The sequence below is a fragment of the Takifugu flavidus genome, chromosome 3, assembly GCF_003711565.1.
Source record: "Takifugu flavidus isolate HTHZ2018 chromosome 3, ASM371156v2, whole genome shotgun sequence".
In the NCBI taxonomy this organism is placed as follows: Eukaryota; Metazoa; Chordata; class Actinopteri; order Tetraodontiformes; family Tetraodontidae; genus Takifugu; species Takifugu flavidus.
The window spans coordinates 13,164,575-13,236,663 of record NC_079522.1 but is presented as its reverse complement, the minus strand read 5'-3'; the positions used below and the strand labels follow the sequence as shown (position 1 = coordinate 13,236,663).

General features: G+C 45.2%; 1 protein-coding gene across 3 annotated transcripts; it reads right to left on the bottom strand.

Annotated features, from left to right (window-relative positions):
* Positions 1-13,355: 13,355 nt before the first annotated feature.
* LOC130522921 (fidgetin-like) lies at positions 13,356-44,048 on the bottom strand. 3 transcript variants are annotated; one of them, XM_057027803.1, is made up of 3 exons: positions 44,002-44,048; positions 38,921-38,957; positions 13,356-18,494 (listed from the first exon to the last, which is right to left on the bottom strand). In XM_057027803.1, exons 1-3 carry the CDS (start codon positions 44,002-44,004, stop codon positions 16,219-16,221), a joined length of 2,316 nt encoding a protein of 771 aa, XP_056883783.1. In that variant the 5' UTR covers positions 44,005-44,048; the 3' UTR covers positions 13,356-16,218. The 3 variants fall into 3 exon arrangements, with proteins under 3 accessions (XP_056883783.1, XP_056883784.1, XP_056883785.1); XM_057027804.1 differs by lacking the exon at positions 44,002-44,048 and adding an exon at positions 39,725-39,941; XM_057027805.1 differs by lacking the exon at positions 44,002-44,048 and adding an exon at positions 39,064-39,661.
* Between the last annotated feature and the right edge of the window lie 28,041 nt (positions 44,049-72,089).

Here is a 72,089-nt window from a genome sequence, read left to right as displayed (position 1 = left end):
GTGCTTAAAGACAGAGCTTTGAGGCTGTTGATACCTGCTAGGTTTTGCAAATTGTCAAAGTACAGTGAATAACCATAATGAAACAGCCCCCAACAGTCTGCCAAGGACAGCCGCATTCAAAGATGTTTCATCACTTGTCACACGCTGCCTACTGAGCCATTAGCGTTCACAACATATTAGAAGTTTCACGGACATCACAAGACAATTCAGATGAATTTAAAACATAGCCAGTCCTCAATAAAAGTATCAAAATCTTTCAGTATTCACAAAGTTTGCTTTCACAACCAGGGGTTATTCAAATTCTAGTGGGATTTTTTTTTTCCCATCTCTGTAAGTGAATAGTACAATTTACAAGCACACGATGTGAATGGCTTTGTGTGCCATTGTTTCTGGGCTTTGCTGGAGTTGGGCTGACCTCTGGCTCAACACGTTCAGCGCCAGACATCGCCGCTCCTCTGCTCATTTCCACCCCTCCTCTTGTCTGCAACAGCTCTGCTCATCTGCAGGAAGAAATGAAATTTTTACATCGGAGAGTCTACCTTTAGATTTTCTTCCTGAATTTAACACAAGGGTCGAGGAGCGTTCCGCGCAGCGGATTCACTGTGCGATCAAATCCCTTAACGACGGGTTTAGGTGAACTTTAACATGTGCTTTGTATGCACAAACAAACCTGAATGAGCAACATTTTGTCAGGTTTCAGTTTTTTCCAGGACCCAAAATCAGGCCAAACCCAGTGGGAAAAAGTCCAAAAAGCAAGGCTTTATTAAAAGATCAATTTGGCAGTCCTCCTGGACCGCAGGGGAGCTCTCGTCCAGTCTTCCGGCGCGCACAGAGAGCTCCAGTGCAGAGCCAACACGGGAGTCAGGTCCTGTGCGTTCTCCAGTCCAGCAGGGTGGCGTGGAGACCTCAACCGAGTTGCAAACAACCAATAATGAGGAAGCAGGAGTCAGTTTTACCATTCGGATACAAAAAGTCTCCATCCCTGGTATACAGGCGCTCTGCCCTTAGGGCTCCGCCCAACAGGTGCGCCTGCCTGCAGCGCCAGCTGCAGCAAATGACCAGCTCCTCAACGCCCCCTGCAGGAAGAAACAAGCAGGACCACAACAACACACGACCCGGAACCCCCGGACCCCTACACATTTGGGATCCGGCGTGTCGGCATTTAAGGAAATCAGGAAATCAGGACTGACTGTGTCCTTTCACTGAGACACATTAAGCCTTAGACTTTCGGTGTCTCTTTGTCTTGTTATAATCTCACCTGTGTATGTCATGTGCTGTTTTTAGGGTTATCTCCTTATTCATTTACAAGCATCACTCACGGCCACCAATCAGCCCAAATTCAACCACAGACAGCAAATATATGAAAGTGCCGTATATAATGTGACGCCATTGGCTTCCTTGAGAAATTGATCGCACGCAACTTGACATTAAGTTTTCTCTGGCTCTCTGTCCCTCAGGTGATGAACGCGGAGGCAGAAATGGCTCCCGTTTTTTGCCGCAGTGGTCTCCCTTGCAGAGAAACAGCTGAAATATCAAGTGCAGGTTACAGCGTCCTCCAAGCGGCACGGGTCTGAATTTACCGGCAAACGGCTCTAAGATGTTCAAAGTGAGCCGGTGTGTGAGGGATGATGCAGCATGCTGTCTTTGAAACACGCAGAGCACTTTATTTCTTGTTTTCCTGATACTTTGAGCTTTCAAAGAAGGCCCTCATATCCTGCTAATTGTGCACTGAGATAGTTGGAGATGTACGCAGCCACCTGGCGTTACTTTATATAATTAGACTGCTTGTAATGGCAGGTTGTGATGCTGCCGGCCGAGAGAGTGTGGGCATCTGCTGATTTATTTTTTATGTCTCTGGGAGTGTGTGTGTGTGTGTGTGTGTGTGTGTGCAGGGTGGGCAGCAGGGCACATATGCACCATGTGTGAACTTGCAGGTAGCTGTTTTTGTGCTGAGGTGTCTGCATCACGGTCAACACAAGTAACCAGGTCTGTTAGCGCCCTTCGGATGAAAAAGAAAGGAAAAAATGAACAGTTTGTCTCCCCCCACCACTTTACAAATGAAATCAGTGCTGTGAGGCGGTGGATTAATATCATAAGGAAGGCCAGAGTGGGCCATTAGAGTGGTGTAATGTTGCTCCGGGGCCTTGTGATGGATGGCCATCGGCGCTGCAGCCCTATTTGCACACAGTCACCTCTGTGGTGGCTGCCATTAGCAGGACATGGGAGGTAAGGGGGTAAGGGATGGCGGAGAGGTGGCTGGACCAAGGTTTTATTAGAGAGGAGTGCATGTGTTTGTATTTCACCTCTGTGTGAGTGCACGGGTGCACTCCCGAGTTCGGGGTTTGTTGGAGAAATGAGGAGCGTGTGTTTGCAGTGCGTGCACGTGCAGCGGACAGATGTTGTGCTCCCCGCCCTCCACTCTGTCTACCATGTCGGTCTCTCTCAATGGACAGAGGTAGTAGGCAGCAACTGCTGCGCTCAGTGTAATTAAGACAAATTAGCCCGGATGGCAGCTTGCAATAACAACAACATATGCTGGGAGCTTCACGTACAGAAGAATAGGATCAAAACCATCATTAGCAAACCACTTAGAGTAAACACGATTATTTATCCAGTGTCAGACCGAAGTTCCTTGATTTCTTTAGTCTGATCCAGTCCTTTGTAACAAGTATGTTTTATGTTATTTCACCTCCTTCATGGTGATATTTTGGATGTCACAGACGTACAGGAGCAGCTTTTCATTGTAAGGATTAGCTGTGATGTCATGGTTTTATCCACCAATGCTTTAAGTATAGTCCTAGTAGTTTTAGTATAAAAGAGCCTTAAATGTGAATCTGGTTTTAATAATAAAGCTGCACCGTGGAAACAGTTGAGATGCTTTTGTTTTCCTCTTTATGTCCATCTTCCTCTCAATCTTACATTTTCACTGTTGGTTCACTTGTGTAGTTTAATCGGGAATTTCCCCCCTCTCTCTCACAGGATTTAGAATGTAATGTGAGTTGTTTGTCAAAGGTACAACAACAAAAAGTCAACATTTGAACATAAAGTGGGAATTGTGAGGGTAAAAAAATATTTTAAAGGTCATGATCATGAGACTAAATTCAGAGAGAAGAAATCACCTAACCCTGATCAGATAAAAAGCCAGAGTTCTGTATCCATCACCAGAACTCTGACTCAATCATGCATCATCTACTAATTGTTTGGACCAGGTTTCTTTATTTTAACTTAGACTAACATGTCATTGATGGGGTCCTCACATTGGCAGGGAACCAGACACCTTTCCCCCTTATCTCCAGCCTTATTAGGCACGTTTCCACTGCAGGAGTTCCTGGTTCCTACCAGGGGCAGGAACCATACAGGAACCGTAGAGGAACCGTTCCTCTCACTTGGCCCTCTCCATGGGGTAGGACCCCTCGGTGACGTCATGAGTTTCGATCACTTCAGAATCGTTGTTCAACAGTTTTGACCGTGACATCACCGGGGCGAGCCGCCAATGAGGAAGGAGGTAAACCCGGAATAATAGTCTACTCTAAGACAATATGATTCCCTCCAGCTCCACGAAGTGTCGTTGTGGACTTTTGACATGTGACATGTTTGACTGCTCCGATCTTTTACTGGGTCTGTGAAAATGTCAGGGTGTTACTGAATATTAAACAGCACGTTTTGATACTTTTAAAGTATAAAACACGACAGGCCGTTTGTGTGCTCGTGTACCTGGTGGAAGCTAAGAAGCAGAGGAGAAGCTGTGTCTGCTAGGCTAACGCTCCGCTTCTGCTGGGTCCACATTGTTCTCTGCCTCTCAGTAAACCTTGAGCCCCACTGGTTAGGCCCCATGGAAAGTTCCTATAAATGGGTGTTTGGAGGAGTTTCCCGCAGCTGGCCCTGAAAACCATGAAGTTCTTGCAGTGGAAATGCTTCTATTGTGGGCTAATGCTAAAAGGCTTGCATTTTGGATTTGAATTGAAAGGTGCCTTGATTTCTTTTAGAGAATCTCTCTCCTTTGCCCTCCCGTTGTGTTATTTTTCCTCTTCGTCTCTCTTGTCCTCCTCCTCCTCCATGTCTTTGTCTCGCTCTATCGCTCTCCTTGTCACTTTCCTTCCCTCCTCACATCTCTTTCTCTCCATCTTCCTAAACATTTCAAAAGAATGAATTACTTTAGGCTGTTTCTCGGCCCTGGCCAAGAATCCATTTTTGTGGGTCAAGTGTTTCAAACTGTCATCTTAGACATCAACCATCGCTTACAATAACTGCATGAACGGGCCTTGACTTGGAATGTTTTCATTGCTTTCTCCCTCCTCTCTTCATATACATGCTAAAAAGAAGTACTATGTTGTTGGTACAGAGAGTGTAGGAATGAAGTGATGGGAGGTTAGGTTGGAGAGCGTAGCTGTGAAAAGGGTGTAGAAGCAGAAATCAATACTGGATTAATGAATTCAAGTCAAACAGATGCAAAGTTGAAGGAGGAGTGGAGAAAAACGAGGGCTGGAGTGATGAAAAGATGTGACGAGAGGATAAAGAAAGTGGGATATGCCAAGTTTTTCTTTTGTACATAATTCATTAAAGAAGAAAATGCAAACAAAGACTTAGTCTATTAAGTGAATTGAAAATGGCAATAAAGTGTTTGTGCGTATGTGCATGTGTGCGTGCGTGCGTGTGTGTGCATGTTAGGGACAGCAGGGCGTCGATGGCATTGGACTTGAGCAGACAATCTATTTGCAGTGTGCTCAGGGGAGCTTCTAAACAAATGTTGAGTAATTTCAGCCAGGAGTAATTACCCTTGCCACTGACAAGGAGAGTGTGTTAGCACTCCCCTTCACCCCCGGCCCTGTCCAGAAGGCTTCCAGTTTGTGCGCAAACACGCGTGCACACACACACACACACACACACACACACACACACACACACACACACGGGTGCAGAACTTTATCGTGTGGCATTTGTTATGGCTGACAATGAGCTGATGAAATATTGCTGCAGGAAATACACAAATAAACACACTCCTTGTTTCCTCTTGAGCAAAACCATGCTAATATGAGTCCTGATGCTAGCTTAAGCTGCTTCATTTGTCACCAGGAGTTTTTAATGCATCTTATATACAAACTTTTTTTAGCCTGTGAGATCTTAAGGAAACAGCCAGTTACGGAAGCAAGCATCTGTGTTCTGAAATGTAAACCTGTTTAGACAACGAGTGTCATTAGCTTTAATCTGCTATTTTATTCGCTTTTCCAACTGCAGATAATAAATCCCACACAGCTGCTCCGCAGGTAACATATGGCCGAGCCGAGCTGCTGTGTTTGCCGTTGAGGCGAAAAAGAAAGGAAAACGACATTGAGGAAAAGGAACAAATGAGACGTCCCACTCACCTTCGGCAGGAGTCCGTATGCTATCGATTGGGAAAAGAAGCAATCAAAGTCACATTCATCGCTTCATTGTTTTACATTTTAATCATTATACAGGACTTAATTACAGGATAAAAATGTAATGAACAAGCAAATTAATTTTCACCTTAACCTTTGAAAGGCAAGCGGAGCAGATACAGGCGTTATCCCATCTGATCGATTATGATCTCTTGGCTCAAACAGAATGTATTCCCATGCAAATTCAGCCAGATCAATGACCATCCCCTCGGGATCGATGGAACAGCTTTTCCAGGTCTTCCACGAGGCATCAGCATGATACAAAGATGAACTGAGGTGGGGTAAATACGATGGGAGAAACAACACAGGGTAACAGCGAATTATCACGAATCAAAACTGGCAACTTGTTAGAATGCGAAAGGTAGAAAACGCTAAAACAAACCAAGCCGGAGGCCCAGACGCAAAGGTGAGGACAGGCGCTCGCAGAAGAATGTCCCCAGATGTGCGTCCATGTGGGCTGCACAGGTGGATTTAAAGAAAAGGCCTTACTTAGCACCGAGCTCCTAATTCTCCCATAATTCATTTCTGCTCTACATCTGCTCTGGATGCTGGGATGACCTGGGAATGATAATGAAGAGGAGGGTGAGAGGAAGAGAGAGAGAGAAAGAAAGGACATGAAAACATCACAGCGCGTGGCTCCTTCCCTATCTTCCCTTTGAATGTGTTCGGAAAGGATTTAGGGCTTTTCACAGAGTCTTTTAAGAGGAGATGGATCTTATTAGCGCTGATTGCTAGTCGTAGGACGTTCCCAGCCTCGGGAGCCCACCTTCGTTAACCCTTCCACCGATCAACGGGGACTGGAGCATCACTGTGGCTAGTGTTCCACAGCATTTCATCAAATCTAAAGCCCCTCCTGATCAGATCCACTCAAATTCTTTATGTATTTAGGCTTAACAATGTCAATGTTAGAAGATCCCTTAAATACCCTGGTATCAATGAGCACTGGTGAGCGGTCTCATCATTGTGGCACCGGTTTCAACGGCAACTTTGGGGACTTTTTTTGTGTGAAGGCATACTTGGTTCTGGATTTGGCTTCCTCGACCACGTCTGGATTCGGCTGCCTCAGTCACGTCTCCAGGTTTTCCAGGATTTCTCTTAATTGAGCCATATTCATGCCAGGCTTAAATAAGTATTCCGAACGGGTTGAATTACTTCTCTGTAACTAATTGATCTTGCCTGAAACAATGGCAGGAATAGAGTGGTCCCAGCAGGACACGGGCCTCCCCTCCAGGAAAGCAAATGCGAATGCCGGCCCTAATTGAAATTATTTCGATTAATGTGGGGCCTAATCGAGGCTAACTATGCAGCATCACAGCGGGTCATGCTGTCGGAGCCTGTTCCTTTTTGCACAGCCCGGTGGGTTTTTTTCTTTGTTTTTTTTTTTGACAATCTCGCTCTCTTCCCTGCACAAAGCAACAATTCATCTTGCGGAGAACAGCGAGGAGACACACAGAGGGGGGAAATAAATAAATAAGGGTGCCCGCGGCGGGGCCAATCGATAAACAGAGTAGACGCTGTGATTTATTTACCACTGTGTGTTATGTAGAGGCGGGAGCCGGGATGAGAAAATCCTTCTGATATGGCCACAGGCAGCCGACATAATGGGCCCCTCTCAATCTTCAGTGAGTGGCTCGTCGGATTGTCAGAAAGGTTTCCGCCGCTGCGCAAAAGCTCCATCCGATCAAACCCCCGAGACGCAGGCGACCAGACAGATGATTACTCACTGTAAATGATACAGGAGGGAGGAGAAAAATAACTACCACAGATATTGATGACTCAATAGAGTTGGTGACAGAGCATTCCATTTGTGTCCAGATAAAGTGTTGACTGCCTGGGATCCATCATAATACAGGTCCTTTATTGAGCCTAAAAACCCTCTTTAATGTCATTACATCCAGATCTGGCCTCTTCCTTCCCTTTTTTTTTTGAAATCCTGGAAGCTAACACGTATCCGGCCACCTGCCTTCCGTAATGCGTGAGGCAGAGAGACGGTGGGGGGTGGGGAGACGTGTTGTTGTGGCGAGGAGGAGGAGAGGCATGGGTGAACAAGGGAAGATGGGAGAGAGGGGGGAGAGAAACCTCTGAGGCAATCATTTCTGGCAGAGCGGTGGTCGCTGTGTGTGTGTTTGTGTGTGTGTGATTTTTGTAATTTCATACGGTTGGGGCCTGTGGCTGATGCTCGGCTCGGGCCAATAACGGTCTGCAGAGTGCTGATGTCATCACATCTGGACAAACTTCTCAATCTGGAGCGACCTTTGCTGCGCTCAAGCATACATCGACACCTCATCCCTGAGCAGGAGAGGCTGCTAGCACGGGGGCTTCAGCCTTATTACAGGGATCTGAGTAGAAGAAACACACAATTTACATAATATCCCACTTCGGCTCAGTAATGAGGTATAGAAGTGGAATCATATAGAACGATTCTCCCCAGAAAACGCGTTAAAAGTTCACGCCGCTCGCTTGAGCTGAACGTGCGGGCTGTTTTCACAGGCAGATTTACATGAAAGACGGATGTTGTTTTTTTCTCTCGAATATTTCTCAGCCTTTATTACACTGATGTGCGTTTTCAGTCGGGGCTGGGTCACATTTCGGTGCTTTTGAAAGTAAGGAAGCGGGAAAGTTGCCTGGAATGTTTGTCACAGTGCTGACGATCACCAGCTTCCACTGCACCGACCTGTTTCCACCAGCAGGTGATGTGATGAACCAAGGTTGACACTCCCCCCATCAGTCAGGCCTTGTCCTTGCCAACCCCCCAACACACACACACACACCACACACACACCACACACACACACCACACACACACACACCACACACACACACACACACACACACACACACACCACCACCACCACCACCACCATCACTCCCACCACCAGATTTCAACCAGATCTCCTCTTTCCATCCTGCCTCCGGCCTCACCCCCCCCCCCCCCCCCCCACCGCTGGAGGCCTTCACCCTGGGGCCCACCTGACTGACAGCTGTTGATTTAGATCTCTCCATCACGCGGCAGATAAAAGGGGGGGATTCAGGGCTCATTCCTGCCCCTCTCTCTCTCTCCCTCTCTCTCCGTCCCTCGCTCCAATCCCCGGCGCAATTCCCAGGCAGCCGGACTTCTACACGGGCCTCCTAATGAAGTCATTCCCGGCACACATGATTGGGTGAGATTGCCACTACAACCGCCAGCGTCCCTCCCGCCGCCACCGCAATCCCCCTCCCTCACATCTGAGAACCAGCAGTTCTTCTGGGTGTGCTCGTGTGGAAACAGCAAGCGGTTGTGGGCATTTTATGTGATATGCGTGCGTGCGTAGGTGTCTTAACTAAGCAACCACGGGCCTGACTGGCTGCTAATTGGACGTCTCCATTGGCAGTTGTACCTGATGTATAGCCGAGGGAAAGGACCCGCAGAAAGAAACGCGATAATGGTACGATTTGTCCTGTTGTAAAATCAATCAGAGAAGCCTGTCAATCACTGCCTGCAGAGGCTTTGATAAGACTAATCTGAAAAAAATAGACCACTAATGAATTCCTAATCTCTCCAAACCCCCAAAATACGCAGCCTCCACCCCCCCTCCCGTCTTTGTAGGGGATCTTTTACAGAGCACAGTCCCCGATAGTTCACTCAGTGGCACCTCCTCGGCAGGAATCCTCCAGAGACAACCTTGCTGGCTGTCAGTCGGTGGCTCTGCCACTCACCACTAACGCGACAGCCCATCCCTGAGCGCCTGCGAACGCTCCGCAAGCATCGCCAATCTGACAACACACATACCAAAAGGGGAAAAAAGGCAGGAACGCTTCAGAAGGTACCTTCCTGTGATGCCAGGAAAGGTTCATTTTAAGTATTTCTGCCGATGGAGGATGGACGGGAGCGAGGATGACACGTCTGACTCCCTGTTAGCGAGGGCGGCGCGTGATCAAATGCATCGGCCTTTGAATCTCAGTGATGGCTGAACAGGAGTTAAACCTAAAGAACATCTCTGATCTTCAACAGTGATAACTCTCGGAGCGGATGCCATGGTGTGCCATAGATTGGCACCAGGAAATGTTAATTTCATCAAGATGGCTGAAAATAGTATTATTTCCTGTTGTGCTTTAGAATGTCTTATTTCAATTAATAGGCGTCGGGTCATTTGCATGATACATGAAATGCATTAATATGCCAAATTCATGCATTATTAAAGATGGGCACTATTAACATGATCCTATATTTGCATAATAAGGACCACCGTTTGCAGTGGGGGGTGTTCTTTAACCACACAGGGTCTCCCTGCATCAGCAATAGTTAAAACAAATTGAGTTACTACGCGACATCTTCATCTGTGGCCAGGTCGCTTGAGCGTATTCACTGATGTAATCCATCAGATCTGGCACTTCAGCCTGCCTCTGATCCAAGCTTGTGCGCTTTTGCTATTCGCCTGCACCTTTGGTAACACTGATGCAGCTGCAATGACTAAATATTGTGAGTCTGGTGGCCCTCAAACACCATATGATTCAGGAAAAATGATCTTGACAGGCAGTTTCATGCTGAATCTGCAGAGCAGAATTTGCACTGAACTGAAGCTGGTTCCACGGCCATTTTAGCTTGATATAACCTCCGTCAGACATTACTGAGTCAGCCACTGGCTAAAACCTCCACTTCTATGGCAATACTTAACACAAAAACCATTACAAAGCTGGAGAAGTGCAACTATGAAGCAGAACAGATGAGTTAGGGAAAGACATACCTAGCTAATGGTTAGCCTATCCCGCTAACTCAATGGGATTGGGCAGGCTTTGGGTGTTTCCAGTGTTTTCTTTCAAATAAACATTACTCTAGCCTACATCAATCATTTATAACCATTAGTCTGATGCAAGTTGTGGCAAGTTTGGAAACAATGCTGCAGGCTACGTGGAGTACAGAGTTTTTAGCAGTTACAGAGTTCTTTTCTGCCTGGACGGTGTGATTAATTTCAATGTCTTAATGAGCATTGGGATCTTCGTCATAAGGAAGGTTTTTCAAGTTATACTCAAAGTGAAGGAAGGTCCCACTGATAAAACAAAGCAAAGGCGCTTAGCATGTGTTCTAGTTAAGATTCCCTCTCACCAGTAATACAATGTTTCTTAGTGTCTGCCGGAAAACAAGCTGAAGGTCAAAAACACGAACAATAGATGTTGATTCCAATTATGAGTAAAGCATTGAACATGATGCGCTAATGATGGCGTTGTCGGCAGAAAAAAGGTGTTTATGTGCTACTCTCCCAAAGCCCTGGAACAGTTTATTAGGCAAAGGCTTTATTTCCATAAAGGCTGATAAGACTTCAAATGATTCAGTGAAAAACAGCCCTGGCGTCAACACAGCAAAGCAGCGTGTGTATTTATCTCTCCCGACGCTGGGAGACAATCAAGACAAAGATGATAGCACATCTTGAAATGCAGCAACAGAGGCATAATGAGATTGCTGCTACTTCAGGAACAAAACCAGACAAAATGCTTTTTTCCTCATAAATGGCTCCTTGTTTTATTCACTCCCACCAAAAAAGGCCATCATTTTCAATTAATGAAGCAGGGAATTGAGTCCGGGGTCCTGGGGGATATGGATTAACCACGATGGCTTCGGGGCCCAATCTCACACCCAGTCTGTGCTAGGGTCTGCACGGAGGAATTTCTCATTCAAGGCCTCGACGAAACACCCCCACACCCCCATCCCTGTCCACCTCCTCCTCCTCCTGCCTTCAATCCCATCCATCCAGCCGTTCCTCGTCCTAAGGTGAGTTGCTTCAGCGCTGGCCGCTATTAGCGGCAAGGCGAGATAAAACTGTAAGTGTTGCTCCCAATTAGTGCATCAGTGACCGCTCCGTGCCTCCTCCACGGCAAAGGCCTGTGAGGAAGTGTGTGGTGGGCGACGGTGGGGAGTGCAGAGATTGGAGGGAGGATGACAGGGAAGGAGAGAAAAGCTGAGTGGTTCTGCAAGGGAATAAAAGAAGGGAGTGGGCTGGAGAGGTAGCAAGATAAAGAGAGGACAGGAGATGAAACAAGAGAGCGATGGTACAGAGGGAGGAGGGGGGGGAGAAGGGAAAGTGGCAGAAAAAATGGCTTAAGCATTCATTTTGAGTACCGAGACAGCTCCTATTAACATTTAACAGCGTTTGCACAACTTGGTGTGGAGGTTAGGATGCAAATGAGGAGGAATTAAAACTGGCCAGAGGTTTGTCATTGATGGATTGCAGTCTGGCGGCGCTCACCACTTCCTAGTGTCCATCACGGGCGATTACTGTATAATTAAACCTTATTTCTGGACTCCACGACGCATAATTACTTGTGTGGGAATGTAACTATCATCTAAAAGCGTCGGCGAAAATGCTTTAGCATTTAGTCTGGTGGGCTGCAGTCATTTGGCAGAGCGGTGACAGATAGAGCCATCTGATGATCGGCAAAAGAACAGTCACTTTTAATAAGCGGAGGGGGGGGAATATTAAGCGACAGTCTGCTGATTATAGGAAAATTAGGCTTTCAAGTGGTGAAGTCCTTTGTGTTATTTGCATAATTTATTCTTTCTTTATCCCCCTGTTAAACCACCTGTTTTTTTTTCTTTCCTTTTTTTTGCAGGCTTTGGGCAATTTCCTCCCAAATTTGAATGGACTGCACATTTAAGACTACTTAAGGAAAATGGTCACTTTGCATATTTTAATTGTCGGTCAGAAAGCGACCAGAGGTGCGAGCTGCAGCTCGTCTTTAAAGCGGGGACGTTATAGTTCTGCAGTAGATAACCTCGGCCCGGCACCTCAGATCGGCCTCATTTTCACATAAAGGCTAAAAACAAACATAATAATCATCCCACTTGTGTCTTATTTTATTCTCCATTTGAATGCTAGCTTAGTATAGAGAGTACGACAGCCATCGACATCAACAGTTGCACATTTACAACTATTTATTTAGAGTTGTGCGAATGTTGATCTGATAATAATTAACTTTTTCAGCTCAGCTAATTAGCACTTTTGTGACCACAAGCACGCACAAAATCTTTCCATCTCCTTCCCAGTCAAAACAGTATGTAAGAAGTAAGAAAAGTTGGCAAATCCATTAAAGATGAACAAAAGATAAATCCTTAAATAATAACAATAATAAAAAAATGTCCTTAGGTTGGTTTTGTTGATAGTGTTTCCACCATTGCTGCCGCTGCTGCAGCTCGGTGAGTGCGGGTTATTTACACAATGCCCCTGCTGCTACAGTATTTATGAAGCTTATAGAGAAAGAGGTGAACAAAATAATCAAGTCTCATCTGAAAACACACACACACACACACACACACTGCATTTACAAGCTTTATAACTAACGGCCAGGGTGGTGGTGGTGGTGGGGGGGGTTTCTGGTCGTGAAATATTTCTGATCAAGGCTAAAGGTTGTTTCAAAGTAGGAAAATAAAGAAAACAGCAGCCCTCAATGCACTCTAACCTCTAGTGAAGCGTTTGGAGTTTTCACAGATAATTATAGAGGCTATACGGAAGCTTCCCACATCGCAGCAGCAGCTATATAATGATACTGTGGAAACCGAGTGGGCCAACGTGCATCATTTTCATTAGAGGAGCTCCCGTAACCCAAATTCCACACGATGGAGAAAGATAATTAATGCTTTAATGTTTTGGTCTTGCCACTCGTACCACGGCAAGAGAAATGAATTGTTACATTTTAATGAGAGAAGCGACAGCACCGGCTTTCCCTGCAACACAGATGATTTTATAATTGCACACAAGGGTGACTAACTCAAGGCTCATTAAGGCAATTTTTCAGCTGGGCTAGTTTTTGGCAGGACCATGCATACCCCCCCCCCCCCCCCCCAACCACCACCATACATACACACACATGCACACTGATAAATACATTTTCATTTATTGCATTATCCAGCCTTCAGACCTTCACGCGACCAGCGAGACAACAAAAAAACAGACATGCACAAAAAAGTAATCTCCCAAGAAAACGTCTTTAATGAATCGTTCGTTTCTGCATGTACCTAAGATTACATGAAAATACATTTAAGTTGACTGCAAGTATGGCAACATATTCACACATATAAACAAGTGGTGCATTTTGTATTGTATGTATAGGTCTGTACAACAGAAACACGTTACACTCTGGTTTAAAGTTGTGCAAGTGTGTTATATATACTAACAATTTATAAAATTCAACACACTAAATAAAAAAAAAAAAGGAGTGTGTGCCCACGTATATACACATTCACACGCGCACAACCACAGTAGTTCACAAAAGATTAAAGCAAATGTATTGGATTATACATTTCCAGGTCACTTTTCAGTCGACCCCCCCAATGTTCTTGGCTCACAAGAGGCTCGTGAGCGCGATGTTTGTCGTCAGATGTCTGCGGGTTTCTTGCCTCCGGCCAGGATCCGAAGTGCAGTGGCAGACGCACACGTACGCTAGGCTATGCTGCGGTTACACCATCAGCTCAGTGTTTTTAGGTACAGTCATCTGAGGTAGACTGCGCAAAAACTTCATGCTGTTATTCTCTCCCCTTTGAGCTTTTTGTCATTGTTTTAACGACATTTGGAAACACATAAATCAAAAACCGCGCATGTGTGTGTGTGTGTGTTTTGCAGCCATGAGGTAGAAATGCTTTAAGGATGAGTGTCCGTTTAAAAAAAAAAAAGACTTTTTTTTTTGTCACAATGTTGGTCAAGACACAAAAGGGGGACGGCGAGACGCGCAGGAACTGAAGGAACACTGACTCGCAGCTGTTTGCGAGAACGCCGTGCTGTTGATGTGTGCTCTGAAGTGCATTAGTGGGTTTTCCTGTCTGCAGGGACTCTCTCTCCGGAGGATTTGCTGACAGAAGGAATTCTGGTACAGATTGTTTTTGAGGGCAGTTTTCTGACGGACCGCTCCGCTTTCCCCTGGTACCGCTGCCACACTGCCTGCCTGCCTGTCGTGCCCTTCCATCAATTCTGCTGATGCTCAGCAGTCTCCCCCCCCACCCCCTCACCCCCCCACCCCTACGTCAGGTGCCGGAGAGAGCAACCCAGAGCGGGCCCACACACTTTAAAGCAGGATTATCTCAGAGGATATTTTAGTGCATGTTGTTTAAAACTATTATACTCACATCTGTGTCACAAAAGCAGAGCAGGATGAGACATCCCAACACAACCAAAGAGGCAACTGGCAACCCTCAAGTAATCTTAAGGTTCAGAAATTTTTGACCTATTGAACTGTGGATCAATATGATGATTTTTAGTCCCATCTGTGCAAACAAACTGAAGGAACAGGTTAACCTTTGATTAGCTGAGCTGTTGTGGCCATTTTGGGGTGCATTTTTAGAGTTAATAAACACCTGATTGGGATTGCAACTCAATTAAAACTGCCTCACCCTCTATGCTATAACATGCCATCTACTCATGCTGTCATCAATATGCCCAAATGCAGCCCATGGGTTTTGATGTTCGGGTGAAAGAAGTTGGTTTTTGAAATGTGCTTAGTCATTTCCTTCCTGAGAGAATTTAGACACAAAGGCGCAAACTGCCCACCTGTTCGTGCACAAAGTCACCTGCTAGCTTTGAAAGGAATCTCAATTTTTTGGTTCAACATTTTGCTCAAGTCTCGCCCACCAACATTTGCCTTGTTTTTTGTAGGAGTGGTACAGCCTTTGTTTGAAGAAGAACACCCCTGGAAACAGGGCAGGGTAAAGCACACAGCTTCTCACTGGGAAACGGAATGTTTCTGATTAACTCTGTCAGGAGAATCAATGTCAAAAGAGGTTTTCAAACTAATAACCTGATGGAGCCTCCATGCAGCGTGAAAGTACAGCCAAGATTACACAACATGAACAATGTTTATCATGGTTGATTAATAAATATACACCCTCCCCACAACTCCCACACCGTAGACAAGTCTGTCTATTAAAACCACCAAACAGAACCTGGGCGACATGTTCTTTTTTTTTTTTTAAACTTTTTACATCTTTTTAAGAGCAATTGACATAAGCGCTGGGATTTGTTGAGTACAAACAGGTAACTGTGAGGGGAGAGGGAAAGAGTTTTTACTCTCACGGTTATGCTCCAGGATTCCAGAACATATAGAATACATTCACTGTCACCTCTTCCATCTGTCCTAGACAGCTAAGGTTCACCTAACTCCGCTTTGCTAAACTGCCAAACCACCTGGGACGCTCCTTTTCAGTATTAGTGCTTTTCGTCATCAGAACAATTTGAGGTACTCTACAATTCACAAGCGCTTTCCTGAGTTTGGTTCATTTTGCAGACACGGAATCAGAAGATCTGAATGGGAATCAGGGCCCAGACTACTGCCGCCCTGCTAAGCTAATACTCTGAGCACAGTATTGAGTGAGTGACGGCCACCAATGGCAACTGTCCATCACTGTTTGACAGTTTTAAAGCTGCTTATAATCAGCTCATGTCGTGGATGTAGATCGAGATGGGGGGGGAGTCAGAAAGCACCACTTCAGGCACTTGGAAAGCTGACTAAATCCCAAAAAGAAGAATGTGAAGATATATACACAGACACTGGGGCATCTCTTATGTAGCCAACTTGCTGAAATGTGTAAACAATGTGTGGTTTTTCTCTGCGTGTGTGTGCGTGTGTGTGTATGAGAGAGAGAGTGTCAAGCATTCAGATTAAAATGTTTGCTCATTAACTGTCCTGTCGATTCACATGTCTCTGTGACTCTCAACCCTGCTTTTGAAATCTCTGCTCTTGTATTGGCCTTACATGTGCCTTTCCCTCGAGCAAAATGCTTCTGCCCTGAGGGGGAGGAATTGTGGATGCCTTTTTTTCTCAAGGGCAGGCCTTGGTAGTTTCATTGGCTGCAGCCGAACATTTTGTTCCACTCGGCATACGTGTCAATCTCTTTCTGCGATATACTGACTTGGAATTTACAAAAGACACTCTCAAAGTCCTGGTAGGTGAGGGGCCTGACTTGTCCCCTGGGCAACATACCAGTCATGTCCATGCCCTGTGCAGATACATGCAGGAGACTAACAAGGGCCTCCTGGCAGAATCTGGCCAGGTCCAGTCCAGAGAAGCCCTCGGTGCGCTGGACCAGCAGCGCCAGCTCCTCCTCGCTCAGGCAGTATTTGTGCTGAGATTGAGCCAGGAGCTGGTTCATGATCTGGTGTCGGGCTGCGGTGTCTGGCAGAGGCACCAGAACCCTCCGAGAAAAGTACCTCCGCAGCCCTTCGTCCATGTCCTGCGGTCTGCTTGTAGAGCAAACCACCAAAACTTGGTTGCCCGCGTCTTCTCCTGAGCCCATCAGAAGCGAGTCCAACTGGGCAAGCAGCTCCCCCTTGAGCCGATTGATTGGACTCTCTTCACTGATGTGGGCCGACAGCAACATGTCCACTTCGCTGATGAATAGCACGGAGGGCTGTCGGCATCGTGCCACCAGGAAAGACGCTCTAATTATTTTTTCTCCATCTGCGAGCCACTTGGTGGCCAATGTGGAGCCGCTGAGTTGGAGGAACGGTGCACCCAGCTGGCTGGCCAGGCAGCGGCCAAGCAAAGTCCTGCCGCTGCCTCTCGGTCCGAACAGCAGCACGCAACGTGGGGCTGGTCCCAAACTGCTAAACATGTCCGGTCGCAGAATGGGCCAGAGCACATCTTCCTTCAGGGTCACCTTGGCCAGTTCTAGTCCCGCTATGTCACTCCAATCCACTGGAGGACCCTGCTGAACTATTTCAGAAGTAACCATGTCGAGGAGGTGAGGGTCGCTCGTCTTTAGCTGCTCCTCGGCGGGCCGAGAGGAGGAACCAGCGGATGAGGACGTAGTTCCCGGAGCAGAGTGGGAGAGGTGTAGACGGTGATCATCGGTGCCTTGCTCGCCCAGAGAAGGGGAGGCGAAGTTTACCAGAGAGTCTGCTGAGCGGGAACCACCGAGGGTGGAGGAGACGTAGGCTGGTGGTGTGAGTGTCCCACCTGCTGCCTGACTGCCGAACTTCCTCTGCTGCTGCTCTGATGGCATCGTGGCCTGTTTCTGCGAATTAAAAGGCAAAGAGGACTTTTCAGCAGCTCTGTCAAATCCAGCAGCGCCATTGCTGTTGGAGGCTCCGTTGGAGCTGCTGCTGTCTGCTATCCTGTACATGGGGCTCTCGGATGAGCTCCGGGCCTGGCCGTAGCCAAAGTTGCCATACGCGGAGTCGATCTCACTTTGGCCAGTCATGTAGAAGGCTTTCCTCTTGAGCGAGTTTGAGGAGCTGCTGGTGAGAGGTGTGGGGGCGATTGGGGTCAGGTTGTGGCTCTGATATGGATATCCGGGTAAAGCAGAAGAAGGCGGAAGGGGTGTGGGTGCAGCAATGCCTGAGGGCAGGTAAGAGGAAGGCGGGGGTGCACCCCCAGGGCTATACCCTGGCCCGACTGAGCTCTGAGCAGGGTAGCCTGCTGCGGGGTAGTTATAACTAGACAAATTGGGGGAGCCTCCATTGTAAGCTGGAACTAAAGTGGGGTGAGCAGGAGGTGGTGGCTGAAGGAGCCCGGAGCTGTGTAGCGGGGAGGGAATTGCTGGGGTGGGGCCTGGCTGGGAGCTATAGCTTCCGTGCAGGTAGGAGCTGCTATATGCACTACCGTATTCCTGAGAGGGCATGGAGGAGGAGTGTAGGGCGGTGGCGGTGTGGCTCCCACAGCTGCTGCTGGAGTAGCTGGGCTCACTTAGGGTACTGGAGGCCAGCCCCGGGGAGCTGCACAGGCCTGACACCACCTCTGATGCTGCCGCCACACCCCCTTTCCTGACAGAAACTCCCTCTGGAATGCAGCTCATAGGATAGACGCCATCTTGCCAGGGTTCCGAATCACCTTTCCGGCCATTCATAACTCCTGGGACCCCAGGGGCCTCAGTGTAGGAGGCCGGCATCTCCAGGATGCCAGAATACTTCTCAGCATACTTCTTAAGCAGGTTTGAAGCCGTGAGGGCTGAGATGTCGTCATTGGCCCAAGCGTACTGGTAGGAGGCTGAGCGCTGTAGGTGGCCCGGCACCGAACGGTAGGCTTCAGCCTTATGGGCCGGAGAGCGTGTGGTTGAGGATATGTCAAAGTGCTGTTCGGCCCACTGGCTTTGCTCGGGGGTCCACTGCATCTTTAAGCCTAAGAGAAGCAGAAACAGAACATCGTGTGTAAAAATGTAGCAAGCGTCGCAAAATGTGGCAAACCATCATTGATCGTTTGGTAAATCTTTTAGTAAATTAACCTGTCTTCTACCCTGTAAGAAATGTTACATTTAGAACATACAAAGAAAGCACGTGTGGCTGTGCAGCAGGGATGGTGGGGTGTGCTGGCTGCAGCAGCCTAATGCACCCTGGCCAATAAGACAGAGGCACTGAGGGTCATTCTATAATCCCCGGCTCATCTGAGGTGGTTGGAGATGGGTTTGAAAAAGCGCCTCGCCGAGTGCCACAAAGCAGCGCACGAGCACACCCATCTCCTTCTGCTTGTGGTGCTTTCATCACACACAAAGACAAAATTCTGTGCTCACACTCACACAGGCATTTAAAAAAAAAAAAAAAAAAAAACCTGATCTGTGTCTGCACTCAGGCGTGCTGACACGCACACGCGCGCGCTCCCATCCGCTGACCCGCACGGACAAACATGTGCGCGCACGGTAGCTGTGGCGAGCAATGAATTACAACACATTGTGTCTGAAGCTTAGTTCCTGTCTGCACAGCTCCACCTTGACCTCTCTCTCTACCGCTCTCTTTACCTTTTCTGTCTGCCGCTCTTCTTTATGCCTCCCTGCAGCCTTGTTCTTCCTCTCCTCCTCTCCCTCGTCTCCTTCTGCTTACTTTTGTTGTACATTTTCCCTCCCCTCCTGCTAGGTCTCTATTCCTCCTCAACTCCTTTTGTTCTGACTCCATCTATTTCGATATATATCTCCCTTTCATTCTTTCTCTGTTCTTTCTTTGTGGCCACCCTTTCTCTTATTTACTCTCTGTGTGCTTGCTTTGCCTCCTCCCCCCCCTCCCCTCCCTTCTTGCTCCATCTCATCTCAGACACACTCACCTGGCTCTCCCCTTTATTGCCTCGGGAGGCTGGAGAGCCACTGTTTCCTTTAATCCCAGCCAATGCCATCTGCAAACACTGACAGTCACACAGCGACTCCATCGTTGTCTCACTATCAAAGCCCTGGTGCTATCAAAGGCTGGACGGGGTATAATCACAGCAGTCGCACAGCAGATTGAGCCCCCGTTTGATTTGACTTAGAGCACACAAATAAAGGATAATATCGGTGTCATTTAGGCTGCTTCCTCTGACTTATTGACTGGCAGCAGTTGCATGTGGAGATCCACAGTCGGGGGTCTGGTAAGCGTAGCCGGCTTCGGAATTGGTTTATGTGTGTGTTTTTGTGCTTGTGTGGATAAAACAGATACACAATAACATTCCATTCATGGAACAGATCTTCCATTCCTCCTATTTATGCCTCGGAAAAAAAAACAGGCATACGCACAAATAAACAAGAAAAGCATGCAGGCACAAACACACACGTTCACACTCGCTTGCTCTCTTTTCTGAGGCCTGTGTTTGTTTGGTAACAACACAGAATAGGAGGCTGAGGTGGGGGGGTGTGTTCCCCAGACTCTTATTTCCTCTCTGATTCTCCTCGCAAGCGGTGTCCCGGCAGACGTCAGTGGCTAATTAGCAGAATGGTGATCTGCTAATTGTGTTAATTTACAACATTTTAGCCGAGGGGAGTCTAGCAGGGGCTGGCAAGTCTGTCACAATCCCGTCTCAGTGAGCGGAAAACTGCTCAGACAAAAAAGTGGAGAAAGTTTCCTATTTGCAGGGAGCGTCCTTTATCAGAGGACACCATATGATGGATACCATGAAGAGGAAGGGGCAAAAAATTAAGTGAAGCAGTCGACAGAACAGGCCACTGTGTGTAAATATAACAAGCTACATGTTTGATGGCTTGAGCTTTTATAACCAGATTGCGGCACTCCCCCAAACAGGAGAAAATGCCTCCTCCTGTTAATCCAGAGTCCAGCCTGCGCTAATCTGACACTGAAGCTGCGCGCCCAAGCAGCCATTCACAGTCTAGTCTCTTGGATTTGCTATGCACAGGCCTTTCATGCCTCAGTGATTCACCTCACCTCTTGACAATACCACACAAATCTCCATTTCCAGCTGCTTTTTAATGACATTCAATCTTGAATCTTATATATCTTATCTTGTGGCCTGAACCGTCATACAAACATGTTGTCAAGCACTTGACCTTGGCTTGCAATAAACACAAGTCTCAATTTTTATACAGAGCAGGTGCATGGAGTGATTTATGGAGCAAGGCAGTAAATACTGAGTCAGAATATTTAAACTTTAAAAATAAATACATTTTCCTAGCTTGTTTTCTTATTATAACAAAGGCTAGATTGTTTAAATTGTGCATTGACTGATTTAAAGGGTATCTAAGCACACAATAATATGGCAAAGCCACTCCATCAAACTCTGATATGTCCTCCATTTACAGAAACATGAATCTTTCTAATTCCATCATTAATAAAGATAACATATAAAAAAGAGCGTGTCAGACTCCATCAGGGCTTTCATCTCTTCTATAATGAGGTTAATGCAGAGACGCAGTGATTACCCCAGCAATGCAAATGAAGGCCAAATGATAACTTGCACTATTTAAATAAGGTAATAGCGATTACTCTACGTTATTCAAATGAGGACAGATGCTTTGAACTGAGCACTTTGAACTTGCTGCTCCTTCTCCAAAACATATGAAAGAGCCAGAGGAGGATTGACTTTAAACTCATTCGCTGTGTATCATCTAATTTAATGTGATGTAAACCAAGGGCAATGAGTAAAGCAAAGTCACTAATGTGCTGTAGCAGGAGAGGCGGAGCCCACAGAAACATTTCAAGGTAGTTGGGTTTGTTTGCTCCTTTCTTCACTTTAAAGGCCATGAAGTCATTGTCAAAGTCAAAAGCAAGGCTGTCAAAAATGAGCACAAAAAGCCGACCCAATTGCATTTTTTGGATTACAGCTGTTTATTTACAACCTCCCCCACCAAAGCACAGAAATTCCTTTTTCTTTTTGGAACATGCAGAGGCTCAAAGACTGCAGGAAGACATGTTTAGGTGGCTAAACTTTGTTTCTTCATCTATTTCTCTTTTCCTAATTAAAGCACCTGCCAGCACGGCACGGCGTCCCTTTATTTCATCCCCTTCCACCAGCGTTCATGGGTTTGCGAGGCCTTGTAGTGCATTTACACGTGTTTGTGTTGCAGAGAGAAGGGGGAACGGGGGAGGGAGAGAGACAGTGCACTCAGCTGAAACAACACGCAACAGAAAATCTTCCTCACCTTCTGAAGCGTCAAGTCTGCCAGTGATTTTTAACCCCCCTACATCCCCTCCCTCGTCCAGCCTCCACATAGAGAAGTCTAATCATTCTCATTACACTTGGCGTCCATCTGCATCAACAGAGCTGCCTATTACCGTGCATGTGTGTATGTGCAGTAAACAGCTCTTTAGAGACAGCTAATGAGCTCTTTTAAGTCTGTCTGCTGTGTGAGTCTGCAAGCGGGGTGTCAGAGCAAACTGCCCATTTTGGTAACGTCATAATTAAGCTCTGTGTGTGTGTGTGTGTGTGTGTGTGTGTGCGCAACGTGTATGTGTGTGAGGAGAAGACACACGCGTCGACACCGACATGCCTGCCTGCACACACAGAATCGCAGACAGGCCATGCAAATGTGAGCGCCCTTTTTCATCTCGCCAACATAAACAGCAAAAATCTTCAAAAACAAACTAACATGTCACATTCTAAAAAAAAAAAAAAGAAAAAGAAAATCTGTCTCTGACTGTGGTGCAGGAAGAACCGAAGCTGTGTGCCATGTAATAACTTCCGCAGGAAAAAAAAAGAAAACAAGCCGTTTTCCACTCACCACTGGGGGATTCTAACCAGCCAGTTGCTCAAATCCTTATCAAAGAGACCACGGGGCATATTTTAACCTCTAAAGCGCTGCACATTCAAGCAGGATAAAACAGGATGTGCGGGGTGGGGTGGGTATGCAGCTATTGTTTTAGGAGTGTGTCGGGACTGTGGTGCTCCCAAGCCTTGTGTGTGTAGGACAACCTCTGGACCACCTTGTTAATGAGCCCACCACACTGTGACTAAGCCACAGGCTACACTGTACTGGCACACAACCTACAGTAGAGTCAAATAATGTGATTAGGTCCTCTAAAAGGCAATTAATTATGAAATTAGTCATGAGCGGTGTCTCACACACACACACACACACACTCTCCACTCATCTTAAATGCATCCTCTCCTCCGAACTGACTAGATTAAACCTTTATCGGAGCCTAACAAGTCAGTAATAAGACAGCACGCCAGACTTTTCGATCAGAAAACAACCACCCAGCCGAAATGCGAGTCTTTGAAGGCAACTATTGAGGCACAGCTGCAGCCTGCCATTACGACGACTAGTCTGCCGCAAAAGCAACATCAACAACAACAACAGATAAGGAAGTAAACAGAACAAGTTCAAAGTCTAGACAGCGAGCAGTGACCGGGAGAGATGAGCTGTCACTAACTCAAAGGCGATGCGGGGAGGGGAGTAGATAACTGTAAAGATGACAGCTCCGAGCTGTGATATAAGGATATTTGACAAAAGGCAGCGTCTTTAAAAAAAAGAAATAAATAACAAAAATCAAATATTCATTGTAATCTGCGATCTTTGACCTCACGAGAAGTTTTGCGCGCTTTCCGACATAAAAAAAACCTTTGAATTCGGTGCGTCTCTGTGCTTTTTAAATTTGAAAAAGCGTTACAAATATTAGGGTTTATTTAATAACGCCTCCAAATTTAGCTCCCAGTAGAAATCTGAGTAAGCGGCTATAAATCTCTTCCTAGATTCCAGAGGCGTATCATCGTCCCCCCGTGCCTGCAGGTATCAGATCTTCCTTAGAGCTGTATAAATTGACACTGTCTAAATTTCCTTTTACCAGACAGACTATTGAATGGGTGGGTTAAATGGGTAGGGCGCAGTTAAACAAATGCTCCGGATCAAGGAAATTGTGCGTGGCTTCTTTTGTCATTCAGAGAGGAAATTGAGAGATATTCGGCGGGGGCTCAGAGCCACTAACGCGTTCATCTATAATGCACTCGGCCTGTCCGTCAGCTACTCCATTTCCTGTGACTAGCACAGCGTGCCTAATCACCCGGCTCGACGTGGGGTTTCTTGCTCAAAGGTAGCATAGCGCACACACGCGCACGCGGACACGCACACACGGTCACAGGAAAGCAGGACACACATATCAGAAACAGATTATTCTTATCTGGTGAATAAAACATCTGTAAAGACGCTGACCGGCGGTGTGCCAGGGAGCACCGGCGAACACATCATCTGCAAGGAAGAAACATGCAGGTGACTCCTCAATGACACAGGATGGGAAGTAAAGTGGGATCCGACACAAACTTTGGCTGCTGTTTTAAATAAAAGCACACAGAAAATGAAAATAACATCTGAGACTGGAGGATAAACCGCCTCGGTGCTCCGTTGTGCCTTTTACTGATGTCTTCTAACGGGAACATATGGAAATAATAAACCGGAAGACCATTAGTAACAGCCATGATGTAATATAAGGGGTTACAATAGGGCTCGTAATATTTATGTGGTATACTTTCATCTTAAAATGTTTATGACAAAATTAATTCGATTAACCTTATTGAAATGTTAACACTTATTAACAACATGCTAATTTATATATAAAAAAAACCTTTTGCATCACAATTAATTCCCACCTAAATAATAATTAACTTTTACTTCTAGAGTAATTCATAACAGTCCTAGACAATGTTTTCAAATTGTTAATTTAACAGCTTATATTATATTTTAGAGCTACAAAGTCTTTCTGTATATTGTAAAGGTTTTTAAATGTTAAAACATGTTAATGTTATATTGCTGTAATTTCCACCCAAAAATGGACATGTTATTCATAATTCTGTAATTTATATGACAGGCTGGTGAGAAGCGGAAGAGCTTATGTGTGTGTGTGTGTGTGTGTGTGTGTGTGTGTGTGTGTGTGTACTATTTTGCTTCCCCGGTTTTATTTCCATATTATGGTTTGTAACGAATAGTAGCCCCCCAAATTGCAATATTTTTGTCATATAACTCACATTTTCAAAGCAAAGTTAATAACTTGTGGTCCTGCAGGGTCTGTGAACAGCAACAGTCTGAGGCTGATGTGCCTCTACCCGAGGGCCAGTCGACAGGATCTTTGAGTGGCCCCGGGGTTAACATGGGGCCACATGCTATCAATACTCCTCCGACGCCCAGATCTATACCTGCGAACCACCACCGCTTTGTTTACCTGTGTGTTCAGTAATTAAAATGGATTTCTGAGAGGAGGCCTAATCCTTTCAGAAATTACATCGATCCTGCTACAAATGCAAAGAGAGCTGTGCTATAACTGTTTTTCTCTCCTTTTTTCCCTCCCCTATGCTCCCTCCATACAAGCAGGCATAAGAACACTTCTCCCCCTTTGCTGCTCGATGGAAACTTTCGAAAGTCCTCGACGTGAAGGACGTCATTTAGGGCCGGGCTGGGAGGAGACAGGGGTTGCAGTAGAGGGGTGGCAGGTGGAGATAATAGAGAGGACGCCTCTAACCTCGTCTAAAGCTGTCTGTCTTCGTAAATAAAATGAGATAATTATTGAGTGAACAGCATTATACCTCGACAACACACTTTTTCTTGCGCCCCCCTCCTGCAGGCGCGGTTGTAAATCTCAACAAACACGGTGCTTTTGGACATTAAGTGCTCACTAAGCACAGTGGATGCATCATATTTCAAGAGCAGGCGTTGTGTGGGTGAGAAGCTGGGGGAAAATGGAGTGTAATGGTTATCCATTATCTTATATGGCAACGACGGCGATGATCATTTTCAAGTGACTCATTTCTGGAAGTACCTATCTATTGGCCACTTCGAGAGAAGACTTTGATGGCTAATCCAAAACAACTATTCAGAGGTCATTTAGTGCAGCAGCACGGAGACACTCTGCACAGGAGAACGCTCCAGCCCCCCTCATTATTCAAATACAATCCTCAGGAAGATGCGCATCACAAACAGCGGTGCGGCGGACCGGGAGTGGGCGATTACCTACACTGCACACTCCGGTCCAAAGTGGAGATATTAACAATGCATCAACAAATGAACACACTAGAACACAAAGCAAGCAAGTGTTTGAAAGCACATCAGATGTATTTGTCATAGGGATTAAATAGTGAGTGTAATAGCAGTGTGGCCGGTTGAGGAAAAAAAATAAAATAAATCAGAGTATCCACCGGGAAACTTTTGTGTTTTTCTATATTATATATTCTTCGGTGGTAGTCGGTATTTTTAGAAGTGTAGGTGCGATGTTTGTTTGTGTGTGGTCTCGGCTCCACATGAATGGTTACTTAACACCACACTGATTTCCCCTCAGCAGTTAGAGGAAAAACCAGCCGATGCTCAATGATGCATCACCGTGTTTGTCGCCGCCGGGCCGTGTGTATGTGTGTGCATATGTCTGGGTGTGTATGCGCAGCCGTTTGTGTGTGCGTAATCGTCACTGGCACATAGACAGACAGCCCAGGAGTGACTGCCGGAGTGTCACCATCTGTGGATGCATTATGTCTGTCTGCCGTGTTGTGTGTGTGTGTGTGTGGGCGTGTGTGTGTGTGTTGTGCTCTGTCAGACAGAAGACTGGACCACAGCTCCATAGTGTGTTGATTTTGACAACAGCTGATTTAATGCCAATTACTAACTACACTGCAAACACTGGCTATTTTCAGTTTTATAGGATCCTGGAGAGTCTCCACATTTAAAAGGAGGAGGATTACCAACTGTTGAAAAATAAAAAAGATATTTTCTTTTTTGTTCCATTGAACAACAAAGGAACAGAATACTTCAATAATCAGTCGGGAGAGGCAACATGTGTACTGTGAGATTTGCAGCATACCGCACATTTGGCAAGAGCGGCAGATTAGAGTTCAACAGCAGTTGGCGGAGATTAACTCTCCCCATCAGGACCGCACGTGCAAGGGTGTGTGCGCATGCACCTGTGGGGTGTGTGTGGATTACTGAAGAGGCCCTGGTTGGGATAACCTCTATCACCAGCCTGCGAACCTGCAGGATTGTCTGCTGTGCATGTTTGAAGTGTAAAATCCTGCACACTTTGCTGCCGATTCTGGCAGGATCTGTGGGGTTTTCTTGTTTGCCCTTGTACACAAGTAATGTGAGCAACTCTGCTCCTTGTCGAGTGTTTTTAAACCAGGCATCCTGAAGGTGATTTAACATTATCAAAATACATGATTCGGGTCTATAAATTGGTAAGAACACAAACAGTTTGACTCCAAACCTTATGCAGAGTCAGATTGCAGGACGTCGTCTTAGGTCACGGAGTATTAGAGAGCAAATCTGAGGGAAGCCTGGATGAGCCGCTGTATCGGGCTTCCCTAAGGTGTTTGCAGAAACAAGCACTCAGGTATGACAGTGCGCCAACATGCACATCTTTAAATCCATCGTGACTCGTGTTATGCTGGAATTCGCACAGGTTGTCTAAACAGTCAAACATTGGATCGATATGCTTATTGATTGGTGGCATTGAGACTGAAATGTTCTTGTCGAGGGGGCAGGAGATTCTCACTGGAGCGCTCGGCAGGCTGCTGGGCTGGCGGACGCGCATACCCAGACAATTACTCGGCGCAGCGGAGGATCCGGAGTGATAAAACTGCAGATATTTGTAAAAGCTTGCCTCGCTGCCCACTCAAACAGAAACTGCAGACCCTCCTTGGGACTCCAACTACCTCCACACATCATCTGATATGAGCAGATGCAGCTCCTGTCTGTTCCAGTCAGAGCAGTCTGCAAGCAGTTTGTCTCAAAGTGAGGGCATCCAGTCAACTTCAGCAGCTGAATATCAAGCTGGCTGCTGCCGCGTCTCCTCGTGCTCGACTGACACAGTCGATAGCTCTGCATTATTCATGGGAATGGCAGGGGCCTATGAGATGGCCTCTCACTGAGGGCTGGATTCCAACAGTCGCCAACTTTACGGGGGCTGGCGTGACGCGTGACACCTTCAACAACTGCTTATCGTCAGCAAAAATGACAACACGAGGAACGCGAAAGGTCAGGGAACTTGAAAGGCTAGCCTTGCAGAGGTTTGTGTAGGCTAAGGACAATTACGTATTTGTAGGTTTTCAATAGGAGTTTGACACAATAGTTCAAACAGCCCTTTTATAACGGCGTTTTCATTGGCTAGGGGAAGAAAAAGGGAAAACAAATAGAGCAGAACTAAAATAGTCCCACACTGAAAAATAAAGTACATATTATGACTCTCTTGTCAGCCCTTCTAGTTTCCTATCAAGTCAATAAACACGGATCACAAAGTTAACATGAAAACAAGAAGCATCTAATAAAAACAAATCAGAATTTCAAATGTTGCTCATCCATGTTTGCTTATTTCCATTACACAGACTTAAGACATCAATTAGCTAAACCGCATCCGTAAAAAAAAAAAAAAAGAAAGTAGACAGTTATTTGGAGTAAATCAAACAAGACGCGGTGAGAACCAGAGGCAATAAAACACGTCAGGCGGCTTGATATCAGATCTCGGAGGAGAAATTTGATGGGCACCGATGAGCAGAAGGCATCTCAGGAGAATTGGACAGAGGAGTGATTTAATGTGATCATAGGGGACGCTCATCTTTCAGAGAACGGGGTAATAATGAGCAATCAATAACGTCCTTAACAGAGTTAGAGCGAGTGGATGACAGCAGATGTAAGGCTCCGGCTAACAGGCTACGTCTGATCTCACATTACCACAGTGGATCTGAGTTTTTGACATGCACACACACACACACACACACACACACACACACACACACACACACACACACACACACACACGCGCGCGCGCACGAGTGTGTGCACAGACAGGGGGTGTGTGTGCATGCTCAGAAGCCAGCATATGGACCAAAACACACACGAACATATGGACACACAAACTGCCTTTCCTTTCTCCTGCAGATGCACACACACACACACACACACACACACACACACACACACTTGAGCATTCTCTCTCCTCAACTGACATCCAGCAACATTGTGTCATTGTCTGTCGATCAATAGCTGTAATCACGTTCACGGGCGACGAGCGGCCAAAAGCTCTGCACTGAGAAAACAGGCTCCGCCGACCTGCCGATTTCAGGGGCTGAACACGACAAACGGGCTGGCAAATACTATCAGTTGGGCACGAGCGTCATAAAAAAACGAAAAATGGTTCAAGTTATTTACCAATAAATTAAAGCCAGAAACAGTATCCAGTAAGCACGACAACTGACTGTTGCTTTCATTAAACTGCAGATGCGGAGCGTTCTCAGGAAAGCCAAGCACTGAAGTCATGAAGCAAATGTAAAATGACAAATTAATTACCTCTGTCTATACTATAAAGTGTGTGTGTGTGGGGGGGGGGCACCTCAAGACCTTGATAAACGTATCGAAGTGCATATAGTGGGCTGGAAACTTAATGATCCTCATGCATGTTTTCAGTGCGATATTTCTCCCAGCTGCAGCCGCAGCAGCAGACAGAAAATCTTGTTCTCACTCTTCCTAAATAAATGATTGCAGCTTTATGTTTAGCCCTCAGGCTAACACAAGAGCCGTACCTGTTTGTCACCTGGATAAAAAAAACAACCATTTCTAGAAGATGATGTTCAATTTCCCGTTCTCGGAACTTTCCACTCTGCGGTAGAGCATCCATTTGCTTCCCTTTACGGGATTTTTTTATTACATTATTTAAGGGGGGAATTGTGAATGGCTTCAACCTACGGTGTAAGACAAGGATGCGTTCAGGTGAGGGGGATACTATTCGACATGGAGCGAGGCCATGGAGTATTTATTGAAGAGATAAGCTGTGACATAAGATGAGGAGTGACTTTGCTGTCTTGCTAGAAGATGAATGTCATTCCCACATTGGGGTCCCAGGAGGGAGAGGGAGCGAGGGACTGAAGAGCTGACCGTGTAGCCTCAGATCCAGGATGTTAGGACCATTTTTTTCCAAAGTTGTCATGCTGCAATAACGATGAGTGATACGATTCTCTCGCTGCCGCCACATGGCTCCTAACTAGGAATCACACCAGGATTATACTCTATTGCAGTCAAAGTCCTACTTGCCTGTTTGTGAAAACAAGCACTCAGACAGCAGCTCTGCAGTGGCACAAAACCTGGCTGACATTAAGTCTATAGACCATTTCATATTGTAAACAATATCGCACCATCGCGGATGCTCGAGCCCCTGTCAACAACTTGTACTAACAGCTGACCAGATGTGTCCACGGGTTCCAGCGTCTCCTAGCAACAGCAAAACGGTCTACCCCCGCGGGTAACTAACGGTGCAACGCAGAGTTCTATACTGTATCAGTGCTGTCAAATAATGCTGCTGCAGTAAATGTTGATCAATACAATGTGTAGTATTTATCCTTTGTGATTTGGGGCCCGGCGTCCGTGCGAGCACTTGAGGCGAAGCTCCACCCCCCCCCCCCCCCCACCCCACCCCCCATCCAGCCAAATCAGCGCTGCCGATCATCAAGCTGCTCGCCGACGCTCTTGAACGCAGCCACGGGCCTCTTATCTTATCAGTCAATCGGCAACAGTGAGCAGGAAATGAGACACACAACAGTGATACTGCCACCAACACTCATCTGTCAAGTCACGCCGGCTCAATTACCATGCAGTAACCCAAAGACTTGCTGCTGGAGTGGATTTACTTCACTGCTGCCAATATATAAGCGTCGAGGCTGGCAAACCGGCGGTAACCACAGCAGACTGTTGCTTTGCTTGGTGGAAAACTTCTCACTGGCCGGAAATCTGCATATTTCATATAAGTGTGCGTTCGTTTCTGAGGCAGCCCCCTTGTTTTACTGTACTAATCTGCTCCCTCTGTCTGGAGCTGGAAAGAAAATGGAGGAGGGGGCAATAGAGACGGAGAGGCAATGTGAAACAGAGAGAAACAAAGGCAGAAAGAGGGAGCAGGAGCGAGGCGTGCATGGAGAAATGTAGCAGACAGGGAGGGATGCTGGATGTGTGTACTGCCTCCCAAGGGATCACTTAGTATAGACACAGTACTGGAGGACAGAACACAGCGCGTCTTCAATGGCCAAAAATCTTTTACACATATATATAAGCACACACACGCAATCCCTCCGAGCAACATTCCTGTAAGCACTCGTCCACCGAGAATAACCGCACTGACTGAAGTGGAGTCAATGTTAGAGGACGAGAGAATGAGAGGAGGGAAGAAAATAATAAAACTGAGGGATCAGGAAGAAGCAGCGGGAGGAGGAGTGTCCACCTGGCCGATGTCCAGGGGAATTAAATAGTCTGTTTACCGCTCTCAGTGCCTCGGCAGCGCCATGTTAGTCTAATGGCACGGACATGAAGCCAATTGATTTGTGCACCAATAGAAGTGTCCCCCAGCAGAGCAGATTACCTAGATCACTGGCTCTGCATCGAGTAGACGTCGCTTCTCATCCTTGCCCCACGGGCAGCGCAACGAGAGCAGGGTTTAATGTCTGGCGGCATGATTGCATCCATATGCAGGCGCCCTTTGGTGGAGAACATGAAGCAAGGGACCTGGTTTGTGTGTCTTGGGATCTATTTTATTATTTATTACAGATAAATGATATTTGCTTCCAAATGGCTCTATTGGCCCGCGGACCGATCAAATGGGATTCAGGTGAATGCCTATGCATTCACAGTATTGATATATCCTCTGTATTCCATGGCATCATTGGATAATAGGGAAGTTATGTTCCATTGACGGGGTAGTTCAGAAGGAAGAATAAGCCATCTAAGGGCCCCTTCCTCCGGACTGCATGTGGAAGTGTCCTTGGACAAGGCACTGAATGGCAGGTTGCTCCCCAGCCACTAAGATAAAGGAGGGGAACCCTTAGTTGTCTTAAATAGGACAGATCGTTCTCCATAAAAACCCTGCACGGCTTCAAAGAACCTGAGGTGAAGTTCAGACCAAGACAGCTGATTGGTTCTGATGGGGGCAGCAGCCAAGACTTGTGAGGCAATATGGTAATATTCCACAATCATGTTTCGGTAAATAAAAAGAAAACCAACTGACCGTTTTAGCTATAGTAGGTTTCAGTAATATATTCTATCCTAATAATCTATTAGGGTTCCGCTGTCATTACTTTGGTGGGGATATTAAAGCAAAGCAATGAACACGATCGGTTTTGTGAGCTTCGCTGTTCATTTATGAGGAGTAAGAAATATGTTTCATCTTAAGTGATTCTTTTGTCTGCCTCGCCAGCGTCCAGACAGCGACCAAGAATTTCTTTTTATTTTGTTCGCAAACAGACAAGAAAATTAATGAGTTAGACAGAAGTACGGTAGATCTACTGGTGAGATCGACGGACGTGAGGAAAAAACAATCTCATTTGCTTTTAGATTGGACTCTTTTAAATCAGATTAATCCAGATTAAATGAAGAATATATGTTCTAAACCTGGTAAAATGAAACATGTCAAGAGTAGAGGGAGCATTTTCCCACAGGGATACAGGTGGCCGTATGGAATTAACAGTATGTTGTTCCAAACTGTAAGCCTGAGATAGAAAAACTTACACAAGGACAATGAAAGACCACACACACTCGAAAACTACAGTTGTTCGTGTGTATGGCTCAGGAGTGAGAATAATTCCGCATTCTCCACAGTTTTCACTCATGTCAATGTCCGCGTTGATAAGCATGAAAATCCATTTATCTACAAAGGAACTGTATGGTCTACTTTGGACAATTACTCTTTTATGGTCCCTCGCAGGCCTTTTTTTTGTTCACAAAGCCACCCAACTGACTCTGCCACGTCTCTAATAGGCCACATTCACTTGAAATGAACAGATCATGGGAGATATTGCACTGGTTTCGTTGTCCATCAAGAAATGGAGCTTTTCACAAAGGCGGGAACATGCTGGAAACATAAAAGAGCGATGGATGGAAGGTAAATAGGCTGAAGAAGCACCGTGGACAACGCCGCGTATTCAGAGAGCGGTAGCAGAGACGTAAAGCTCAGTGTCATTTGCTTATTTCTAGGCGGACTTCTGCCTGCCACGTGAGCAGGATGGAGATCCAGAATTAGGTCTGTAAGGAGCAAGAAGAGGAGGAGGAGCCGTCAGATAGAGATTACAAGGTGGAGAAGTGGTGGGATTAAACATGCAGTCTAGATGGTAGTCTGACTAATACAGCTCACGGCTCGGCTGAGGGCATTGTCAGATTTAGTCCTGTGGATTATGCTGTGATTAGGCCATTGACAAACCACTCTGAGGGAAATGTCTAAATAAAATAAAATGACTCTTCTGGAGATCCCTGTTGAAACAGTGATCAATGTTATTCACTGCCCATATCTAATCCATATTTGTGTAACTAAGCTGCAGGGAGCCTTACAACACGAAGCAGACACAGAAATCCTTGAGACACGGGTATTAAAAATGATGCTACGTCTTAACCACCCTCTGGCTAATGCAGCTAATGAATGAGAAAACGCTAGCAGGCTAGCAGCTCTAATTCTCCTTCACAGGCTATCATGTTGCAGCCCAGAGATGGATCAATACCATTTGCTCAACACACAGGAGGCCTGGGAATCTATAAAAGGGCTTTTATTGAGTAATTAAACACCCATTACTGTCCCGTGCAGCCAAACAATAAATTTGATCAGCCTCTCAGGCACAGATCCAGCCATGATTAATACTTGGTGAACACATGACATAAAAGTCCACAATGACATTTTGTTAAGTCCCATCTGAGATGCTGCGAGGAGACAGCGTACAGGTGTAAGGTTGCTTACAATTTCAGCCTCAAGGTTGTTTGGTAATTGGCCAAATGCCACTCGACGACTGCGAGGCCCTCACCCGTCCTCCCCCACTACACCTGACGGAAGCAGAATGTCCTCAGACAAAACCTCCACATTCAGAATCCTGACAAAATGTATCATGACTTAGAACAGAACCGAGAGTTTAAAGGCTTTAGGGAGTAAGTACAACTAATCATACGCTGCATTCCTAATACTCTTATGACAAATCCAGTGCATTATCTGAATGTATAAGTGTATTGTGTCTTCATTACTCCCAGTTGCACCTTTACCACCGACCACTTTCTGAGACTCCAATGTGTCGACTCCTCCCCAATTCCCAACGTCTTTTTCTACACTTGCGCAACTCCAAAACCTGCGACAATCCCATCCTTGTTGGAGAATATTTAGCGTTGTTGAGCCAACAATATGGCATCTGGGTGATTCTCCTAAATATGAATGGCCCATTCATGGGGCTCAATGGAGTCGCTTGGCAATGGCCCTTCTTCTCCTCCCCGCTCCATACTCAAAACAATATTCAGCGCGGCAGTCTTGGCACTTTTCCCTGAAATCAACAAAAGAGGAACTCGAAGCTGTCCCTGAAACCCTCAAAGCATTAAGCCTCTGTGAGATGCAAGTACTTGGCACAAGCAAAGCGATTTAGCGACAATGGGCAAATCATACAGTGCTTTGTGAGATTTAGGGGATACAATAGCACTCCGTTTCCAAAGCACACATTAGCAGGCATGTCATTGGGACCCCCTGGGGGATTTGAGCAGCCTAGAGGATTGTGTAGTGAAGAGGATAAATATATGTTACTGGGAAGAGATGGAGAAATGCCAGCACCTCCTTCGGTCTCACAGCATAGTATAGATTATGAGTGTGCGGAATATATTAAGAGATTAATCTTCACAACACACAAACTAACACACAGACTGAACCCATTTGGCTTGTTAAGTGCAGGCGCTGCATCACACCCAAAATCAATTGGCTACGATTTAACGGGGCCCGAGCGGCGCGGATGAGCAGGAAATTCTCGCCTGGCAAAAAAAATAAATAAAAAAAAGAGTTCATGCCACGAAAATAAAATAAAACAAAACAGGGGGAAAAAAAACTTGTTATAAATGTGCGAAGCTTGCAGCCATTCTGACCTCCGAGTGCTAAACAAAACCAACAACGGACAAGCAGACACCCACTCAAAAGTCAATACCATGCGTGCCTCCTCTTCCTCTTGTATGGTTAATGCATGATGCCAGGTAGTGGAGACAGACAGAGAGCAGGATCTCATTATACGCCGCATGCTATCATTAGGTATCTACCACATGTGTCCATCCTGCCACAACCTAATGCTCTTGCTGCTACCAGTGGGAAAACTTGCCCTGTCCTGCCCACACATACACATGCAGGTAAGTATGCATGTATGGCAGGTAAGCGGGAAAATATTTTCCATCCTTTACAGGCCACAGCGTAAAAATGTTGACAATGTGCTTCAATATTGCTTCTTTGTGCGTTTGAATGGGTTAGAATTCAGGTAAGTTTAAATCCCCGCAACTCTAATTCAGGCATTCGCGGAGAGTGCAAATCAGACTTTCCACAGATGTAAGCTAGACTGGAGTGGAAACACTTAATTTGATCAATCAATCGAGGGAACTGGAGGGGCAGCTAGTTTAGAAATCGATTAATCGCCTCAGCGATTCATCAAACAAACTTGTCAGAGGCTTTGAGATATTGGGATTTTTCTTTCCCATTTTCTGAGTTTGAAACGATGACATGATTAATCATGGACTGATGAGTATGACTGTTATTTACAGATTTTTCTCTTTTTTTGCCCTCACTGCCAGGTCATGCCCATCTAGCTGAGGCCGCTGGCAGCGCAGCGACGCTGTGCCACACGCCCCGCCACTCAGCATCCTTTGTGTTCATCCCCATGGCAGCCTGCCAAGCTCAAGCTCAAAATCACGCACTCACGGCCCGACTCCCCCCTCACACCCAATGAGCCATTGTTCACGAGCGTGCGTGCCCACCTTTGCCAGATCATGGCGTTCCCACTTTCCTGCCGCCTCACCCTAAATCAAGACGCTCAAACTGAGCTGCAGATGGGCAAGTGGTGCGTGGGGGAGAGGGGGAGGATGCGTGTATGTGCTCGGGGAGGGCCGGGCGGCCACTATCCTGCCGACACACACTGCTAACAAAATCAGATCATCCAGCCAGAGCCAGAGAGCGGAGCCTCAGCAGCGAGAGATTAAAGTCAGATCCATCTTCTCCTCACTGTCAATTTCTTTTTCAGATATAAAAATGGCTCTAGTCGACCAGCACCAGGCTGAATGGCTGGCAAGCATCCGCACATATCATTGCACAATTTAAGCCCAGACTCGCAGGGTAATGAACCTCATTAGAGATGCCAAATTCTCACGTGTAGGCACAACGTAATGGTGCAGAATATTTCAAAGTGGAACTTAATTCTTTTCCCCCTTTGCTCGTTTTTTTAAAGTCTTTAGCATATTAACGCCTTCACAAGCTGAATGTTTTAATACCTGCTAGAGAATCGGGGCCATGGGTGGTGGAGATTGCTGGTAAAGAGTAAAAAGAGGTGAGCGGGGGGCCTGCTTAAAATTCAGAAAAAGGGGACAGCGGATGGAAAAGAAGGTAGGAGGAGAGGAGCTTTGATTTGATTAAAACCTATGAAAACGACACATTACATAAACCAAAGACACTTCAAACATCCGAGGGGATTCGGGGCTTAACGTAAGTACGATAATGTTTTCAACGCTCAAATTAACATGGAAATAAATTTGATGAAAAGATCTTCAATGACCGAAGGTTTGGGGGGAAGGTCGCACAAGTTTTTAAGGCCCAAAAGTCGGGCTCCTCATTTCCTGTCATTCCTCTGACATTATATATAAAAAAACCCTCCTTGTAAATATATACATTCTTTCATCTTAATATTTTACATTGTTATATTAAGCTAAACGTCAAAGCACTGATCTCCACACGAAGTCATCAACGGGTCACGGAGGCAGATTCGTGAGAAGACTGAAGAGAACCGTCCGATTCTAACTGGATGATAAAACACTCGTGTGTCGGGATGTGTGTTGGATGGACAAAACTTAAAAACATATATCTATATGCCAATCAGCCAGCAAAACAAAAATCACCAACCCCCCCCCCCCCCCACCATTTGACAAGGACAAGGTGAGCAGGAGTGGACCACGGTGTCAAGGATTTTAAGGACCGGGCGTCCAGTCATCCTCCAGCAAATGCAGCAGCGCTACCGACAGCTGCCTGCCATCTCTGGATCAGCAAGGAGGGGGCTGTCAACGACCATGCAGGGAAAAACACAAAGATTTACAACAGCGCGGCTACACTTAGCTGACACACGGCCCTGGCGCTGAGTTCTGGGACAGAGAAAGAGAGACACACACACAGAGGAGGGGAAACAAGTGGACAAAGAGAGAAATAGATGCGAGAGCGAAGAGACAAGACAGCTTGACGCACTGAGGAAAAGAAAGAGAGGGAGGGGGGGTTGAGGAGGCAAGAGAAGGATGGAGAGAGTGAAACAGACAGACAGGTCCGAGAGGGATTTGTTCTATTTGCATGCGCTGGGCTCCCATGGGGTCCAGCTTTGCTTGGCGAGCCCAGAGCACAAAAGATAACACTTAACATATTTGCTAAAAGATGACAACCCTGGCTGGATCCCGTTTGAAGAGGCCCTTTGTCAGGATGTGCAGACAGGAAAAATCCACTGATATGGATGCAGTGGAGACTAACAAATGTCTCCCTCTCCCTCTCCCTTTGTGTGTGCGCCTGTGCACGTGTGCGTGTAGAGCACAATATTTCCCCACATCGCTTCACATCTGGCAGAAGTCCCACGAGGCGGGCTAGATCGCACACCGGTGGCTCAGTGACGGTAAAGCAGCTTTTAATGGTAAACATTACAGACTGATAGAAAGTGTCAGGATAATTTATTTATACGGTCCCACTGGGAGTAGCTCCGCCACCCTCGCCGCGCACCAGCTCTCGCTATTCATTTGAGGGAAAAAATCTGTATTTAGATAAATAAAGGCAGGAGTAAAGGGGGTGCCTGTTTGTAAAAGCAGTTTTTCTTCTATTCCTATTATCTCTCTTTCTCCCTCTCCCCATTAGCTGTATCGGGGGGCTGCCGGAGATGTGAGGCGATATGTTATGTGTATAATGAGGGGGATTATTGCTTCTGTCACTGCAACATGCTGCAGACAGCGGATGCAGAGGGACGGATCTTAATCCAGCTACTGTTGCAGACAAATAGACTTAGAGGAATAAACAAACCACTGAGTGTCTGCGCTCGTTACATTACCCACAAAGAAAAAACAACACGCCTGCGTTTGGGTTTCATCTGTCCCAACACGCAAATAAACTCATGCATGTCGCCACACACCATGTGCTGATCCACAGCTAATAAAAAATTGAAAATCAAGTTAGAATTCGGACTGTTGTCTAATGTGACCAATTAAATTAAATTGAAAAATACTAATTTTGCATAAAATTTAAAGGGGAAGCGTGTGAAAAGCATTATGCATCCTTTTAAAGAAGATATATCGACTACACGCTGTGGTGCCTGACGTTTAGAATGAAACATTATCTCATTACAGCTCACGTTGACAGCGTATACACACCTATAAAACACACTTATATTTACAAGGTAGTAAATGTCACAATACAAACACACACATACGCGCGCGTGCAGCACGTAGCGAGGAAACTGCAGCTGACATGAAGCAAATGACTGCGTGTGTGTGTGTGGAGGGATCGAGCAAGAGAGGAAGATCTAAGGTGAAAGGTCAAGTTGCTGGCTGCCACAAAAACCAAAGAAAGTGCCGTCGTGGAAGTTCATCCAGCGTGTGTGCGGAAAAGCACATCGTCACCATCGCTCCTTTGTGGCCGTCCTAACTTTCAACAAAGGTGGGATGATTATTTTCCTCTATTGTGATATTCCAGTTCGTAATCTTTGATTCGTAATGACCAGCCCTCCACCTGCAGCAGCTAAAAAAGAGTTTTTACTCAAACATAAATGCCAACGTCTGAGCCACAAATTGTACAACACTGTTATGAATTCCCTAAAACCGTAGAATTATTGCTTCCGCTTTAATGTTAGGGAGTGAGGGAATATAAAAAAATAAATGATTAATAAATCCAGAGTGCACGTTAACGTCGCTGGTCGACTGTAATTGTACTTCCCCGACATGTTAAATCAAACGACGTGCATCTTATTGGCAAAATCAAAAGGTGCCTAATCGCCAGGAATACCATACAAATAAGCTCAAATCAAAATTCCTATTGCAGCACGTTTAAATTAATTACAGGACAAAAATGCAATTTAAAATAAACACTTTAATCACAGTGGTGCTGCTGTTTGTTTGAAGAGGAAATATGGGACATTTACCTAAACACAGAGATATCATTCTAAAAATATATCCCAAGTGTTAAAATATTGAAGGTGCAATTTTAAATTCCGACAGAAAGCGTGGATATGGTTGGCACACATGCACAAATATGATCAATTTCAGCCAAATCCTTCATATACAGTACAGACAAACACACTGGACAGCAAACACCTCGGTGTATTTTTAGTCCTTACAATAAATTTGTTTAGAGTGTGAATAACTGTCATTTATATATTTTTTAAAGAAGCAAAAAGACACCTACCATAGACGCTGCTGCTGCTGCTGCTGATCATCTCGTGCTGGAAGGGAAAGAGCAGATGTGAATTAAATTTGTGATAAAAGCCAGAAAATTATTGCCCGAATAATAATAATGGGGGAGAAAAAACAAATCTTCACATTACACACTTGTGGTGTCGAATACTGCGCTGGCTGCAAGTGAATTGTGGGCCCTTCAAGTCTTTGGAGTGAGGAGAAGCATCTAACCTACATGCATCTCATTAGAAAGTGGAGCCCGGGATGACAGGCAGGAGGGAGGAATCAACTGGTGCAGCTCGGCGACTGTTGTCAACTTAAATCACCTGAGATCGCCCTGAAACCTCCACGCGTTTCAGAAAAACACACGCCGCGGTGACATCGTCTCCGCCGTCTGCGACCGCGGGTTAGGCAACCGGTAATGGGGCCGCCGCGGCCGCCGGAGAGGCGCTGCTACAGCGATCCCGCGCGTGTAAGTTGTCCCGTCCCCCCCCCTCCCTGGTAAAAAAAAAAGTGCCGCACAGCCCCGCGCAGAGAGACGGACCCTGCGGTGCCGCCTGCGTGTTCATGCCCCCCGCGGTCTGACGCAGGTGCGCGTTTTGGGAAATCGGGTTAAATAAAGCGCGCACCGCGATGCCGTAACGTTTGCAATTGGCGCAAGTTGTGAAAGCCCAAAGTGCACACGCATTATTGCGGGGCGAGCGGCGCCGCTCCAAGCTCCTCTCCTCTCCTCAGACGCGCAGAGCCAGTCTGCTCTGGCCACTGTCTAATTGCAGACGCAGCGAATCCCCCCCTCCAGTCTATCCTTCCTTACCTGTTTTTTTTTTTTTTTTAGCGACAGGTCGACCTCTCACGTGGGGGGGTCAGGGTCGCATCGATCCGGGGAGGGCTTCTGCTGATGAACGGGATGCTGAGGTTAAGCCGGGTTGCGTGCGAGCTGAAACCATCCCAAGTTAACGGAGGGAACACTGACCACAGCCACTGCCATGTTGGAATTTCACCAGCCCTGAACAGCTGCTTCTCACACTGACCAGTACGCTCCTCACTGCGCAGGCGCGTAAGGGGGGGCACGAAGGAGGAGGAGGAGGAGGAGGAGGAGGAGGAGGGGGGGAGGAGGTGTGGTGGTGGAGAAAAATCTTCAATTCCAATTATTGCCGGAAAGGTTATTATAGGCGTCTAGTTTGTGTGTTGATGTTGGAACCGAGTCCAAATAGTGAAGAAAGCGTCTAAGAACCCAGAATCAGATGTGCACTTTAACACCTCAACTGCCAAAAATAGCTGATTAAAAGTGAGTCTCTCCTTTTTTTTTTACTCTGCATGTGCTTGAAGCGTGTAACGCCGAACAGCATTAAGTTCAATGGGGGATTCATTTAGCCAGCTGTGAATAATAACTAAAATATCCAATAAAGGCGATGTTTTATCCCCAGAAAGTTGTTTGATGTCTATATAAACGCTGGGAAATGCGCACTGGTGGGTTTTTGGAAGCCCCACCACCTGAACTACCCTCCCCGCAGTTTGGGAGCCCACTGGGGCAAATCTGCGCACCCGCCTCTCCGTCTGCCCGAGATCTGGCTGGCTGTGCCCGCGTATCTCCCAGTGATAATTATAGCAGCAATATGGAATTAGCAATTGAAGCCCTAATTAGAATGAAAATGTCCCAGTTAGCCAGTTATCAAAGCATCAGTGGGGAGAGCAGGTTTAAACAAGACATCAAAGACGGAAGAACTGTCAGCTCATTGTTCCCATTATCACCCCCGCAAGTTGACGCCAGCGCGCGGGCCTCCGAAAACCAGATCCGGGTCCAATCAGACTGGAGGTGAGGAATTAGAGGCGACTAATTAAGGAAATAAATGCACGCGGGGAAAGCAGTGGCGCAGTGGGCGCGCACGGGCGCGCGCGGCGGAGTCAAACCCGACGCCCTTGAGCCGCGCAGCAGCCCAGGTAGGAAAAGTGGATTGCTGCCTGCTGTTCTCCCCCATAAGTCTTTCTGGCAGATTACACGCACAGCCCGGGCTCCCTCTCCCCGCTGTCAGATAGTAATTGTCTCTTTTATTTTCCCCAATTAATTCATTACATTTGTCAAGGCCGCAGCGCAATTAAAGATTGGTTGGCGTAATTAGAATGGATTGAAAACGCAAATAATCGCCGTGTAATGGCTTCGCAGAGGTGTTGTTTAGTTTTTTTGTTATGCAGTGGCGATTATTAGGCCACGAAAGAAAGGAAACAAATAGTCAACGTGTGGAAATGAGGAAAACGGTCCTTTCTGGTATATCCGTACATGTCCGCGCTCTCTGATTTACATACTGAAGCCAAAAGGTATAATTCAAGTGTGTTGAATATGCAGCGTTGCTATAAAAGGCTCCCACACTGATAGGGAATCATCTTATGGAGAGTCACAGGATGCTTTCAGGAATTTTATGATACATTTCTGGCTTGTGGGCAACGCAAACCTGCGTTTGTTTGTGTGCGGAGATTTAACGGCAACATAAATCTAAATAGATTTTAACTCATTAGCCATTGGAGAGGTAATGATGTAAGTCTGCCACTAATGAGCTTAAGCTCTTAATTGAATAGGAGGGGGGTTGGGGGCATTGAAGCAACACGCACACCCACACACACATACAGATGTATGCATACACACATCCGCACAACCCTAAATGCACAAAGGGGCGCACACATCAACACACAGCTCCAAATAAAATCCCGCCTCCTATGCTAGAGGTTTTTTTTTCTCTTCTTTTCGCTCTCTGGGGTCATGTTGGGGGGGGAGTCATAGTCACATGACCGGCTAAATTTCAACTCCAGTGCCTGCAGACATCAGTGTCGGCCCTCATCACTTCACCGCTGCACTTTTTTGTGCATTCCTCTCATGCAGTACGACACGGACTGTAAGAGAATGGAGGAAAATAAGGACAGCCGAGCCAAAGCTGATATTATCCTCCGTGTTATTTATCAAAATGGGTACTATAAATGAGTGCGAGGCATGTCCTTTAATAGAAAAAACAAAGGCATTTTTTTCTGCAGCAAGTGCCTAATCAAAGAATCCATTGAATGTCACACTAATCAAACCCCTGCTCCAAATGTTCCGCTCGCAATATAAGAGGGAAAACATGCAACAATCCCGCCGGCTTTGATGTCGCCTCTTCCAGACATTTCATAGTTTTATTCATCTCTAACAAATAATTATCAGCACTTAACCTGCCATGTCTGCCAAGAAGTAAAAGCGTCAAAATCAATGAGAGAAACAAGAAAGCTTATAGGATAAAATGTCCACTCTTTAGAAACTGTACAATACATTTAGAACAGACAGTGTTCCCCTGGTAATACAGGCTAGGAAAATGATGATATCCAATTTCTTATTGTCTTCTATCAAATATAGCCTGTTATAAACAAAGCCCCAGTGAATGGGGGACAATCTCAAAGCAGGAAATCCAGTGGGAGAAGGGGGGTGGGGGTGGGGGGGGGGGGATTAGAGAAGCCCAGACAGTGTTTCCACTTGCTCAGATAAAGACAAGGGGAAATAATGTAGTAAAGAAAAGAAGAGAGGATGAGTCGTCTTTGCTCAGAGGCTATACCGTGTGTGGCCAATCCTCTTTTATGAGGCCGGACTAACGCCCTGATGGGACATGGCGTAGGTTTGAGCATAAGCTGCTAAATTTGGCAATAAAGGGAAAGTGATTTACTGTAAGCTCCACTGGGCAGAGTGTGACGCAGCCGACGGCGCACACACGTGCGCGCACACACAGCTGAGAGTGTTAAAAACACACTAACAATAACTCACTCCCTGTAACTCTCTCTCACACAAACACACACACACTCAAAATGCAATGCCTTGCCGGCTTGCCTCCGAGCCTCACACACTCGCGCAGCCAGTCATGCGGCTCAGCGGCAGTGACTTTGACAAATAACCAGGAAGTCCTGGCGTTGGCTTAAAACTCCAACTTGTTCAGTTGCAATTCTGCATTTGTCCTGCTTTAATGGCTGTGGAAGTGGCTTTGGAGGTAATCTGTCAGTGATTGATTAGAGCCCAGCCCAATACCCCCACCGAATGCATTGGTAGGCTGCAGACCCGTCTGCTACACCGTGCAGGTCCAGACAGACACACACATGCAGGTATAAAGACAGAAAGATGAGTGTGTGTGTGTGTGTGTGTCACATATGAACTCTGCAGCAAATCCAACAGAGCACATCAGTAATAATCTCAGAACTCAGTGTTGTTTTTCACTAATGACATAGACCTTGTATTTTCGGTGCATTTATTTGTTCACATATCACAGGTGGTGTTTATGCTCTGTGTTTCTCCCAGAAGTCTTTGCCAAATATATATTGGCCTGGATATTGATCATTTTGGAGGGATCAATACATAAATATATGGTGAAATAACAAAGAAAATGCATGAAGTGATATTCAAATGACCAAAATGATAAGTTCCGTTATTATATAGCTATTAACAAGACCTAAATTCAAAAATACACAAGAGAGTGTGAGTGAGAGTGTGTCAGAGTGAGACATCTTGACCCTTTACATGCAGCACCTGCAGTGCTAATACCGGTACTCAAATATAGACTGAGCATTCAGGGCGACATTTTAAATAAAGTGGGTGAATTTCACAACACTTTAAAGTCTTAAATACTTATTTTATAACTCAGCTGTTGCAGCCCGTAGATGACGAGGGCTTTAAATAGTGTCAGCCTGTAAAATGAAGAAAGATAGTTTTTCTGATTGCAGCGCTTCTAAAAAGCCCGGAGGATTGTTCAGAGACTCAAACAGAACACAGCAAGCCACTTTATGCAGCACATTATCATCCATCTATATGAAAGAGACTTTTTAATGACTGCACAGATTTAATCAATTATTATATATCACTAAATACCCCACTGATGATTGTACTTGCCATGATGTAATCATTCGTTTTAATCACTTTTATATAAAAGTTGATGCCTGCATTCGTATTTTCTGTGCAGGCTGTATGGAGCTGGTGGCCAAACGTGCTCACCACACTGCAGCAATGCAGTAAAAGACAATATGATTAACAAGATGCTTATTCAAAATGTTCCACTGAGGAAAAAATATTCTCTTTGAATTACTCACCATTTGCAGGCACTGGCCATGAAAATGTTTACCCTCAGTCTTGCCATCACTTAAGTGGTAGTTCTTCTGGACACAAACCTGACGAGCAAAAAAAAAAAAGGATTTCAATCAGCGGCTGCACATAATGACAGTCATTATGAAAATAATGAATAAAAAAAAAGTAATAATGACATCCCTGTCTGTATTCAGACCTCTTTCTCTCTCACATCTCCATGGTGATTGGATTTTTTTCCCCCTGCAACTCTGCATTCTGGCTGCCCCATGGCTGCTTTAATCACATTGTTTATGGTAAACCAAGCGTTGTGTGGTTGTATGATAGCTGCATGCTTGGACTCATTTAATTAACCACTTGAGAGGTGTAGCCGAGTCCGCATGAACCCTGCGTGGTTTCCTGCAGCGGCCAGTGTGGGTTTATTGTTGCTGACCGGCCCATCTCTCAGCGGTTCCCTCTGCCGCTCCTTTTGAAACGAGACAAGTCTCCCTCTGAGCGAGACAGAGCGTTCGCTCCTAAAGATAAATGTAAACAAACAGCCGACGAGCAGGAACAGAATGATTATGACAAACACCTTGAAACAGGTATGTAGAGGGACGGCGGGCGCTTGCTGGGACATTGCTTCTCCTGAATTTATAAAAAAAAAGACAAAAAACCCCTGAGAGTTTCATTAAAATGTGTCTGTTTTGTGAGCACTTTTTCTTTTCAGGCTGCAGATGTGTGTGTGTGTGTGTGTGTGTGTGTGTGTGTGGTGTGTGTGTGTGTGTGTGTGTGTGCCGGAGCATGTCTCTGACGTTTACTCTTTTGATTCAATAGTGCTCCACATGGATGGACTCAATCAGATACCTCAGAGCCAGTGAAGGGTGATGTTCAATGGAGCTGAAGTTGCACATTGCAGCTCCTCAGAAAAGAAGACGGCCTGGTTCTCAGACGGTGATTACATGTAAAGACGCCTCCCATCCCTGTAGAAACCACAGAGAAACCTGCATTTTCAGATTGTAAACAAAGCCATTTTCACCACTAAGCAGCACGTGGTAATTGCTCAAACGCTTCCGCTGGCGTGGAAAAAAAGACGTTCGCTTTCAGTTTTTTATTTCACCCGCTGAGCCGGCTGGATATGGGAAGATTTCCTGCACGGTTGGAGCGTGCCGGAATCAAGGCTACACTTAAAATAAATCCTCTTTGACTTATTTACTCTCTCAGCTGTCAAGTCAATTTGAAATGAAAACAATTCAAATGTGTATTTAAATCTTCAAAGGTGCGGAGGAGAGATCTCTCACTTATCCAAAAATCAGAACAGGCTTGGCTGCCGTTTGCTGTACATCGCTCCTGTGTTCTGTCCCGTCAATCCAAATAGTTACACACAGTTCCTGAGCAATAACTGCAAAGGTCTGGGCAAAGAACTTGAAATGGCCATCAAGGTTTCTGGCCCTAGAAGCCATTACTCCTTGAATACCTTGAGGATAATGAAACTGGGCCAGGGGAGAGCGGAGATGGAAAACTGTGCTGTTGAAGTGCACTGAGCCATTGCACATTTCTGTTTGAACCCATAACACTGTGGCCATGTGACAAATGATAGCAAACACAGAGCCTGAGCCACTTGGAGCAGATTATAGTTGGCCAAGTTCAAAAAAGACCCAAAGAAAGGTGTGTTTTTTTCTACTCAAAGACAGGAGGCAACTATTCATTTTAATGATTTGAGTACATTAAGCTCACCTCTGTTCTATGTTATTTTTTTGGTTTTCTACTTAAATACAGGTTGTTTGGTAATGTAAGCTTGCGTGTAACCAAGGTTCTTGGCTTGACAAAGAGGGCAACATTTGGAAAATCTAATATTAATAGAATGCAACTGAAATGAGAGCTGCTCCTGTATGCTCTGCTAAATTAACATTCAAAGGAAAAGATTAATAATGCTGTTGTATCTGTGAAAAGGCCAAAATGGTCACAGAATATTAGCTATGCTATTACATCTAGCATTAAGGAATTTGTGTTGCGCTACAATCCCACTAATGATCTACAAGCCAAAGTAGAGTACTTAATGGAAATTATGGAAATTAATATTTTGACAAAGTATATGGAGAAATGTCCCATTAATGTCCCATCCTCATGCCTGTCCTTTAAATGCTAAGCTACAGCAAGAATCATGGAAAGTTTACCCTAGGTTAAAGAAGTGACACTGTCCTTTCCTAAAAGGTGGCCTTTTATTCTTAGTCAGATCCAATCTTTTGTCTTCCAATATTTGAATATTTAATCAGCATTTTTCTCTTCCAGTCAAAGCACAAGACGGTTAACTCCTGGCATTGATTTTCTTGGAAAGAACAAACTTTTTTCCCACTTCCAGCAAGGGAGCACTACCCAGAACATCTCTGCTGTGAGTCACATGTCAATTTGCACCACTGCTATCTGAGAAATGAACATTGGCTGGGAGCAGACTTCCTGATTGGTCATTTTGAAGCGAAAAGTGCGTGTGCATGCGGTGACCCCTGCCCGTTGTTTCTTCATGCTCCGCTGTATAACAAGACCATTGCGCAGCACCGACGGGAGACAGGTCTCAGCTGCTCGCACTCTTATCAGGATGGGCTGTGCGGAGTGAGGCGCCTGAAGGAAGTATCAGTAAACAACGCTATAGGGTTCCAGTTGCCATACGCTCAGGCACTCATGCAAAATTCAGCACTTTGTATGTACACTGAGACAGAGCCAAAGCAGAAGGCAGGGGTTATATTTTAACTAGTCAACCTTTAGAACTTCACTATTTCCTCTCTAATTCGGACGGAAATGTTGACAAATTTGACCCGAGGACACGTAATAGCAAAATATTAATTGCTGCCCTGGAACGGTGCAGAAACGCAACGATGGCTGCCAGCTCCAGCTCTAACCAGCCATCTAGCCCCGTCTCCCTCTGTCTTCTTCCCAAGTCTTTTAATGGCGTGATCACCCTTAACTCCACGGTAAATCTCTCCCCAACGGCTTATGGTTCAAATTAATGGCCCTGCCATAAGTGTTTGAATTTCATGAATTGTAATAATACTTACATCACAAGACACATGAAGTCATGTCTCTCTCTGTACAGTGGAGATATGATACATTTTAGAGAGATGCACAAAGTGGTCCCCTGGTACACTAGTGATGTATTCTAATAGACTGAGCTGGCCAACCCCCGGGTGCATATATTCATGATTCATATTTGAAGGCCGCAGCACATTTAAATGGGACATTAAGTGGCATAGAAGATTAAAACACTGTTGGCTTTGTGGTATAACTGGGACATTTACTGCTGGAGAATTATCTCCCTTTTTCCTCTCCTTGTTTTCACTGATTCCTGCGTGCTCTCTGAAAACAGCCCGACAATATTTTGAATTATATTTACTTTATAGGTAATGAAGTGTAGATTATAACAGTACTGCATTAACTATGCACATTATGTGCATCTAAAAATGCCTGTTTACTGTTGCTTGGACACACTTGGTTTGCAGGAGACAGAAGAAAAAAGCAATTTTTAAGAGTACAGTAAAAAGGTTACAAGAAACACCCTTCACTGTCAGGTATTGCCTTACTAATGGCATAAAAACCAGCTACAATATTTGGAGTTTCAGGATCACATACAGTATGTAGTTGATAGGATGCTGCTTGACTGGATTTCAGAAATGTTAATAAAAAATCACCCCTTGCATCATTAGCATTTTTCCTCGATGGGCCGGTGCTGTAAACATTCACCACCTCCCGGGTAGTTTCTGCTGCAGAACTTATTCATCATTGCAATTCTGACTATACAAATAACAATTATACAGAAGAATGATACAACACTGCTGACTCAACCTGTTTGGAACCCAGCACAAAAACTGTAGGCTCCAAATCACGTTATAAATCAGATAACTGTGGCCATCTAAAGATCCTGCGGCTGCATCTGATTATTATCATACACTTATGTGTCTATGACTGTGCACAATAGAGATGCGCATGTGTTTGGTGGAGCACGAGGACAAACTTGATCATCTCCTGTCTCCCGGTGACTGCGTGGATCCAGCCAGCCGTGGCCGAGCTGCCATAACTACCAGTTGAGCTCTGTCAGGGAGATGACCCACTCTCTATTCAACAAGAGCTGGCACCCTGACAGACAGGCAGGCAGACGGACGGACGGACGGACGAGGAGCATGACGGACTCTAAGAGAGACGGGCAGAAAGACAAAAGACACAGCAAGGGAATATTTTAACTCTCCACTGAATCTGAGAACTCAACGTCTCGCTCCAAATGGCTGAAAACAGGAAAAAGCTGTGGGTGTAATTGGACCATGGCAGTGGAGGTCAGGAGTCAATGGTCTTATTTGAGGGCTAACACCATTTAAAACTAATTTGAGACTATGTGTTTTTGTGCCTTTAACTAAGTTTCTAACCCGATCTGTATTGAGGTTCGTTGTGCTTTTAAAAGGGACCTGCTGCCCCGCAAAAGGCCATTTAATGGTTTTTCAAACCCACAGAATTACTTTAATGTACTGCAGATCAAAGGATAAAACGGGGGCTTTGGCACACGCTGGAAAAAATGAAGTACCGCCAGGCAAAAAAAATTCTTATCACAAGTCTATACTGGTTCCAGTCGTAGCGAAAGATAAAATACTTTAATAACTCAAAAAAGACAGAATCACTAAAAATAAGAGAAACTGTGCATTGGTAAGTAAAAATAGAATTATGAATTAGTTTGAGGGAAACCGGGATTATTCCAAGTTCTATACGTACGTGCATGTTGTGTTCACGTGCATTCAGATCCTGTTGCTCCTGTGCACCTGTGTGAGGCCGGGCACATTAGTGTACTCACTTTGTCATTGGTGTTTGTGTGTAAGTAGCTGGGTCAGGACCTGGAGGCCTGTCCCAGGAGAGCCTGCTTCCAACGTGACCAACTAACACTACAGACAATTAAAAACCACCGCTGCCCACCCCCCCACGGGCATTCTACTCCATACAGATGAGGTCGGAGGAATTGCTGCTCTGCACTGCGCTGGATTCCAAGCTGAACCTTCAGTATCCGGTCTATAACGATGTCAGGCAACAGAGGATGGAGAGGCAGAATCGATACGGCTACGCCTGTGGACCAGTATGGAGACAGAGGGCTATTATTAGGATGTCCTTTCTTTACCACCTGAGCCACTTACACACTCCAGACAGTCACACACTCCCACCTTTCCTCACTTAAAAGCACTTGCCCAGATGCACAATTAAAAGTTCACATTACAGATCAACAGCACACTCTCTCTTTTATACCTTGAATTCACTTAAAATGAAGCAAAACTGATGCAAAATTAATCACGACTTTGAAACCAAACAAAAAATTCAGAATCGTGGTCTTATCTGACGCAACACAAACCCATTGGCCCGAGAGGGGGACTCTTTAAGGCCTGAGCAGAGTCCGATTGAATCAAAGGATCTGAATTTATTAGCAGTAGCAGATCAGCCAGTCAGTACAATAGCCATCCGCCCAGTTATCTCCCTGGGCATATGCTGTGTCCACTGCTCCAGAACCCTGCTGTCAAAGCCATTGTGAATCCTAATGATCACAGTGCATCCCAACACACACACACACACATGCGGTCTTCGCTCCAGGGGTCCTGACAAAACAGGAGACGGTGGGGACTCGTCAGAAGACAGCAATGCCGGTGCGCTCCACCTGCTCACTGATTCTTACGCCTGGAGGAGCCTGAAGGCACTGCCATCACAACCTCCCTGTCCATGAAACACACACACACACAAGCACCCACACACAACTACAGACAAAACGCGCACAGGCAGATGCCCACATTCTGGCAGACACACATAGTCCCGCAATGTATACATACTCATGCTCTCATATCTTACTTATTTACTTCCACACCATTTTTGCCTCCTGTGCCCCTGATCGTCACCCTTATCCACATCCTTGGTCATACCCCCCCCTAACCTTCCCATCACCCTCCACCCCCAACTGCAGAAAGTACTGAATACACACACACACACCCACACACACACCCTCACCTGTCAGGTAACATCAGAGGAGGGGAGAGTTGAAGAGACGTGACAGAGTGCTAGAAGAATGGTGTGCCAAGAACACGGATCTCTGGTCTGGAAGACAACAAGGTCCAGCCCTTCACCTTTGGCAAGGATCTAGACCTTGTTTGGAGGGTGCTGGAGACTCTCCAGTAGTGAGAGGAGAGGCTGTAATATTAAGAAAAGTAAGTTCTGATCATCAATCGGTGCAGCCCAAAAGAAACAATGATGGAAAAAAGAGAGGGGGTAAACCATGGTGTTGGGACGGCCAACACAAGCAGCCTGGAGGGCTTTCCACCACCAGGCTGAACAAGTTGGCCAGAAAGCTTGCAGCTCCTGTCTGTGGTGACCCATTCACTCTGTGAAATACTAGTCTGCCGCAGCCAAAAATAGGAGGGATGACCAAGTTTGCATGTTTGTTGTTGCATCGTGAGCTTTGAGATAAGCAAAAAGGGAAAATTGTGCCAAACGTGGGTGAGATGAAGATCATCGGTTTGGTGAAAAAGAGCCAGAATCAAAGAATGAGTCCATCCGTGAAAGCCAGAACAATATTCATTGCTCAAAAGAAACAATTTTTTTTAAATGTCCTGGTAATGTTTCATTTATTCTTTATATTTAAGGTATATATACATTAAATATTTGACTTTTTATTTTGGAAATGGGTCATTTTTTCTTTCCTGTTTTTGTGGAACTATGTAAAGTAATTAAAAACTATTTAAGGGGATTAAAACAACTGAAAAAAAAACATCATACATAAATAAAAAAATGCACGTCAGTTTCTTAGGAATTGTGCATCCAGATCACTCATTGACCCTCTGATGGATTGATGAGCTCTGCCCACCCTCAAGGAAATATGCAGCACTGGAATTCAAGGCTTATTTACATTTCTGTATTTTTAACCTGTATAATCAGGTTTCTGAAACCTTTTTTTCCAATGTCTTTGCACATACAAAACGGTAGGTCATGGGTACAAAAACAAAATGTCGTCCCCTGCATGGAAAACAACTGAAGCTGCGGAAATGAATTGGTAATGCCCCTGCATGTGTTGGCCTTGGGAAAACATTCTCTCTTTATAATTAAGCCATTGGCAGACTCGAGGAATCCTCTACGTCTCCTCCCTAGATTGAGCGGAATGTTAAATGCCGTCACAACTAATTGGTTCCCCTGCCTCCTGTTTGTCATGGGAAGAACGCAACAAATTGACGCCCTCTATCAACTCCTTTCGGAACTGGGAAATAAAACAACAGGGTGGTTGTCTCCTGTCACGCCAAATAGACTGGCAGTCATTCGGGTATTAGAGAAGACTGATGTCACAAATTAGTCACTGACAGTAGAGTGGGGTGGGGGGGGTGGGGGGGTCCTCTTCACTGCTAGCCAAACCGTAAACTTCTTTGGATTATAAAACAAAAGGAATCTATTTATTCCCTCTTCAAGAGCCAGATTATGTTCTCACACGTGTAATTGTCTCCCCAAGCCCAGTGCTGCTCATTTATTTACTCCATTGAGTTTCAGAGAAAGCTCCGGCAATTGAATTTGAGAAAAAGCCCTCCACACAAATTTGAGGAGCTATTCGAAACTTAGAAAGCCACTTTATCAAAATAACTAGCCATCTCTGGTTAAAGCTATACTCTGCGTCCTGGAGAGCCATTTTCACAAAAGGCGAGAACAATTTTGCTTCATCAAGAAGAAGTGGGCCTTCTGTAAACAGCCATTTTGCTTCCGCGTCTTCCTGTCTCCCGCCCTTACATCTCGAGAGGTGCAGCGGCCCGATTCTTGTGCCTGAAGTGACTCTCCATGCTCTCAAAACTTACATCACCCGGGCTTTTCTCCACCAGCTGGTAGGTTTTTGTGGGCTCTCAGCTGAGATGGGTGTTGGATGTGAGTGTGTGTAGGTTATCGGGTGGGCAGCAGGAGTGGGTTCTCTGCGAGGGGCAGTAAATGCTGGAATTCCTAATAGGAGGTAATTGAAATGAGCACTTAAAACCTGTTGGCTGGTATTGTTTTTCCCTTCGCACCACAATCATGTGCTAGACTCTGTCCTCAGCATGCACAAGGCTTCCTGATTAATGGGCACTGTGGATTATATCGACATTTAACCATATATTCTAGCACAAGGCTAAAAAGAAAGTACACATCATCCGCTTGCTGGAGATTTTCTTTCACAGCTACTGCGCTGACTTCCTCGCTGCTGATTGGCAGAGAGATGCAGCCTTGAAAAGTTTTACTGAAATATAACAAAATTCCATGAGTAGGCTGCTTGAGGATGTGAAGTGGATGGTTCACAGAAACAGCCCCCACTTCACAGTTCTTATTCTTTCTCATAATACATTTTTCCTGCTGTGCTTTCTGGACAAATGCGTCCTCCACTTTTGTCACCTTTAGACAGATTTAAGTAGTTGTCGCAATTGAGCGAGCGCTTTATTCAAAATAACGCGGCTCTAGCTGCTATTGTGTGTCGCAGACGGTGTGGGGACACAGTCTATTTGCAGTGGGCCTTGGGAGTGGAAGTACCTTGATCTGAACAAGAAATGAGGAGAAAGACAAAAAAAACAACCACGAGACGGCGAGAGGAGATCCCTGAGAGCAGAATGCAGACACGGGGGTTCACATGATCCAGTTCCACTTCTAATAATCCTTTATTTTAAACGGTTGGAAAAGCAATAGGACTGAAATTCTATCGCCAGCCACCCTGCTCAATCAGCCACAACATCTTGCTCCAGCAAACAGAAGCTGTGGTGCTGCCGTTTAGCACCGGGATAATGATCAGATTAAAAGCTTTGACTGCTGAGACTTGGACTGAGGCCAGGTGATGGGAGCAATTTCGCCACCCAATCACCAGCGGAGCATGGAGGGAGAAGTGCACCATTGGCTCCTGACGACGGCAGGGAGGGGGTCGCGAGAAAAGAGAGCTGGAACCATCCCAACCTTAAAAAGCGGCTGATTCAACAGTTCCTATTGTCAGATTCCATTACACTCCCTCTGTCTTTGCCTTTTTTTTTCACTCCAAAGCTAATCAAGTCATTTTGTCTGTCTCTCGGTTTCACTTAAAAATACTTCTGTTTGTTTCCGCTCACACAAACGCGTGCTGGGAACGACACACGAGGCAAGATGGAGAAATAAATAGAAGGAATCGAACATTTATAAAAAGCTGCGAGCAAGGCGATGAGACATCTTTGTCAGTGAGAGAAAGACACGAGCGGGCCGGCGCTCTAATCATCGATCGGATGATTAAAGCAGATGAGGAGGGCTTTCTCCCCCAGTGAAAGATCTGATTGCCGGTCTCCTCCTGCCTGGTGTCCAGGGAGCACGCCGGCGGCAGCGGCTCAGGATCAATACACTCAATCTTGGCTGAGAGGGGCAGCGTCAGTCATGCTGTGCCAGACTATTAGGACCAAGTAGGCAGACAGTGAATAACTCCATGCTTCCACAGTCCCACCTCACACCTCAAGGGGAAGCGATGAAGTAGCCGGCCAGCTGGAACATGTGGGAGGGGGGGTCTGGGTGTGTGTGTGTGTGTTTCCACTTAAAGGAAGCTTTTTCTGCCAGGTGCTACTTAGGAAGATCCAAACTCATAGTTTTTTAAGCGTATTAGGATAAACCAAGCCGGGCCCAATCCAAAGCTCTTAAAATCTTTTATTAATGCAGTGATGATAAGGGAATAAATCTAATTTCCTTCACATTAGGTCATATTTTCATGCCATGGCTGGAATTCACTGGCCATCCTGTCGACTTCCTGTTGCTGAGCTTTTCACTGTCTATGTGCAAATTGACATCAGAAGAACGGACTCTGCAATACGAGTGAAACAGTCTATTGCCCACAGCTGAAATAGAGGCGCTTTGGAGAGTGGAGTAATGTTACATTTTGTCTGACAAATCTGAATACACGGTAGGGAGAAAAGACTACGGGGAGCACGGACGGACAGATTTTTTGGAAAAGAAGTAAAGAGGTGCTCCGTCTCTGCCAGACTCTGTAACTGCATGGAGCTCCTGCAGATAGAGCACGGAATGCAGCGCACATATCCAGTTCTCTTTTCCATTCCTGTGGGAATTAAGAGGTACTATATTTGTTCCCTTTGCAGCTCCTGTCTTTTATCAGCACTTGATTTGATCAGAACTTGATTTCTTAACATATTTTTTCACAGCCATACAGACAGCGTTTCTTTTAAGGCTTTTGCTTGATAACGTAGAGTGTAATGTGAGTAAATTAACAATTGTTTCAACATGAGAACAGCTGTTATGTGTACCTCTGGTATTCACTGCTCTCCTACCCTCATGGGAGCCTATATCTGAAGATAATAAACCAACTAGGGAACATTCTATTAGGGCTTTCTTCCAACTTTTCACTGGTAAACTTGGTCAAGGTAAAATGTAGAAATAAAAAAGTTCCATGGACACTATTTTCTGCGTGTAAGCATGAAACTAACCAGGTGTTTAAATGTCAGGGGTAGCTACCAGTGAGCATGCGGTGATAGCATCAATGGGCCATATGGAGAGGTCTCCTCAACATGACTTTCAATTGTGAGGGCATATATGTGTTCAAGATTTCTTCCACATGGTCCTCTCCCAGTTTGGGTTGATTGAATTCCATTGAACAGCAACAACACCTTTTAAACACACATTCCAAGACAGCCAAGAGTCCCCAAAAAAAAGCATTTTCTCATCCGCCCCCCATATATCAAGCTGTGACATCTAACCACCCGTGTAACATGTCTTACTCTCATAAATTCAGTTTTAAGGGGGGACATGAACAGGATAAAGGCAGCAAGTCCAAGTTTGTTTCACTTAGAACTTTGGTGTTCATCTTTTTTAAAAAAGTTTAATCAAACCCTGACCTATAAGCAGGATAAACATCCATGTAAAATTCCATTCTCGCAGTTTTCTATCACTAAATACCAATACAGCCTTGAATTCAAACCACATTTATCCAACAATGTTTGTGTGGTACAAGAGGGCAAGTTTGATATTTTTTCTTTCACCGTTTACTGCTTACTTATGTGATTAAATGTGCAAGTTAATGCTAAGTATGTCTGAATGATTCCATTCAAGTCCATGGAATAAGTTCCCCTCTTCAAAAACAATGAAACAACAAATGACTGCCTCGGTACCCCAAAATGCACTCCGTTGCTTTGGTTGCCCAACCGACTGCAGTGTGGTGCTGTGCTGTATGCAGTAGGTGAAAAACTTGCATGCATGAAAGGAGTGCTGAGGACAGTACTTCTGAGACAGCTGTGTCCCTGACAGACAATGGATGGCCCAGGTCCATCTGGATGCAGCAGCAACATGATGTATATATTGCCAACAGCCAATGGGTGCTATCAATCCCTCCTTCACCATGGTGACGGAATGCAGCAGCTAAACAAGGATTACAGCCTTTGTCTTTATATTTTTGGATGAATATTACCTTGTCCAGATAAGACTGTGACATCTTCTAGGAAGTGCAAACTCTCAGAGGACAGATCTGCTGCTAAAGCGTTATAGAAATCTGATAATGAAGGCAGCATGTGGGGGCACCAACATTGACGTTGTCATGACAATGTAAAAGTCTTTAGGTAGCCAGTTTTATGAACTTTTTAAGAATTTAAACAAGGATTTTTTTACCGTTGCGAAAAGAGGTAGAGAGAGTATATTTGTTATGGATGGATGCTAATATTAGCTTGTCGTATCATTCTTTGTATCATTGAAGAGTTTGGCTTTGTTAATTTCATATAATCCATCCAGCCAAGTAAAGTGTTTGCAGCATTACTCTCCAATCTCCATCTTTAAAAAAAAAAAAAAAAAAAGCAGGCAACCTTGTCAGTCGAGCAGTGGAGATGCAAAGAGGAATTGGAGGAACGGCCTTGCTACAGGACCATTCTGAATATGTTAACAGCTCCGCTTTCCTTGAACTGTCACAACTAGAAAATCCAGCGTGTTAAGAGCTTCCCATGCAGGCAGCCATGAATATCTGCTGTTTCAATACACTTGGCCACAGAGGCTCTTAAAAAGCACTTGTTGTAATACATGACCAATCCCCCAGCAGTCAGTGCAGGGGAGTATTAACATCTCCTCAACCTAGTTGAGGTTTTAATGTGATGGAGATGTTATTAGAGCCATCGCAGGCTCCAAATGAATGGCCAGTGGAAGCATCACGGCAGGAGAGAATGGAGGGAACACACCGACCTTCGCCTCACCAAGGACAAGGACGCCGGTGCTCATAAAAAAGAGGGGGGTGGTCCAATTGTTCACACCAGCAATTGCTGATGAACCAAGCCTTGGAGTCAGGCCTCTGTTCCCGTTACTCAGGTCATGTGTTGTGCTGTACTGTCGTCTTTAGTGAATAAATGTATCAATGAACAATAAATATTCTATATTGACCATGGAGGCATTAATGACAGAAATGACTATGCTGTTTACTATCAGGAGCTGCTCCTCTCGTCTCGGGGAACAGCCGTCCGACCTCCACACTGTTCCTTTTGAAGTGTAATTATTTTTGCTTTAATTAAGCGCATCATGCTTAGTAAACACAAAAACATGGTCTCTTCAGAGGACTGAGCCGGGGGTTCACATTAGACACGAAGTTTCCCTCTGAATGGGCTTTGGCTCTGCTCCAAACTGGGCACCGTTCTCATTGTGTGACCAGTGACGAGTTTCCAGAGGGGGACACTGGAGCTACATGTCCGACACTGGGTTCTCCCATTGTTCTAACACAAAACATGTTGTTCTTTGTTGTGTGCTAATAACACACTGGCTGAAATCTGTAAGTCAAATGCAGGAGGACCTGGCATGAAAACTCAAGCGGAGAGAGAGGAACGGAAAAATTGTTGTTACAAGTTTTTTTTAACTGAGATTTTCATGTTTATTGCAGAATATTTCCAATAAAAACAGAGCGATTCTGGGTTTGTAGTTCAAATGGGCTGAATATGAAACACTGGACTCTTTCATATCAAGTGACCTTGAGTTTAGATTGCACAAAATCCAACACACTTTCTTTAATACATTCAATTATGGCATCAAACCCAAAAAGATAAAACGTGTTAATATTTACTTGCCAGATTCAGCAGCAATGTGGAAGGTGGAGGGAGGGGGGTGTTGAGAAGGAGGGTGGAGGAGGGGGTGTCGTTCTCCCAGCAACTAATTACTTAAGCAGTTGTCAAAGGTTTGAAGCTCGCTCTTGAATTCCAATGAACACTGTCCATGGACAGCGGTGGTTTTGCATATATTATGAATATTTCAGCTTCTCCCAGTAACCTTGGTGTCGTTTGGCAGATAGGGGCTGGCAGAGAGCCATTTAAAATCTTCTCTGTTGCAGAAGGGAGGAGACAGGGTATTAAGCTTTATCTATACTTGACATTTTGAAGCATTTGTAATTAATTCATATAGAAAATCGCCCCCCCCCCCTGCATTTTTCCAAATGAGTGACCACAAACGGTCCATAACGAAAAAGGTAACCGCTATTGTTTCTGCAAAAGGACACCAGACACAATCTAGATTACATATTAACACAGTAGAAAAAGTTCTCCGGAAAAACATCACGTTTAGCTGTTGTTTGGGGTTTTTTATGTTGAATGGACCGAGGCCTGGGTGCATGGACTCATGGAGGGTTGAGTGCAAATATAGATGCACGTGTAAGTGCATCGAAAAGTGGAAGTTTAGCCAGATGGACAAAGTGTACTCTGTCTAGGTGTCTAATTCCTGGCAGGATCCCAAAGACACGTGCATGTGTGTGTGTGTGTGTGTGTGTGTGTGTGTGTGTGTGTGTGTGTGTGTGTATGTGTGTGTGTGTGTAAGCACTTATTTTTTAGAACTTGCATTTTGGGCATACAATGTCCGATTATGTAAATGAGCCATTTCGGTTGAATATAGGACACATTTTCCATTTTCGTCCTTTCATATAAGGTCCAAAATTTGGCTTTCTGTGTGCACCAACACCTTAATTTCCACACAAAGGAGCTCCTCAGCTCACAGTTTGTCTCAGACAAAGCTACGGTCCTTAACTGTAATATAAAATAAATCATCTGGCACCATTGTCCTGAGAATATGATCATATAAAGACTGCAACTCCTCTTTAATGCTGGAGGTACACTGCAGCGCCCCCAGGGGGCAGGAGGTCAGCCAGACACTCAGCAGGATGAGAACACATAGCAGGAAGGTGAAACCCATGTTGAAAGCTCAGATAGATCCACTTGTGGTAAGCAGTACTATATGTGAGTCTTATACATCCAGCATTAGCTGACAATTACAAAAGATCCCCCCTCCCACACACACACACACACACACACACACACACACACACACACACACACACACACACACACACACACACACACACTTTAAGGTAAACACAATATCAACCACTGCAGACTGCTTGTCTTTACACGTATTGAAAACATAAGTATATGTGAAAGAAACCTCCCTGACATTTTTTTTTATAAAGCGAAACACCTCAGGTTAATCCACCAGCCTTGAAAGTTCTGAAAGTTCTACAGTACTTCCTGAGTCTCCACAGTTTAGATATAATACTTTTTTCAGTTTGCATTTTCTCCCCTGAGTCGCAGACAGGGATGAATTCATCTTTTCTCCGCTCCGTCCTCTTTAGCTTGGTGAGCCGAAATGGCCGGCTCAAAGCGTTTGAACACATTCCACAGACCTTTCGGGTTACCTCAACAATTTGGCCTTGCGGTTCTTTCCTCCAAAATAATTTTATATCCAGCTAAAAAGGATATAATAACCACTGTTCTGAATATAGCCGTATGGTGGTTGCATTATTTTATCTTGTTAGACGTTTCTGTGGACTTTTCTGTCATGCTGTGAAACCGGATCTTTCGACGCATTCAGAAAAGGTCTCTGCAGTTAACAGCCCACCGAGGAGTTTTGTAATTTGTATCATTAAATAGCTCTTTCTAGTCCCGTGCTCCCTTCTAAATAGCTCTTCTAACATAGATCAAATCCAAAGACCTTCGTTGTCGTACTTTTCAGGGTTATTTTTTAGATAGTAGATATACAAAAGCAAATTCACATTTTTGTTGCCGGTTATTCAACTGCCGATTCAAAACCATTCGTGTTTCAGGTCAAAGCAGTTTTATAAATCGGGGTCTCCAGCCATCTTTGCTGCCTCCAAGTGGTCCTCCAAAAATTCCACTGCCGTGCATTTAAATTTGTTGACAACATGAGCGGTGGCCAATTTACAATTTAATGCAGTTCGTGCAAGGATTAGTGAAGGGGAAATGTTTTTGTTAAAGACTATTGAAAGAGTGCATGTGCATGAATAATTCCTCAAACATTGCCAAAATGTCAGAGTGAGAGCTCTATCCACATAATTTACACTTTGGCCACAAATCCCAATTATAAGCTTCACACAATTATACAGTCCATTAGAGGGTGTTGGATTTTGCCTTCGCTTTAAAGTTATTCAGTTAATTGTTTAAGTGGAAAAAATGGGAAAATCATTGTCTCCTAAATTTCAACTGTGTTAATCTTTCATTATAAAATATGGGATGTCTAAATTATCCATGACTGCCTCTGGTGGAGCCTGCCTTGGAGGATCATTAACAACCGTAGTAAGTAAACAGGAAACACACTTTAACTCAACATTAACGACCAAAGTCGTCTGCGGACGTGATCCACCGAGGTCCACTGAGGTGACGACACCAGTGTGAAGACTTCAGAAAGCATCTGCGCCTCATCCGCAAGCCAAGCCTCTCAACGCCATTGTGTCCACGTTGGAAGAAGCGGGAGCGGCCTCGGGAGCGGCGTGGGGGTGGTGAGTGTGTCTCAGTGTGTTTGGAGAGAGCGTGCCTGTCCCAGAGGTTGCCAACTGGCATTAGGGGAATGTGAATCAGTGAGGGACCACCGCAGTGGTATCCACTCGCAGTAGTGGTGTCCAGACCATCCCTGCCCCACCCCTCTTCAGTACACACGACACACCACAACTGCCCACCCCTCAACACCCTGCCCCTGTGTTCTCAGCCTCCCCACCCCCCATCCTTGTCCCTTGTTTCTGCCTCCAGCTTTAGCACTTCCTACTTTAGTTCTGCCTGAGTGCGGAGCAGCTCTCTCTGCAGTTTAGTGAGTGGCAGGGAAGATGCAGACTGACACCACGCTGATTCAGTGTGTGTGTGTGTGTGTGTGTGTGTGTGTGTGTGTGTGTGTGTGTGTGTGTGTGTGTGTGTGTAAGAGAGGGATGCGTTATGTGTGGGCTTACTGAAGAAAAGAGAATGAAGGCAAATGTGCTTTTGCACGTTCATGTGAGGCCATCTGACCTGTGTGTCTTTCCTAATTGAAAACCTGTCCACGTGAGAAGGAATAGGACACAAAGAATCTTCGGAGACTCATCAGATGTTGTCTTCTGTGGGCTGTGATGACATCTCTCCATTCCCCTCTTTTCACAGTGAAGAATGCTGTTTACTCAGGGGCTGCCTCCATGTGAAGCCTGTGTGCCGTATAAAGCGGTGGGCTGTCTGTGAGGAGGCCAGCTCCCAGTCTTCAGGGTGCCATCCTGTGGCAACATCACAAGAAATGTCAAAGATTTTGAAGGCTTGGTTAAATACAACTGGATTTCTTTGCCTTAAACCTTCAATGACATTTTTGGCTGTCGGAAAGGTCAGCGTGCAGCTCCTGTGAAATGCTAGCTCTTTTGGGGTGAACTTCAATACAAGATAATAAATCCCTCTTTCTTCTTTCCCTTCTTTACTTTCAGCGCTGGCTGAGGCACAATAGCCTGTCAACATGTGCAAAAACACAGGCTTAATGGATATTTCTCTCATTCTGCCCGCAAGATTTATGTCTGCTGTGCCATCAAATACAACACCAAATCCAAATTTTCTGAAGGATTTCCATGTTTCCTGATTTAACTTGGAATATTTGCCACAACAGAAACCATGTAACAATTCTGAGCATAATTAACATTACTAAATTTTCTACTGACAGGAGCTGCTCCTCTTGCTCAAAGTAACATTTAAAGATTCAGAAAAAAAAGAATGGTCTTAGTTTTAAATGAAATACTTACGCCCTGTTTTTTCTTTTAATTTACCAACTTTTACACTCTGCAGACAGTCATAATGTGCTGTCAAAATCTTCACATTACTCATAATATATATTCAGTGAAACATTTAAGTCGTCCTACGACAAAGGCCATACGCTGCTGGCGAGGTGCAGAAAAGGGCCTATAATGGCTCAGGGTCACACTTCCCATCCAACAATTTTAAGGTTGTATATGATTGTTTTGCAATAAAAGAGAGATTAAAGTTTAAGAGCTCAACCAAAAAGCATAAATAGATTTGATTTGACCCTTAAAATCCTGTAATTCTGTAAAAAAAAATTAAAACGACTTTTACTGGCCATTGGGTCAGGATGTAAAAATTGGTATCTACAGGAAAACAAATGGAGCAGCATTAACACTGCAGAGATGTAATTAAAATATTGATTGGGTATGTTTCTTTCCATGGCTCATTTCCATCTCTCGGGATCCACTGGAAACAAACATTTCCAAAGGAAGCAGCCTATCAGAGTCAGTAAATAGCATTTGAAATCTCCCAAACCTGAAATAAGTAATCACTCGCATTTTGGTTGCAGTGTCCAGCTGTAATTTTTACTGCTGGTTTTACCAGAGGATGCTGCTGTCCACCATCCGCAGTGATGCACAATTACTCCTTCAATATGATGCCACACAAAGACGATTTGGAGAGATGGAGAATCAGATGAAAAGCATTGAACAGGAATTAAATCATGTTTTCCACACCATAGGTTCAGAAAATGGTGCTTGAGACACTGGAGAGCCCAGCGGCGGATTCCAATCTGTGGGCTGAAATTGGAAATGAACAGCGGCGCCGTCCCCATTCTGACAGCCTCGTGTCAATAAAAGTCAGTTTCCCTCCATTGCTTCCCATAGCTGACCACAAAAGAACCTTTTCCCCCAGTACAGTCCAGGCAGCAGACGGCTAATATTGTGATAATGTGCAGAAAAATGGCGCAAACACTTATGCCCAGGAAGAATTCAGCAATTAATTTGACCAAACAGGTATTCAGCAGAGGGTGGGTGGGTGGGTGGGGGGGGTTTTGGTACTTAATGTTGGTGTCTTTGAAGGCCCCACCTGTGTTCATAAGTGCTGTTTTATACAGCAGTGAATTGGTGGATCTCTGCATTCGGCACTTGCCAGCTCTCCATGCAGAGGATCATATAAGGTGATTTATGGTTGTGGGGTGAATTATGGAAACAGTGACCTTCCCTTTACATCCCATCAAACAGATAACTGGCCAGTAAGTTGCTGTTATGATAGTAGGCGGGGGCCAGAAGACTGTAATGCCTGTTTACATGCTCTGGCGCAGGCGGACGGCAGACGGGAGCAGATTCCTATCGGACAATATTCTGAGAGTCAAATGAATTTTGGTTCGCTGGAACTCCGAACACGGCCGCAGATCTGGCCTGACAAAACGCCGTTAAAGGTGCGATCTCATATTTTCCCTTCTCAAACACAATGTCAAGACAATCAGATCTTTTTTTTCTTCTTCTTCTTCTTTTTTGGAGAACAAAACCTTCATCCCCCCCACCTTTGTTTGCACTTCCAATTTGCATATCAAAGAAATCCCATCGGGACCTGCTTTGCATATTTACATCTGATTAGTAACTTTAAATGAACATGTCAAAAATGGTCGAGTTTTCTTTTTTGAATGTGCGAGGACTACCTAGCTTGTATAATTAGTGCCAGCACATGTAACGTAGCCACAAAACAAAACAAGCTGATTTCAAACGGCACAAGAGGCACCTTTTATATTGCCTTTCATTAGGCGTGCTCAAGTATTCCTGTCTCACCTTGGACCTCAAAGCTTGCAAAATGATAACTCTTTTCGAATGATAAAGACAAAAATATGTACTGTATGTTTGTGGTAATATTTCTTTGCAATGACATTAGGGTCTTGTAAATTCTATCAGTCCTCTTCTGATGGGAATATTTTTAGATGTACGGAGGAAGAGTTTGAAAAGAGAACAGCTGGGTTGAAGGTCACATAGTTGTGTGACAAAAACAATCTGTCTGCGCACCGTCATATAGTTCAAAGTCACAATAGGGTAAAGTGATATTCTGTCTGCTTACCTGCCAGCAGAGTATGTCTCAGCACTGACATGTTATTCCTCTCATTCTGGCGAGCAGACGCCACATCTGAAACCAAATTTAAACATTTTATTTTCTCTCTTTTGTCACATGTGGGAGGGACAGGCTCGAGGGTCCCAGCTTTCTTATCGCCAGAGATGTGAAACTTGACATGTTTGACGCACTGTGCACGTGTGTGTGCGTGTGTGTGTGTGTGTGTGTGGGATGTTGAGAAATTTAAACCAAACTTTTTCCCCTCCCGAAACTTGTGAGGATGAGCTCTTGCAGGCCGCAGCGTGCACACAGGGAGCCTAAAAATGAAGTATGTGATTATTAATTGGAGTCTATTTTGATTCAGTATTCCACGCCGCACGTCGTCACGGGTCCTCGACGGGATTGTGTCTGCGCGTGCTGGGGAAGGAGGGGAGGGGGGGGGGAGCAGTCTGGAGGGCTGCGGCGTTCGGAGCACGGCTCGCTACCCGCACTTCGGCATACCAATGAGTGGGGTTAAGAAGGCACGGCTCCTCGTGGAGACACCGTTCCTTCAGCAGACCCAATCCGCCAAGTCTCCACGGACCCATTTCCAAAAGCTGCTCCTAATGTGGGCTTGTGTCAATCACCCCCACAGACAGCTCCCCCTCGCCCCCCCTTCCTGTCCATATGAAATAGTCATACATTAGGAACCAGGGGAGAGCACCTCACTGTCGAGGAGTCCTCATGTATTCTAATGTAATTCAAAAGCTATGGGTAGTTAAGTGGAAGGCAGTTGCTGGATGTTTCCTTCTTTTTTGGGCTTTCAAAGAGTTGAATTTCGACATGCAAGAACCGGGCTGCCTTTTGTCTCTGTTTGTTTGTTTATGAAAAGTCACACTGTGCAGGCAAGGGGAGGATTTAACAGAGGAAGCGTTGTTCTGTCAGCGAGTGGACGGGGGGCTGGATATTGGAGCTCTGGCTGACATGTTTATGTGACAAAATCATTTGACGGCTTTGACACTCCATAGACAAACATCTTCAAAAGAGGCGGCGTATACCTGCTCAAACTACACAGCGAGAGTCTTCATTCCTGCTGCCAAATGCACATGAGGTTGATTTGCTCACTTCACTTTAGAAAGGAATGCAATGGCTTCATCAAGGGTAAATCTGGCAGGGATACCTTTAATACTTGTAAAAGCTTACATTTTAAAAAGTAAGATATATCTAGCGGTTATCTTCTTGTATAATGTCAGTACTCGCCCCAAGCTGGAAGGGAGTGTCTACAAATAAACACAACGGGAGGCAAAAAAAATTCTGAAGTTATTCTGACACAATCAAACATTGTTTTACATTCGAAATGATTTCAGATTATACGTACCTTTTAAAAGTGAAATATAATCACGTGGACTCTAAAACTGTGGCCCTTCAGGACCTTATGGTGGGCGGTTTTGACAGATTGCCTGAGCAAAAATGGAGTAAATAATTGTATTTTAAAAAGTATATATACGTAGTGTGTGTGTGTATATATATTTAAACTGGATTTTAAAGAGGAAAAAATAATTTTATCCCACATGAAAAGAGGTCTGTGACCGGAACATCTTCTCCATCCTGTATTAACTCCCAATTCATTTCAGCAATCTCATTGTACAACTAACGTATTATCCCAACGTCAGGAGTCACGCTGCTGTGCTGCTACAAAGTTCCTCTATGACCAAGGATCCAATCTCCTCTGGGGTCAAAGTACATCCAGCCTCCATAGCCGGACCAATAGGACCATGCATGGCTGCCTGCGGCTCATGCTGGGTCAGAGGTATAGAGGAAAGTCCACGGGATGCCAAGGTGGGATGAGTAAACCACAGGGATGCGAGTGGATTTACTCTCCAGCTAGCATCCTTTTTGGTTGGAATGGACCTGTTGTACTGTCTCAATGTGTTATAAACAACACAGAAAGATGAACACGCAGCAAAGAAAAAGCCGGCAGGGAGAAAAAGAGAGGAGAGTTTCCCCCCCTTACCCCCTGGTCAAGTGTCTCATATTTAGGTCTCAGTAGAACGCACTAATGAAGAACACTAAGCCAAGGATGATCATTTTTGCCAAACGTTGAATGTTTAACATCTCCTGATGCCAAACTTGAATGGAAACTTAATTTATTGTATGAAAAGACAGCGATGAACTCATTGCAATGGAGGCTGGGATGAAGAGAATTTTTCATGTTCCCTTAAATGTCAAAGGTTGTTGCTTGGAGAAAATCTTTCTGTATATGAATGACCTCTGGAATGTGCCTTCAAAAAACATACTTGATTTGTTTCCCTCATTGTCCAGAGCAGAAATTAAAGTCTCCGTGCGCTAACGACATAAACTAATGTAATAATGGCCACATATTTTGCTCCACTGAGATCGTTGGAACAAAAAAATGTTTTTAAAGATGATAAAACCACTGCCTTTGAATGATTTCAATAGTTGTTGCTGTACGATGAAAATTCCTCACAAAGTGTCAGAAGAGCAGGGACTGTTAAAGAGGCTTACCAGGAGGACCTACTCAGGTCTCCAGCTTTTATTTCATGTTTCTTTGCATTAAATATTAAACCAAGACACTATACTAGAGGTTCTCTGTCATTAAATGTTAGAAGGAAAGGGAGGACTAGTTTTTACAAATGTACAACAGGATACATTTGAATCAAGCCACATAAAGGTGTCACAATCAGCTGCCCTCAAAAAGACACATTCCTCTCCTGCAGCCTCTAATTTCTACCAATATTCAAATCATCTATTTTTTTTTCAAGTGTAAATATGTTACACAATTCCATGAAGAAAAGACTTTAGAAAGAATCCAGAAAAAAATCTTTTCAACTGGGCGCACTTGCTATATAACATGAAGACCGATGGAGGAATTTATCATTACTGTGCAAAGCCAAACGGTATGTGTGCTTTTAAAATTAATGACAGAAGCACTCTGACTTTTAGTCCATCTAAAATTTTCATTAAATTTCATTATTCAGCTGTCTCTGTGGCCCTGAATTAATAAAATCCAGGTATCATACCATGAATTCATATTACGTCTGAGATGGATGGAGCCGAGAATGACGGCTTTTCCCACACATTTGCACGACACAATTAAAATACAGTAATTATCTGCTCTTAAAGCTGCTGCAAATATACTTTAACATTGCTGCAAATGTTCCACTGAAGGATTCTGAGAAATACTGTAAACATAAAAACAATGAGGGTGGCTTTTATCATTATGAGTTTGTAGAAGGTTACACACGCTCTGTCGGCGCCGCCACGACACTGCGGCGCCAAATTTGTCGCAATTAAGCGCAGCCGCTCAGGTTTAAGATGCAATAGGCAGAAGCCGCAGCCGCCAGGATGTTTCTTCCCTCCGCACCGCGAAACTGTCAGTTACAGCAACAAGAAGAAATCCGGCAGGGGTCCGACGCATGAATGCAATAATAATAAATTCTCTCTGGCAGGCTCAACCAAAAGTTGCTGTTATTTTTACATGAAACAGCTGCATCCCTGAAAGATGTGCAGATGTGTGCCTTCACTCCGCGCAGCAGAAAGAAAGATCCACAGAGAAGAACGTTTTGCTTTAAACTCTCTCTCGGCACCAATGTAAGAGAGGAGCGTAGGGTGAGCATTTGTTTACCCTAAGTGTGATGCTACGGAGGTTAAAGCTACCTTTAGGTTCTCTAAAGAGCCCAGGCTGGGGGGCAGCGGGAACACCTGTTAATAGCGCTGTCCTGATGGTTTCTCTCCAACACACCCTCTGAAATGAGATTTGAAAGCAGCGGTGATTTTCGGTGCGTCATTGCCCTGCCCTGATCTCTCAACCTCAAATTCATGGCAAAGATGGATGTGAAGTTTGCGGATGGCGCGGCGCGCACAACAAATAAAGGCAGCGTTGTGAAGTACATGCTTTAGAGAATGGAGGTTCAATTCCTGGGGAGGAGGAGGAGGAGGAGGGGAAGGAGGAGGAGGGGGGGAGGAAAAATGCTGGGCTCAGGGTGGGTTTGGGCAGCTAAGGCCTGACGAGAGGTAAACTCAGGGAAGAGTTATCAACGAAGACTTCAGGTGAGAGAAGTCATTAACTGCATTCAAAGATAGCCTTTTATCTTTTCCCTCTGGAAGTAAACCGCTTTTGTGCTCCCGTTGGCCCAGAATGGATTCCTGCCAAGGCTTTCTTTCTCCTTGTCTCTTTTACCATTTCTATCCGTCTCCTTTTAATAAAAGGAACCGATATATTACTGAGGGTCTGTGTAAAGCCACATACTGTTGCGCACCCCCCCCAACAAAACAGCGAAACAGCTTGCGGTTGTGCTCAGAAGGCAAATATAAAGCCGAGAGCGATGATAATCCCGGGCGGTGGGGAGAGAAATCTGACCGTGAGGAGGCCTTTCAAATGGAAATTTGAATTATGTCCTATTTGTGATGTGATTTCACATCTGATTTGATCAGTTCACCCTCAGAAAAGATGGACGTTCTCAGCCCTGTATTTTGGCTGATTCTCTAACATAAAGGAGAGCTAAACTGTTGGTCCTGCCTCCACGCCACTTCACAACGCCACTGCAAAGGTCTCCTGCTAAATCCATCCAATTTAGCACGATGGAAGGAAGTGGCGACTCTGGTTTCAGCCTTAATACATCTAAACATGCACCAGATGTCTGTACAGCACAACCGTAACTTAGTGGGTGTTTGGAGGTGTTCACCAACATATATAAAATGTATCTAGAAGGCTTAGGAGGGGGCGTGCGGAGTTCAGTGAATTGCCCTCAAGTGATGTCACCTGAATCGGCATCCTTTGGGTCTGAAGAGATCGGGCATAAAAAACAACCATCGGGAGGTGCAGTTTTCGAAGGAAGTGAGCTTTACCAGACCTCTTCCTCTTCTGCTCCAAGCTGGAGGCAACAGGAGCCGGTACCCGCGTAGCACACCTGAATCTCCGACTGAACCGTCAGCGCAGGAATTGCATTGTGGGGGGGGGGGGGGGGGGGCAAGGAGTAAGATGTGTGGAAGCAGGAGAACCATCTCATTGATTATGCTCCACTGATTTCTATTTTTCTGAGTTGAGTTGTTTCAGAACTGAGATGATTTAGTGAAGGAGTTAACAATTAAAACCACACAGTAGTCTCCAACATCATAACAAATGATTTTCTTGCCATATTGTACTTTTCCAACTAACTTCAGCGAGCAGTTTTTGCGTTATAATGCTGTCCTGGGGTGAATTTGTGGCTATATATGGAACGGCTCCTATAGACAGATATATTGCACGGCAGAGTATGAGCCCGATGTCAATGCAGTTATTGCATAACACAGTCTTCTGGGTAAATTGCAAGTGCACAGAGTTTTGCTGAAAGAGGAGCCTCTTTATCAATGTCACCGTTTATAAAGTCAACAAAGCGCAGTGGGACTCTGAAATCCTGCCCATGAGCATGGCTGAATCAAGTTTTTATGTGGAACACATCTGTAGTTATCAACATTCAAGCAGCTGCTATCAAAAAACAACAACTGCAACATCCAGATGAAGTACGCCGCAAGACAAGCGAGACAAACATGACTGACTGTCACGTAACTTTGAAATTGGGGCACCAAAGTGCCTAAATGACGGCCACTAATTTGCCCAGAGTTGTGCTTTCCTTGTCGGGCTTAAATGGGATGAGTCAGGGTCCATTTTGGCGTAATGTGAAAGCCGGGGCACCGGTTCACCCCGCTTACATTCAAGGTCGAGCCTCTCCAAATGAAGAGGTGACGGGGGAAGATTTAAAGTAAGGCGGCTGAGTCAATGGACGGTCGGGGTGAGGATTCGGCAACATATTCATGCTTCCTTGAAATATTGATTGTTGTTTTCCCCCCCAGCACCGAGAGATTCTGAACAGACCCATTAAAAAAAAAAAGTCTCACATTAATGGCACGATCAGCCTGAAAGGGTTGTAGTCACAAATTATTCATTGTAATCCTCCATTTGAGGACCTTAATGCCTCTAATTGGGCTTTTATGACTTACAAACTGTATCCTCCTCTCTCTCTTTTTAAATTTTCCTTTCTCCCTCTGGCATTTGTTTTTCTTCCTTCCCGCCACGCTGCGGAGTGACATTGAGCCTCTCCCTGTCGGGGTGCTCTCTTGTCTCACTCCAGTGCACATTTTCGCTGTCCCCTCTCCTCCTCCCTCCAGACAATGAGCTTTTGACTGAATACATTATCTGAGCTGTTGTTCTGTTTGTTGTTGTTTTAGCATCAGAGAAAAAGAGATGAATTATTAATGATGACAGACAAAAAAGAAGAGAGGGGAATCGGACAAAAACAACAAAAAAAACAGATGAAGGAAAAGTTCCGGGCATAAAGAGGCCTGCAAATAAGTGATTATTAGTTATTTTTATATACAATACATAGTGGTTTATATCCAGCATCATGCATTTTACAACTGAAAATAAGTTTTGCAGCCATATAAAAAGTTCACATCATATCTTCGTCTCAGATATATTTATATTTTGCACTTCCTGTGATTGAAACAATATTCCTAAGAATTCCGAGATTAACAAGCATTATTGCATTTAGTTTGTTTTCTTCTCTGCTCCACCACACCCACCCTATCTATCTATCTATCTATCTATCTATCTATCTATCTATCTATCTATCTATCTATCTATCTATCTATAGATATATATACACATATATAATGCCTGTAATAAAAACATGGGCGCAATGACTCAAAGCTCCTAAGCGTTCCCAGCAAACATGCATCCCATTCTCCTGCAGCTCTTCAGCGGGGAGCGCTGCGCTCCTCCGGCCCGTCCTGCCAGCGCCGTGAAGCAGGGATTACTGTGCCCCCTCTCGGTGATTAATCATCACTGCATTGCCATTCATTTGCAGGAGAGATTTCAGCAGAGATGGTTTGAGGGGTCTGACTTGAGCTCAGTCAGAAGAGCGACGGAGAGATTAAAGGAAATGAATATTGCCGAGCGTGTTTGCGCGGTGGGACGGAGTTGGGGGGGAGCTGCTGGGGACAAATTAACTGTGATGATTGTGTCAGTTTGTCACCACGCTGAAGCGCAGTCGTCCGCCATTCATCAGCCAGCTGAGCCACGTTGTTTTGAACCCTCTCTCAGGATTCTGCGGTAAAGCAGGGATGAACGCAGAAAAATGACAGAGAGGGGGCCCGTGCACCATCCATCACAGAGCAGCAGAGCCCCCCGACTGAACGGTCGGCCTGCCGCCGTAGCGCCGCTGCTTGTTGCCTGCTGCCAAGCGCCATGAATCAACCCAGTCTGACTTTGTGGTTTGTGTCAAACACGCTTTACCATGTCTGTTTGCATCGCAGCGGAGGGTGATTTAAAAGCTGGCCCGGGCGCCGTAGAAATAGCCCGACGCCGCGCAGCCTTCCATGTCTGCTCTCTTCCCCTGTTGTTTGTATTTATAGTTCCTCTTTTAAGCCCTTCAATCCCTCAACCGGGGTAAATAAAAAAAAAGAAAAGATGCTGTGCCTGTTTGGAGTTTACGGGATCAAAGAAGAGGTAAATATCATTTCCATAACATTTGAACTAGTTAACCAGCAGCACAATGCAGATAAACATTACTCTAAGCGTCTGACAACGCCAATGAGGCAGGAACTCTCTGATTTGCCGCTCTGCCAAAGAGGAGGGAAGCGAGCGCGAACATGGAGGAGGTGAGAGGTCAACTGTGCTCTCCCTGCATCACTTTCCAAGCAGCCCCTCAAGCAGTTGTGATGTTTCAGGCAACCGTACCACACTTCAGGGGGAGGCCTGATGGATGCCGTTCCCAAGGTGAATGGAAAGAATAGCATTAGGCTGCACCACACTGCCCGGGGAGAGCTCCAGCGCTTTAGGTGATTCATCTATTGATTATTTCAAGCCAAGCATGGAGGTGCCATGTAAACACACATATATTAGCGGTCTACAATGCACATGCGCCCCTGACACACATGCAGACACTGTGGATCCAGCGAAGCATGCCTGGGGCCTACTCGCTGTTTTATAATCAGATCCCGACTTGCACCAACTCGTGGGCATCTTCAAACCACACGGCCGATGCATCTGATGAAGACTAAACAGAGATGAATGAGAGGATAAGGGAATAAATAAATGATACATGCGCATCACTGCCCATCTGTGTGGGTCCGTTCTCCGTTATTGATCTGAACTGTTCTGCATACCTCCTTCAGAATGAGGCGCCGAGCTGCGCTGTTATTTTCGAATTTCAATCTTCCTCGGCGTCCAACTATAAATCTACTTACAGGCTTACAAAAGGGACGGAAATAACGATCGCGCCTTTTGTCTCACCTTCAATGAAATTATGGGCTTTCAACTGCGAGAGCCGCTTGATAAAAGAAGGAACAATTTCACAGGAATGGACTGAATTATTAAAAAAGTTAACCGCCATAACCTCGGGCTAACTAAGGGTCCTGTTTCCATGGCAGCATTAATTTATCCAACAATGAGAAGCCCAAGTGTCACCAGCATCTTAATTTTTTTTTTCATTTGGTAACGGTCTCAATCTTGGCCGATTCCTCACACTTAAAACACATTTTTTCACCCCTTTGCGGAATCACTTCAAAATAAACATCCTCCAATTATATTTATTTTTATCACATCTTTACATTAAATGCTTTAATTAATGTGACGGAGATTCTGAAATACTAGTGTCTGAAACCTTCCAGGTGCACCTGTATAATTAAAGGATGAGGACGCTCTGATCCCCACTTCTGACTCGTTTCTCAACACTCGACTCAAGCTGGAAAATAACTTGAGTGTTTCAGGCCAAACAAAGCCTGTTTGTTCAGCTGTGTTTGTTCCAGCGCGGCTGATCCACCGAGTGATCACGCATTCATACCACGGCCTCCTCATTAATTTGTTTGAACCAGGACGAGCCCGCACGACTGAAGCGTCCTCCAGGATTTTTAAAACACCTTGTTTGTTCGCGTCTCCCTCTCCAACTCGTCTCTGGAGACGCTAATCAACAAAACCTCTTTGTGTGTGTGTGTGTGTGTGTGTGTGTGTGCTTCTCACCACCTCCTCCCAACCAAAAGGTTCATCT

Excerpts from the sequence above, each read along its gene's own strand:
- LOC130522921 (XM_057027803.1), bottom strand. Across the intron at positions 18,495-38,920 it reads CAGCAGCAGCAGCGTCTATG|GCTTAAAGATGCAGTGGACC; the intron begins GTAGGTGTCTTT and ends TGCTTCTCTTAG.